Source organism: Pezoporus flaviventris, unplaced genomic scaffold (assembly GCF_033815535.1).
Source record: "Pezoporus flaviventris isolate CSIRO_AGI_PZ_B2104156 unplaced genomic scaffold, CSIRO_AGI_Pfla_v1 ptg000501l, whole genome shotgun sequence".
Lineage (NCBI taxonomy): Eukaryota > Metazoa > Chordata > Aves > Psittaciformes > Psittacidae > Pezoporus > Pezoporus flaviventris.
In genome coordinates, this window is record NW_026893048.1 from 474 (window position 1) to 72,163 (window position 71,690).

The following is a 71,690-nucleotide window of genomic DNA, read 5'->3' on the forward strand; positions in this document are numbered from 1 at the left end:
GGGGCTGTGAATGTGTACCCTGGAGTAGAAGCAGGACAAGTTGGTTTTGGGGTGGTTTTGTCCTATTTTTGTCATCTTTTGTGTCTGTTTTGGGGCTCTGACCCTGTATCCCATAGGACAAGCAGGACAAGGTGGGTTTGGGGTGGTTGGGGGGGTTTTGGAGTGGTTTTGACCTGTTTTGGTCTGGTTTGGGGCTCTGACACTGTATCCCACAGCAGAAGTAGGACAAGGTGGTTTGGGCTGGTTTTAGTTTGGTTTTGTCCTGTTTTGGGGCTCTGACCTGTGTTCCACAGAAGAAGAAGGACAAGGTGATTTTTGGGTGCTTTTGGCCTGTTTTGGGGGTTTGTTTTGGGGGTTTTTGCTTCCTTTTGGAACCTTTTTTTTTCTATTTTTGGGTTGTTTTGGGGGCTCTGACCTTGTATCCCATAGGAGAAGAAGGACAAGGTGGTTTTGGGGCACTTTTGGCCTGTTTTGGGGTTTGTTTTGGGGTTTTTTTGCATGGATTTGGCCTCTTTCTGTCCTGCTTTGGAGCTGTTTTGGGACTCTGACCTTGTATCCCATAGGAGAAGCAGGACAAGGTGTTTTTTTAATGGTTTTGGTGTGTTTTTGTTCTGTTTTGGGGCTCTGACCCTGTATCGCATAGGAGAAGCAGGAAAAGGTGGTTTTTGGGTCTATTTTGGGGTGTTTTGGGATTTTTGAGTGATTTTGGCCTGTTTTGGAGATGTTTTAGGCCTCTGATTCTGAATCCACAGCAGAAGCATGTGAAGGTTGTTTTTGAGGTTGTTTGCGACTGGTTTTTGTGGTGGTTTTGGGCTTTTTTGGGGTCTGTTTTGGGCTCTGACTTTGTATCCCACTGGAGAACCAGGACAAAACGGTTTTCAGGTGGTTTTGGGGTGGTTTGGGGTGTTTTGGGAGTGGTTTTGTGATGTTTTTGTCCTGTTTTGGGGCTGCGACTCTGTATCCCGTAGGACAAGCAGGACAAGGTGGTTTTGGGATGTTTTTGGGGTGTTTTGGGTTGTTTTTTCTGTTTTGGGTCTGTTTTGGAACTCTGACCCTGTATCCCAGAGGAGAAGCAGGACAAGTTGGTTTTGGGGTAGTTTTGTCCTGTTTTGGGGGTGTTTAGTGCCTCTGACCCTGTATCCCATAGGGAGAAGCAGGACAAGGTGGTTTTCGGGGTGTTTTGGGGTTTTTTTGTGCCTGTTTGGGTATGTTTTGAGGCTCTGAACCTGTATCCCATAGGAGAAGCAGGAGAAGGAGGTTTTGAGATGTTTTGGGCTGTTTTGGGGTTTTGGCATGTTTTTGGCATGTTTTTGGCTCTGACCCTGTGTCCCATAGGAGAAGCAGGACAAGGTGGTTTTGGGGTGGTTTGGCCTGGTTTTGGCCTGTTTTGGGGCTCTGACCCTGTGTTCCATAGCAGAAGGAGAACAAGGTGGTTTTGTCCTGGTTTTTGGGGTGTTGTGGGCTGTTTTTTCGCCTGTTTTGGGTCTGTTTTGAGGCTCTGACCCTGTATGCAATAGGAGAAGCAGGACAGGGTGGTTTTGGGCTGTTTAGGGGGTGTTTTGGGTTGTTTTTTTCCTGTTTTGGGGCTCTGACCATGTGTCCCACAGGAGAAGCAAGACAAGGTCGTTTGGGGTGGTTTTGGCGTCTTTTGGGTCGTCTTTGTCCTGTTTTGAGTCAGTTTTGGGGCTCTGACTTGTATCCCACAGCAGAAGCAGGACAAGGTGTTTTTGGCGTGTTTTTTGGCATGTTTTGGTTGTTTTTGTCCTTTATTGAGTCAGTTTTGGGGCTCTGACTTTGTACCCCACAGAAGAAGGCGGGACAAGGTGGTTTTGGCGTGCTTTTGGCCTGTTTTGGGGTTTGCTTTGGGTGTTTTGGCCTGTTTTTTTCCAGTTTTTTGGCCTGTTTTGAGTCTGTTTGATGCTCTGACCCTGTATCCCACAGGAGAAGCAGGACAGTGTGGTTTGGGGTGGTTTTGTCCTATTTTTGTCATCTTTTGTGTCTTTTTTGGTGCTCTGACCCTGTATCCCATAGGAGAAGCAGGACAAGGTGGTTTTGGGGTGGTTTTGGGGCTTTTTGTTCTGTTTTAGGTCTTTTTTGGGGCCCTGACACTGTATCCCATAGCAGAAGGAGGACAAGGTGGTTTTGTCCTGGTTTTTGGGGTGTTTGGGGCTTTTTTTTGGCCTGTTTTGGGTCTGTTTTGAGGCTCTGACCCTGTGCTGACCCTGTGTCCCATAGGAGAAGCAGGACAAGTTGGCTTTGAGGTGGTTTGGCCTGGTTTTGTCCTGTTTTGGTGCTCTGACCCTGTGTTCTATAGGAGAAGCAGGACAAGGTGGTTTTGAGGTGTTTTGGGGCTGTTTTGGGGTATTTTTTTCTCTTTTTGGTGGATGTTATGGGGCTCTGACCCTGTATCCCACAGGAGAAGCAGGACAAGGTGGTTTTGGGGTGTTTTGGGTTGTTTTCATCCTGTTTTTGGTCTGTTTTGAGGCTCTTGACCCTGTATCCTATAGAGAAGCAGGACAAGGAGGTTTTGGGGGTGGTTTAGGTCCTGTTTTGCTGGTTTTTGACTGGTTCTGGAGCTTTTTGGGGGCTCTGACCCTTTATCCCATAGTAGAAGCAGGACAAAGTCGTTTTGGGGTGTTTGGGTTGTTTTTGGCCTTTTTTTCTGTCTGTTTCTGGGCTCTGACTCTGTATCCCACAGGACAAACAGGACAAGGTGGTTTTGGGGTGGTTTTAGGGTGGTTAGGGGTGGTTTTGAATCGTTTTGGGTTCTTTTTTGTCCTGTTTTAGGGCTGTGTTGTGGTTCTGACCCTGTGTCCCATAGGAGAAGCAGAATAAGGTGGCCTTGGGGTGGTTTTGGAGTGTTTTGAGGCTGTTTTGGATCTGTTTTGGGGCTCTGATCCTGCATCCCATAGGAGAAAGAGGACAAGGTGGTTTTGGGGTGGGTTTTGGGGTGTTTTGGTAGTTTTTGGCCTGGTTTTGGTCTGTTTTGGGCTCTGACCCTGTATCCGGCAGGAGAAGGTGTTTTTGGGGTGGTTTTAGGGTGGTTTAGGGGTGGTTTGGATGGTTTTGTGTTTTGTCCTGTTTTAGGTCTGTTTTCGGGTTCTGACCCTGTGTCCCAGTGGAGAACAGGAAAATGTGACCTTGGGGGTCGTTTTGGGTGTGTTTTGGGTGTGTTTCAGGGCTCTGACTTTGTATCCTACAGGAGAAGCAGGACAAGGTGGTTTTGGCTGGGTTTTGGCCTGTTTTGGGGTTTACTTTGTGTCTTTTGGGCTGTTTTTGCTTGTTTTGGGGCTGTTTTGGAGCTGTCTGGGGGCTCTGACCCTGTATCCCATAGCAGAAGCAGGACAAGCAAACCACCATAGGGTGTTTTGGGGGTGTTTTTGGTTGGTTTTGGCGTTTTTTAGGGCTGTTTTGCAGCTCTGACCCTGTATCCCATAGGAGAAGCAGGACAAGGTGGTTTTTGGTTGTTTTGGTTGTTGTTGGCCTGTTTTGGAGGTGTTTGGGGGCTCTGACTTTTTATCCCATAGGAGAAGCAGGACAGGGTGGTTTTGGAGTGGTTTTGGGGTGTTTTGGGTTGTTGTTGTCCTGTTTTGGAGGTGTTTCAGGGCTCTGACCCTGTATCCCATAGGAGAAGCAGGACAAGGTGGTTTTGAGGATGTTTTGTCCTGATTTTGGGATGTTTTGGGGCTCTGACCCTGTATCCCAAAGGAGAAGGAGGACAACTTGGCTTTAGGGTGGTTTTGGGGGTGTTTTGGGTTGTTTTTGCCCTGTTTTGGGGTTGTTTCTGGGTTCTGACCCTGTGTCCCATAGGAGTAGCAGGAGAAGGTGGCCTTGGGGTGGTTTTGGGGGTCTTTTGAGGCATTTTTGGGCCTGTTTTTAAGGCTCTGACCCTCTACTCCAAAGGAGAAGCAGGACAAGGTGGTTTTGGAGTGGTTTTGTCCTGTTTTTGGGGTGTTTTGGGGTCTGACCCTGTATCCCATAGGAGAAGGAGGACAGGGTGGTTTTGGGGTATTTTGGGGCTGTTTTAGTGGTTTTGGAATGCTTTTTTCTCTTTTGGGGTGCTTTTTGGGGGCTCTGACCCTGTATTCCATAGCAGCAGGACAAGGTGGTTTTGGGCTGGGTTTTGGGGTGTTTAGGGTTGTTTTTGTCCTGTTTTTGGTCTGTTTTGAGGCTCTGACTCTGTATCCCATTGGAGAAGGAGGACAAAGAGGTTTTAGACTGTTTTGGGCCTCTTTTGGTGGGTTTTGAGTGTTTTTGGCGTGTTTTGGGTCTGTTTGGGGGCTCTGACCCTGTATCCCATAGGAGAAGCAAGACAAGGTGATTTTGGTGTGGTTTTGGCCTGTTTTGGAGTTTGCTATGTGTGTTTTGGGCTGGTTTTTGCCTGGTTTTTGTCATGTTTGACATGGCATTCCTTCCCTCCAGGGTATCAACCGAACCACACAGCTCGGTGTCATCGGCAAACTTGCTGAGGGCGCACTCAATCCCACTGTCCATGTCAGCGACGAAGATGTTGAACAAGACCGGTCCCAACACCGATCCCTGAGGGACACCACTCGTTGCTGGTCTCCAGCCGAACATTGAGCCATTGACCACAACTCTTTGTGTGCGGCCATCCAGCCAGTTCTTTATCCACCCAGTGGTCCACCCATCAAATTGATGTCTCTCCAATTTAGAGACAAGGATGTCGTGTGGGACAGTGTCGAACGCTTTGCACAAGTCCAGGTAGATGCCATCAACTGCTCTACCCCTGTCCATCAGTTCTGTAGCCTATCATAGAAGGCCACCACATTGGTCAGGCAGGATTTCCCCTCAGTGAAGCCATGCTGGCTGTCACCAAGCACCTTGTTGACTTTCATGTGCCTTAGCATGCCTTCCAGGAGAATCTGCTCCAAGATGTTGCCAGGCTCAGGGGTGAGACTGACTGCTCTGTAATTCCCTGGGTCAGCCATTTTCCCCTTCTTGAAAATGGGGGTTATATTTCCCTTTTTCCAGTCATCGGGAACTTCACCTGACTGCCATGATTTCTCAAATACGATGGCCAGCGGCTTCGCAACTTCATTCTCCAGCTCCTTCAGGACCCGTGGATGGATCTCATCAGGACCCACGGACTTGTGCACGTTCAGATTTTTAGGATGGTCTCAAGCCAGCTCCTCTCCTACAGTGGGCGCAAGGTCTTCATTCTCACAGTCCCTGCGTCTGCCTTCCAAGACTCGGGTGGTTTGGTCAGAGCCTTTGCCAGTGAAGACTGAGGCAAAGAAGTCATTCAGAACCTCAGCCTTCTCCAAATCCTGTGTAGCCAGTTCTCCTGAGAGCTTCCTGAGTCTGTTTTTTATTTGCTACGTACCTGAAGAATTCCTTCCAGTTTTCCTTAACTTCCCTAGCCTATTTTAATTCTAACTGGGCCTCAGCTTTTCTAACCTGGTCCCTAGCTTCCTGGACAAATTGTTCCTCAGCTCCATCTAAACCTCCTCTGGTGCAGCTTGAGGCCGTCTCCTCTTGTCCCATCCCTTTTTCCTTGGGAGCAGAGCCCAGCCCCTCTTGGCTCCATCCTCCTCTCAGGCAGTTGTAGGGAGCAATCAGGTCCCCCCTGAGCCTTCTCTTCTCCAGACTGAACCCCTCAGGTCCCTCAGCCCTTCCCCATCACCCCTGTGCTCCAGGCCCTGCACCAGCTCCGCTGCCCTTCTCTGGCCCCCCTCCAGCACCTCAATGTCTCTCTTGTAGTGAAGGACCCAGAATTGAACCCAGGATTCGAGGTGCGGCCTCAGCAGTGCTCAGTGCAGGGGCACAACCACTGCCCCGGCCCTGCTGCCGCACTGGTGCTGATCCAGGCCAGGATGCTGGGAGCTTCCTGGCTGCCTGGGCACAAGCTGCTCATGTTCAGCTCCATCAATCAGCACCCCCAGCTCCTTTCCCATGAGCAGTTTTCAGCCCCTCTTCCCCAAACCCGGAGCGTTGCAGGGGGTTGTTGTGGCCCAAGCGCAGGACCCTGCACTTTGCCTTCTTGACCCTCAACACATTGGCCACAGCCCATGGATCCAGCCTGCCCAGATCCCTCTGCAGAGCTTCCTACCCTCCATCCCCCACCACACCTCCTTGGTCTTTTGGTGGGACATCCCAAATTAGGCAACCCCCACTCTGGGGCTGGCCCCCCCAACTCCCTGATACCAGAGACGAGGGAGCTGGGATGCCCCATGGGGTGTGGTTTGGGAGCAACAAGAAGCAGTTTGGGGCTGGGTGGCATTGGAGGGGGGGAGCGGCTTTTCTGGGGTACCCTCAGTTGGGGGTGGGTGTTTGGTGGAGCCCCTCCAGGATTTTGGGTCCCTGGGTTCATCTGGGGGGGCCCAGGGTGATGGAAGGGTGTGGGTGACTTTTGTGCTGCCCCAGGCCCCCACTTGGGGGTCCTGCCTGCTTTTGTGCTGCTTCAGGGAGATTTGGGGTTACCCTAGGATTTAGGGGGCACCACGATTGCTTCCAGGGCCCTTTGGGGTGCAGCATGGTTTTGGTTTGCCCCTTCATTGGGGTGCCCCTTTTGGGGGATCCACTCCCTCTGGCCCACTTCATTCACTACTGAACCAAAAGCAATGTTGGGGTCCCCCCAGTGTGTTCACATCTTGATGGGCCCCCAGGGCAGGTGTTGGGGGAACACCACTTGTTGGGACACCCCTTTTTTAGCAAGTCTGTGCCACTGTGCTGAGCCGGGGCGGCTTTGGAGCTGTGGGCTTTGGGTTTGGGGGGATGCAGGGAGGATTTTGGGATTCAGGCTGGTCCCCAAAACTCTTCAGGATGGCTCAGTTTTCTGAGGGACTCCCCGTCTACCAAGAATGGGGGTTCCATCAATCCCAGGGCAGCCGATTCTCATTGAATGCCCTAGGGAGCCCCGCTGACACAAGCAGAAGGAATTTGGGTGTTCTGAGGGATTTGAGGGTTCAAGGAACATTTTGAGGTTCGGGGGGGGTCCCCAAAACACGCTGTAGGAGGCATAACATATTGGGAGATCTCCCATGTTCCTGGGTCCCAGGGCACCCTGAGTCGCTTTTGGGTGAGCAACATTCCCTCAGGGTGGAGATGCATTGAGGGGAAGAGTTTGGGGGCTCAGAGGGGATTTCGGCATTGGGGGACATCCCCAAAGCTCCCCGAGGTGATGCAGGGATTTGGGGAACAGCCAGTGTCCCAAAACTAGGGGTTACATTTGACCCAAAGTACCCTGACTCTTCAGTGCTCCTGTTGGCCCATGGCAGTAAATGGGGGGGATCTGGGCTTCAGAAGGGAACTGGAGGTTTAGGGGGATTAGGAGGTTCATGGGAATGTGCTCAAGCTCTGTAGGGGACAGAGTAATTTGGGGGACCAATGGAGGCTTCAAACAGGGGCTACATCCAAGAGATCACCCACAGATCACTGGGGAGGTGGAAACATGAGATATGGGGGACCCTGCCAGATTTTGTGGGTGCACCTGGGGGAGTCCCCCTAAATCATACATGTGAGGATGCTGGCGATGAGCTCATCCCTCTGCCCGGGGCGGGGAATGCAACTAAGGGGTGTTCCTGGGAGCTGGGGTGACCCTTTCACTCCCCCAGGCTCTGACAAGGAGGTGGAAGTTCTCCTGCCCTGACACCTTCTCAGCACCTCTGACACCAGCAGCTCCTGCACACAGAAGGCTCCTGCTTTTCCCCCAGCACCTCTGCAGGCAGAGGGGAGCTCCAAGCACATGAACAAACCCAGTGCCTCCTCCTCACCCATCCATCCCCTGCTCCTACAGCTGGGATGGCACCAGCTCATCTCCTGACAGCTTCTCCTCCCTTCACAGCACGCACCCACAATGTGTTTGAGGCCAACACTAAAACAGGATTGCAAAGTCAAAGAACACGGACCTGGATGCGCAGGGCAGCCCCGGGAGATGCAGCCTCCCGAGGGAGGGGAGGGCTCTCCTCTGCACCGGTTACTGCAGGGCTCTCCCTCCTTAAAGAGCCCACGCTCACCGTGGGGGCCCCGTCACAATGGGCAAATCCACAGCGACCGCCACGGCTTTGGGATGGCGGCAGCATCGTGCCCATGGCCACTGGGCACCCAGGGGTGCTCCGGGAGTCGCCGCGGGGGGAGCAGCCTCTGCTCTCTGCTGCCAGAGCCGCAGACTCGGTCTCAGTGGGAGAAAAACCTCCAGGCCCTGCAGCCAGCCACATTGTGCTCCCCTGCATGCTCGCAGCATTCTTCATCCCGCAACCCCACAATACAGGGATGGCTCCATCCCATCAAGTGCTTCCTTTTGTTTCAATCCGCATGAAAAACAAACCAGATTCCTGTGTTCCCTACACTGTGCACTATTAACTGTGAGCACAAATCCCACCGACTCAACATGCGGTCCCACGGCCCGACCCGACAGCGCAGACCGGCTGGGCCAGCTCCCCGTGCCCCAGCTCCAGACAAGACCGCCCTGTGGAAAACAACCCTCAGCTGCAGGTTGAGAATCTGTCCATGGCAGGGAAACGGCAGCGACCACAACTACGGCCACAGGGAGCTGGGGAGCAGGAACCGCTCCGCACCTCCGCCAGGCTGCTGACAGAAGGCCACGGACCCGGGACAGGCACAGGACACACACGGAGGGAAGGACCCACGTGGAAAACCTGGCAATCAGCAGCTGAAGGAGCAAGGCAAGGGTTGGAAACCTGCAGGGATTATGAAGAGAGAAATAACTCACCCACCAGCCAGAGCTCTTGAAAAAAACAAGAACAAAGTCATGAAAATAAGTGAAAAACCAAACCTGGAGCAACAACAGAAAAGGTAAAATCTTCCATCACTAAAATCACTATTAAGAGCTGTACAGCAAACTTTGCTCCTGTACAACTGTTGTGGTTTAAAAGGGACAGAGCATAAAACTAAACAGGGGAAAGGAAAATGCTAACCAGCAGTGACGCCCAATGTAATTGCTCAGCATCCACTGAGCGATACCCAGCCTGACCCAATCCCATCCCTTCCGGGTGACTCCCTGTAGTTTCTATACTGGACATGACGTGCTGTGGGATGGAATACCCCTTTGGCTAGTCTGGGTCAGGTGTCCTGTCTGCTTCCTCCCAGCTTCTTGTGCCCCGCCTCACTGCAGAGCATGAGAGACTGAAAAGTCCTTGATCAGGGTAAGTGCTACTGAGCAACAACTGAACCATCAGTGTGTTACCAGTGTTAATTGCCACAATAAAGCCAGAACACAGCACTGCACCAGCTACAGGGTAGAGAATTAATTCTATCCCAGCCAAAACACCACCCAGGGGGCTGGGAGCTCAACCTGGAGACCAGCTCCAGCCCTGCTGCCTGCCCAGGGGATGGGAGCTCAGCCCTGAGGCCAGCACCAGTCCCGCTGCCTGCCCAGGCAGCCTTGAAACCCTTCACACCAAGTAACTGCTCCAGTTCCCAAGACAAGCCAGGGCTGCAGCAACCAGAGGAACTGTGGGTGCCTCTGGAACAGGGACTCCCAGGCAGAGGTTGGAAGCTCCCCACAAAGCCTGGAGCCATCGTGCAGGGCTGATGCAGGGGTTCTGTGGCCTTGCACACCTTAACATGGGGTGTTCCAGAATCAGCCACGCCTGTGGTCCCCATGTCCCCATTGTCACTGTGATGTCTGTGTCCCCCTGGTCTCCATGTGACCCACCATGTCCCTACGGTCCCCATGTCCCCAGCGTGTCCCTGTGGTCACTGCATTGTAACCTTAAATCTTACACTAACAACAGTGTGTGCGCCTTTAGCATAGGAGAATAGGCGAAATTGTTCTACCTTACTAACATGTAGAGAGAAAGGAAGGTTTGGCTGATGGGGGAAGGAACATCATGGGACTGGTAACACCTAAGGAGACAGTAAATAAGACCACGGATGCCAGCCTTCAAGACAGCAGAGCGGTGCCCAGCGTGGGGCGAGACCGGAACAGAGCAGAAGCAAGGACATAGCAACTGCTAACTGGGCACTAGGACCTTGTGAGCTTGGGCAAGCACTGAGGTCATTCAGTAAACACAGTGAGGAAGACTATCGGTGCCCACCAAAGACCCCACTCAGCAAGAAAGCGCATGCGTAATTAGGACGCAAATATTAGAACCAGTTGCTGGAAAAGCTGTGAATATGCATGAGTATGTTAAATATAGAGCTGCTGTCGGCAAGTACCAGGTGTGCTCACCCTTGTGAAAGGATTCATGTGTGCGCCCAGCGCTGCAATAAAGAATGCTGCTTTCTGAAGGTCCAAATTGAGCCTTAGAGAGTTTCTCTGACCGACTTTTAGGGTAACAATTTGGCGCCTGAACAGGGACACTCAGCCGTGTTTCCCATGGATCCGGGGAGTCCCTGGGACCTTCACGCTGGCATCGGGGGAGTTTGCCTGAAGGACCAACGCGGGACCTCGGGGAGACCCCGATTTAATGTCTTTAAAAAGGCATTCTTTTTGGCCCCTTTCCACGTAAGGCAGAGAGGGACGCCCTGCGCGGTGGGTAAAAGGCAGTTTAGTTTTGGTTGTCTGGACTTTGGTATTTGGTGGAGGTCAGGATCATGGGTACCACTGCCTCCAAAGGGGGGTTTGAAGAAATCCCCACTGGGTTGCATTTCACAACACTGGAAACAAATCGGTGAACCCCTGCGTAGTTCAGTCACTCGGGAGACCGGAACAAAGCGGTGGACCCCCGAGGGGTTCGGTTACTCAGGAGACTCTGGTAAAATCCTGTCACATGTTATTCTTGAGACGAGAAGGAAAGTGGGATGAAGTAGATTATGCAGAAATGTTTTCTACTTTGAGATATCATCTGGAACAGCAGAAGGATTGCAGTTTTCATTTTGCACTCCAGGACCTGTCAGTATTGTCTTTGGAGAAAGACACTAAAATTTGCTTAAATGCTATTGGTCTTTGTGCACCACAGGGCAGTTATGCACTAAACATCTGAGGAATGTGGAGGAGGATTTGGATTTGATGGTAGGCCCCTGGAGAAGGGGTATTGTGAATAATGGGGCTGAAGGTGCTGACAGTGAGGATCAAGCACAAGCACCTGAGATATAGGGGGGGTCGGGCTGAAGGATTTTGCCTTACAGCAAGGCAAACTAGGGGAAAATGAGGGGAAAATGAGGGGAAACTGTGATTGCCCCTTTAAGACAAGCTGTGCGCAATGATGGTCTGCTCATGATGAAGATTCCCTTTACCATTATAGATTTGAAGAGTTGGAAACAAGTGGCTGTTAATTACACATCATGCTTTCAGAGTGTTGACAGAAATACGATTATTCGTACAGCTCGGACCGCAGTAGAGCAACAAATAACAGCAGGCACAGCGATAGGTACAGTGAATCTTCACATTCCTACCCCCAATCCTAACTGGGACAGGCAAGCTTTGAAACAATATCGGAGGTAGATTTTAGTCAGTACTAGGAATGCGGTCCCCAAGGCAGTGAGCTGGTCTAAGCTATATGAAATAGAGCAAGATGTAAATGAATCAACTGCTGGATTCATGGGAAGATTAAAAGAGGTGATGTCTAAATATACTAATATTGATCCTGAATCAGAGGAAGGAAGGAAAGAGTTAGGCCAGTTAACAAAAAGTCAATCCATGGAAAACATAAGGAAAAAGGTACAAAAGCTTAAGGGGGAGGACCAATGTGATTTGGTAAAAATAATGGATGTGGCTTTGGAGACTTATCACAATCGGACTAATATTGCTCTGGTGCAAGTTCTCTGCAATGGTTCAAATGGTTCAATGGTACTGGGGAGGGCTTTCAGTCCCTGATTATTAATATATATATTATTGATAGAATTAATATAATACAATATTGCGTTTTGTGGGTTATAGTGTGTCAGGTTTCAACTAGGAATCTGTTAATATATATGCGGGAGCATAAGATAAGCTCCAGAGTAAAACTGGAATCTTTAGGGGAAAGAAGAGAGAGAAAAATTGCTGCCTGTAGCTATCCCCCAAGAAAGGGAGGGGAGGAAACAAGGATTACATGGAAAGGTTTGTGAACAGACTCCACAGGTTGCACTCAAAGGGAAAATGCCCTCAGAATCAAAATAAACACCGGAGATTTAGTGGAACATCAGGACAAGCAGAGAGAATTATTACTTTAGAGGAAGACTGAGGAGGAGCGGGGGAAGATTTGAATCCCAGCCCAGCAGAGCCCCTGGCTACAGTTAGGTTGGGGAATGAGAAGGTAAAAGTTCTTGTAGAAACAGAAACTACTTATTCTGTTATAAATACTTGTAAAGGGCAATTAAGCAAAGAAACAGCTTCAGGCACTGGTGCCACAGGTGGACAGGAACCCGGCCTTCCTTTACGTTTGAGAAACTGGCAAACAGATGTTGACCCATAAATTCCTTTGCATGCCTGAGTGCCCTGTGCTGCTATTGGATAACAGCACACTGAGTAAATTACATGCAGCAATTAGGGTTAAAGAAAGAAAATTAAGGTACATGTTCCTGATGAAAAGGCTGTGGAGGCCCGAGTTTTTATGTTACAGAAACCAGGTACTGAGCCGGATATCCCAGAGGAAGCGGGTATATCTGCAAATATGGGCTGCCAGAGCACCAGGACAATCACGAGATGCAGCAGCAGTAACTATTCTTCTAAAACCAAACATCACACTGCTAAGACAGAAACAGTATCCTATAAAACTGGAAGCAAGAAATTGAATACATTGGGACAAAAATGGTCTGTATTTGTACTTCACATGCTAATAACCACTCTGGAACAGAAAAGTAGTCAGTGGCTTTCCCCAGGCAGGCTGCGCTTCTATGACAAGAGGACGTAGAGTTGAAAGTATCAAACCTTTAGAACCAGCAGTGGTTTTGACAACAGATCCAGAAGCAGGAGAGCTGACTCACAACTGTTTACAGACCATAACATAATAGAGCTAAACCAAACATAAGAGACACTAAAGCCCTGCATTCCTCCTCCCCCAACACATCAGCACAGAAAGCTGAGCTGGTGGTGCTACTGAGACTTCTGAAATTGTCAGAAAGTCAAAATTTGCTTTTAAGGCACATCAGTTTGATAACACTCCAGTGAATATCGGTAATCACATTGCTGACAAAGCAGCCAAAGAAGCTGTGGGTGGAGACCTTTCATTAATATTGCCTCATCAGTATCAGAGCTTGGATAATGAAGTTCCAAGTTATCAAACAGAGGATGGAAAATTACCTAGTCTTAGGAGCCAAGAAACACGATGAAGGATGGTGGGTTACACCAAACAGGCAAGTAATAGCTGCCCAACCTCTTATGAGAAGAAAACCACCAGGCAACACAAGGGGGAACAAAATAATGACTGAGGCTTTAAAGCTCCAAGTTCTGAGTATGCAAATGACTGGAATTATAAAAGTGTTATAAAGAAGTGTGAACCTCGTTTACGATGCTAAGAGGCCCCCCACCTGGAACAACAAAGGCAATTGTCCACAAGACTACTGGCAAGTGGACTTTACAGAACTGCCACAGCGTTACAGGCTCAGATATATATATGTGTGTGTGTGTGTGTGTGTGTGTGTCTTAGTTTTTCTGAATGACTTTAACGGTAACATATGTGTTATCATTACAAATTATACACACTAATATAAATGCTTTTAAGCCCGGTGGGCCCTGACACCTTCTCATCTCCTCTGATACCAGCAGCTCCTGCACACAGATGGCTCCTGCGTTGCACCCACAATGTGTTTCAAGCCAACACTAAAACAGGATTGCAAAGTCAAAGAACACGGACCTGGATGCGCAGGGCAGCCACGGGAGATGCAGCCTCCTGAGAGAGGGGTCTCTTCTGCAAGGCTCTCGCTCCTTAAAGAGCCCACGCTCACCATGGAGGCCCCATCACAACGGGCAAATCCACAGCGACCGCCACGGCTTGGTGATGGCGGCAGCATCGTGCCCATGGCCACTGGGCACCCAGGGGTTGGGACTGGGTGAGCTTTAAGGTCCCTTCCACCCCAAACCAGGCTGTGACTGCGTGACTGCAAAACACGATCCCCATTTGGCTGCAGAAGAGCTCTCAGCACCGAGTTAGGCCCAGGATCAGGGGCAGACATTTGTGCAGAACATCCTGTCTCCGCTGCTGGCCTCGGCAGAGGCCCCTGCAGCCCCCTGAGGGCAGGTCAGGCCTGGAGAACAGCCAGGATCGAGGGCAGCACCGCCACCTCCTCTGAAGGAAGCCCAAGGGCTGAGGCTCTGCAGTCTTTTTCCTTTCCTCTCCTCTCCTCTCCTTTCCCTTCCCTTCCTTTCCTTTCCCTGCAGCACCCTTGGCTTTCAGCCCCACAGCAGAGCCCTTCTGCAGCCGCTTCTCAGCTCTCGTTGCTCGCTGGCAGCTTCCCGAGGCAGTTGTGCCTCTGCCGGAGCCAGAGCAACGGCCCAGCCCGTGCTGCGCTGTGTGGGGCGCTCCGATGGCACCATCGAGTGAGTGCAGGGCTCGGCAGCGCTGGCAGGAGCAGAGCTGTGGGGCCTGACCCTGCTCCCGGGGCAGACGCGGGTGAGCTCCAGCCCTCGACAGGATCCTCCGCCTGCACCGCCGCCATGACAGCGGGCGGCGCGGGGGGATGACGTCAGAGCCGGCGCCACGGAGGGGACGGCGGGAAGGGGCCGGGCGCGCCGAGACTGGGGGGGGCGGGGGGGGGATGTGAAAAGGAAAACGTGGAATGGGAGCGGGATGGGAACGGGATGGGAACGGGATGACAGAGGGATGGGAGCGGGGTGGGAGCGGGATGGGAGAAGGATGGGAGAGGGATGGTGATGCGCAGATAAACTCCACAACTCGTTAAAAGTTGTAAAGTAGGTATGCTTTTATTCAGCGCTGAGACGCACGGGGACAATTCCTCAAAGTCATGCGTACCTCAGTGTTGTTTCCCTCTACATTTATCCTCTAAAGTTATACATATTCATAAGGTTGCACAACACGCCTATACATATTCATGTCCTATCCCCGCTTCGTATTATAATGAGCCAGAAGGTTCTCTGCGCCTGCGCATCGCCCCCTCTGGTCATGGGCAGGGGTCTCAAGATGAAGTAACTGAGTCTTCCTCCTGTGGGTAGGGGTCTTCAAGATGAAGTAAATGAGTCTTCCTCTCCTTGCACTTTTCACCTTTCAGTCTTCACATATGGCCTCAGGGTTTGGCCCGGTATCCCAGCCATAAACCATCTGCTTCTCCCCTTGTTAGTAGATTCAGGCATCTGCTTTTCCTTATCAATAGCTGCTTACCAATAGGACCAAGTGTCTTCTTTTCCTTATCAATAGCTGCTTATCAAAAGGACCAAGTGTCTGCTTTTCCTTATCAATAGCTGCTTATCAAAAGGACCAAGTGTCTGCTTTTCCTTATCAATAGCTGCTTATCAATAGGACCAGGTGTCTGCTTTTCCTTATCAATAGCTGCTTATCAATAGGACCAAGTGCCTTCTTTTCCTTATCAATAGCTGCTTACCAATAGGACCAGGTGTCTACTTTTGCTTATCAATAGGACCAGGTGCCTTTGTTCTGCTCAGCAGGCATTTACAACAGACAATACTTTTGTTTAAGCAAGCAAATTCCTCTAACCCCCTTGTACAACCCCCCTGTACAACCCCCTTGTACAATATCCCTGTACTACCCCCCTGTACATTGGTCAACCCTCTGTATCAATGGGAACGGGATGTGAGCGGGATGGGAGCGGGATGAGAACGGGATGGGAGCGGGATGGGAACGAGATGGAGCGGGATGGCAGCGGGATGGGAACGGCATGGGAACGGGATGGGAGCGGGATGGAGCGGGATGGGAGCGGGATGGGAACGGGATGGAGTCAGGATGGGAACGGGATGGGAGCCGAGATGGGAGCGGGATGGGAACGGCATGGGAACGGGATGGGAGCGGGATGGTGCGGGATGGGAGCGGGATGGGAACGGGACGGAGTCGGGATGGGAACGGGATGGGAGCCGAGATGGGAGCGGGATGGGAACAGGATGGAGCTGGGATGGGAGCAGGATGCGAGCGGGATGGGAGCGGGATGGGAGCGGCATGGGAACGGGATGGGAACGGGATGGGAGCGGGGAAGTGAGGGGCAGTTGTGGGTGTTGGGGATCATTTGGGGAGCACATGGGGCAGTTGTGGGTCTGGGGCTGACTGGGGTGTCCGCTGGGAAACAGTTGTAGGTCAGGGAGTTCTGTTGTGGGGACATTGTGGGGCTGGGGAGTCACTTGGGGGTCACTTGGGAGGCAGGTGTGGGTCTGGGGAGTCACTTGGGGGTCACTTGGGAGGCAGGTTTGGGACTGGGGAATCACTGGGGGGGTCATTTGGGAGGCAGTTGTGGGTCCAGGAGGCCACTAGGGGGGCAATTTTAGGGCTGAGGGGATCATTTGGGGGCAGTTACGGCTCTGGGGGTCACTGGGTAAACACTTGGGGGGCAGAGGTAGGTCTGCGAGCTCTCTTGGGGGACAGGTATGTGTCAGGGGGGTCACTTGGGGGCAGTTGTGTGTCTGCGGGGTCACTTGGAAGCAGTTGTGGGTCTGGGGGGTCACTTGGGGGGCAGTTGTGGGTCTAGGATGTTACTTGAGGGTCACCTGGGGGGCAGTTGTGGGTATGGGGAGTACCCACAGAGCATGAGGCTTGGTTTGGAGAAGCCTCACTGCTCGTCAATGAGGTTGCAGTAGTGGCAGTGTCTGTCTCAGGCATTGGAGTAGCCCCGTTGCTGTGCCTGGCACTGCAGCAGCTGCTGTGCTTGTTGCAGTGGCTGGAATAGCTGCAGTGTTTATGCCTATCGTTGCCATGTAGTAGCCACTGTCCCACTCAGGGGTTGCAGTAGCCGCAGGGCTTCTGGCTGGCAATGAGAAGCTGCAGTGCTTGTGGCTTGCACTGGAGAAGCCTCACTGCTTGTTGATGTGGTTGGAATACCTGCAGTGCCCATCACTGGAGTTGTAGCAGCCACAGCACCTGTCCTTGGCATTGGAGTAACCCATGGGCCTGTCGCCATGGTTGCAGTAGGCACAGTTCTTAGGGCTTGGTTTGGAGAAGCCTCACTGCTTGTCGATGAGGTTGCAGTAGCGGCAGTGTCTGTCTCAGGCATTGGAGTAGCCCCGTTGCTGTGGCTGGCACTGCAGCAGCTGCTGTTCTTGTTGCAGTGGCTGGAATAGCTGCAGTGTTTATGCCTATTGTTGCCATGTAGTAGCCACAGTCCCAGTCGCAGGGATTGCAGTAGCTGCAGGGCTTGTGGCTGGCAACGAGAAGACGCAGGTCTTGTGCCTGACAGTGAGAAGCCACAGTGCTTGTGGCTCGCACTGGAGAAGCCTCACTGCTTGTTGATGTGGTTGGAATACCTGCAGTGCCTGTCTTTGGAGTTGTAGCAGCCGCAGCACCTGTCCTTGGCATTGGAGTAACCCATGGGCCTGCTGCCATGGTTGCAGTAGGCACAGTTCTTAGGGCTTGGGTTGGAGAAGCCTCACTGCTTGTCGATGGCGTTGGAGGAGCAGCAGTGTTTGTCAGTGGCGTTGGAGAAGGCACAGTGCTTCTGGGTAGGGTTGATCTAGGCACTGCCTATGTTGCAGGCCTTAGAGTAGCCCCATTGCATCTTCCTAGAGTTGGAATAGCTGCAGACCTGAAAACTGGTGGTGGAGCAACTGCAGTGCTTGTGCCTGGGGTTGGATTACTCACAGGGCTTGTTGATGGGGCTGGAGTAGCCACAGTGCCTGTCCTTTGCATTCGAGTGGCTGATGTGTCTGTCACGGTACTTTGAGTACCCGCAGAGCATGAGGCTTGGTTTGGAGAAGCCTCACTGCCCGTCAATGAGGTTGCAGTAGCGGCAGTGTCTGTCTCAAGCATTGGAGTAGCCCCATTGTTCTGGCTGGCACTGCAGCAGCTGCTGTGCTTGTTGCAGTGGCTGGAATAGCTGCAGTGTTTATGCCTATTGTTGCCATGTAGTAGCCACTGTCCCAGTCACTGAGGTTGCAGTAGCCGCAGGGCTTGTGGATGGCAATGAGAAGCCGCAGTGCTTGTGGCTCGCAATGGAGAAGCCTCGCTGCTTGTTGATGTGGTTGGAATACCTGCAGTGCCCATCACTGGAGTTGCAGCAGCCACAGCATCTGTCCCTGGCATTGGAGTAGCCCATGTGCCTGCTGCCATGGTTGCAGTAGGCACAGTTCTTAGGGCTTGGGTTGGAGAAGCCTCACTGCTTGTTGATGGGTCACTGGTGTTGGAGAGGCTGCAGTGGTTGTGGCTGGCACTGGAGTAGCTGTAGTGCTTCTGGTAGGATTTGCAGTAGCCACAGTGTTTGTGCCTGGGGTTGATCTAGCCACTGCAAACGTTGCAGGCCTTAAGAGTAGCGGCAGTGCTCCCTCCTAGAGTTGGAATAGCTGCATACCTGGAAACTGGTGGTGGAGCAACTGCAGTGCTTGTGCCTGGGGTTGGATTGTTTAAAGTGCTTGTTGACGAGGCGGGAGTAGCCACAGTGCCTGTCCTTTGCATTCGAGCGGCTGATGTGTCTGTCACGGTACTTTGAGTACCCGCAGTGCATGTGGCTTGTTTTGGAGAAGCCTCACTGCTCGTCAATGAGGTTGCAGTAGCGGCAGTGTCTGCCTCAGGCATTGGAGTAGCCCCGTTGCTGTGGCTGGCACTGCAGCAGCTGCTGTGCTGGTTGCAGTGGCTGGAATAGCTGCAGTGTTTATGCCTATTGTTGCCATGTAGTAGCCACTGTCCCAGTCACTGGGGTTGCAGTAGCCGCAGGGCTTGTGGCTGGCAATGAGAAGCCGCAGTGCTTGTGGCTCGCACTGGAGAAGCCTCGCTGCTTGTTGATGTGGTTAGAATACCTGCAGTGCCCATCACTGGAGTTGCAGCAGCCACAGCATCTGTCTTTGGCACTGGAGTAGCCCATGTGCCTGCTGCCATGGTTGCAGTAGGCACAGTTCTTAGGGCTTGGGTTGGAGAAGCCTCACTGCTTGTTGATGGGGCTACAGGAGCAGCAGTGTGTGTCACTGGCGTTGGAGAGGCTGCAGTGGTTGTGGCGTGCACTGGAGTAGCTGCAGTGTTTGTGGCTGGGGTTGTCGTAGCCACTGTATACATAGTAGGCCTTAGAGTAGCGCCATTGCTCCTTCCCAGAGATAGAGTAGCTGCAGAGCTTAAAACTGGCGGTGGAGTAACTGCAGTCCTTGTGCCTGGGGCTGGATTAACTGCAGGGCATGTTGAATTGGGTCGCACCAGCCACAGTGCCTGTCCTCGGCGTTTGAATGGCCGATGTGTCTGTCGCTGTATTTGTAGTACCTGCAGTTATTGTGGCTTGGGTTTGAGAAGCCTCACTGCTTGTCACTGAGTTTGGAGTAGTCACACTGCTTTTTTTGCCCTGGTTGGAATAGCAGCAGTGCATGTTGCTGGAGTTGTAGCTGTAGTGACAGTCCTTGCCATTGGAGTAGCCACGGTGCCTGTTGCCATTGTTGGTGTCACCGCAGTGGTTGTGGCTGGTGTTGGAGTAGCTGCAGTGCTCGTGGCTGGTGTTGGAGTAGCCGCTTTGTCTGTTGCTTTGCTGTCAGATCTTGTCTCTCCTCACTGCAGAGCGTGAGAGACTGAATCAGCCTTGCTCAGGGTAAGTGCTAATCAGAAACCACTATACAATCGGTGTGTTACCAGCGTTATCCTCAGACTAAAGCCCAACCTCACCACTGCCCCAGCTACAAGGAGGAGATATAACTCTTATGAGGTGTCCCTCTGACACCTATTGCTCTCCAAAGAACCCAGAAACCAATCCCCACAAGCCCCCCAATAACTGCAAAAGTCCCCCCAAAACACCCAACCTCACCAAACTCCCAAAACCCCCAAACACCCAAAACCACCCGCTCTCCACAAAACCCAACCTGCCAAAACCCCCAAACCCCACGCTCCCCCCAAGAGGCACCCCCAGCTTACTTGCCCAGCTGCTGGCTCAGGCTGTGAGGGTGGAGGGCGGCTGTCTCCTGGGGCAGTGGATATTTGCAGCCAAGGGTGGTTGAACACGTCGTCCAGGGATGGCCTGTCGCGAGCTCTCATGGACAAGCACCACCTGATGAGGTGCTGGCATTCTGGGGAGAATCCGGGAACTGCCGCTCAGTTGCAGGAGGCTCCTGCCTACCTTGTGCCACCGTCCGCAGCGCCCAGGCCTGGGTGCGCTCAGAGCTGCACCCAGACCTCCTGCTCCATGACTCGGTTTGGAGGAGAGCAGGATGGCAGGACACGGGCCACCTCCTCCAGCTGACCAAGGGCGATCAGCTGCCACCCCCTAAACCCCGACCTTCCCCTGCTGCAGTGAAGCCAGGTACCTACCGACAGAGATCCGGCGCTGGAAGAAGAGCTGCCCGCTGACGATGTCCTCGCAGCACCGGAAGGGGAGGACCCCGCACACCATCTCATACAGCAGCACGCCCAGGGACCAGATCGCCGCCGGACGGCCGTGGTAGCAGCGCCAGCGGAACCACTCCAGCGGGTAGTACAAAGGTGTTCCTACAACAGGATACGGGCGCACCTCATTAGGCAGATGCCGCCTGCTCCTGGATTCTCGCCCGCGGATCCCCAGGGGTGCAGGGGCTACACCGGTGGCCCCACGGACGTGGGGACGCACACTCGGTGTGACCCGCCACCTCGTCATCAGCACGTGACTCTTGTTCACAAACTGCCTGGTACGGGAAGCACCCTGGGCTGTGGGCTCACCGCTAAATTTGGTGTAGACCGTGTCCCTGAGGAGGGTGCTGCAACCAAAGTCAATAAGCTTGACCTCTCTGGTGGCCAAGTTGATGATGATGTTCTGGGGCTTGATATCCCTGTGCAGGACACCGCGGCTGTGGCAGTGCCGCACAGCCACCAGCACCTGGAGGAAAATGCCCCGCGCCAGATCCTCGGGCAGGAACCTCCATTTTTTGATGAAGTCGGAGAGGTCCTGTGATGGCTCCGGACGCTCCAGAACCAGCACAAAGGAGTGGGGCAGCTCAAACCAATGGAGGAGCTGGATGATGGCACTGCAGCCGGAGTGAACCTTCCTCAACATGGCTATCTCCATGGGAACGCGAGTGCCGCTGGGCTGCAGGGGGACCACGGCACTGTCAGCAGGGCCGATGCTGGCCCGGGGCTCCTGTGCCTCCCTGCCTGGGATGCTCTGATGCCCTCCTGCCCGGCCCCACTGTTCCCAGGTGCCCCCCGCAATCCCCAGGGATGCTCTGGTGCACCCCTACCCGGCCCGTGTCCCCTGGTGACTCCACACCCACTCCCCTCTCACTGTCCCACTTTCCCCCCCCACCGGCTCACCCCCACCCGCTCTGCCCCGCACTGTCCCGGTGGCCCCGCGCACTCACCCGCTCGCCCCACGAGGAGATGCGCTCCCGAGCCACTCGTTTGATCGCCACCTGCGAGCCAAGGGCAGCGCTGGGCTGAGCTGAGCCGAGCCCCGCCGCCTCCCCGGCCCGCCGCCGGGCCCGCCCTTACCGGGCTGTTGTCACACAGGCGGAGCCCCGAGTACACGGACGCGAAGCCGCCTCTCCCCAGCAGCGGTCCCAAGCGGTAAAGCCGCTCGAAGCTCTCCTTGTCGTGCCCCGTGCGACAGACGCGGCCGCTGTCGCTGCGCGCGGGGTCCCCGCCGGCCCCCACCGGGCGCTCCGGGCCGAGCGGAGCCGCATCATTCCCGGCCTTTCCCGGCCGAGGCTCCGCGGCGCGCCGCTCCCCGCCGGTCCCGGAGCGCAGATAGGCCGACGGGTCAATGCGGGTCAGGAGGAGCACGGGCACCTTGCCCGACCGCGCTGCCGGTGACGGCACCCCCGCAGCAGCACCGCGCTCCGGGGTCTCGGGGGTCGCGGCTGCCGGGAGGCTGCGGGGCGGGGAGGGAGCGGGCGCTCCGCCGCCGGTCCGCGCTCCGCCGCCGGTCCGCGCTCCGCCGCCGGTCCGCGCTCCGCCGCCGGTCCGCGCTCCGCCGCCGGTCCGCGCTCCGCCGCCGGTCCGCGCTCCGCCGCCGGTCCGCGCTCCGCCGGGCACCTGTGGATGGTGGCGGCCCCCGGCCGGCCCCAGGCGGGGCGGGGCCTGGGGGCGGGCCGGGGAGCGCCAGGGGCCGGCGCTGCCTCGCCAGACCCAGACCCAGCGGCGGCGGCTCGCCCAGCGCCGCCACTGCCAGTACCGGGAGAGGGGAGCGGTGCCGCGAGCCCCTGCGGGGGGACGCTGGGGGGACGGGGGAGGCACCATCGCGGGGAGCGGCGGAGGGCGGGCTCCGGACCGCCGAGAGCTGCCGCCGCCGCCTCACCTGGTGCTGCTGCCGCTGCTCCTGCCCAAGCCGCTGCCGCTCAGAAGCCGCTGCCGAAGTCGCTGCCGCTCAAAAGCCGCTCAGAAGCCGCTCAAAAGCCGCTGCTGCCCCCGCCGCCGCAGCCTCGCTGTCAACGGCTCTGTCCACGCGCGCCCCGGGCGCCCGCTGCCACCGGGCGGAGCGGCCGGCGGGGGGGGTCTCGCGGCCGCGGGAGCCCGGGGAACGGCGGAGCGGGCCCTGCCCAGCCCCGCGGCCGGGCTCGTGCGCCCCCCGCCCGGCAGCAGCATCCCCGCGGCCGAGCCTTTGGAAACTGAACCTGAGCCTTGGGACCCTGCGAACGAGGCTTTAGAACTGAAACCGGAGCCTTTGGGAAGTCACAAGGAGGCTGCAATTTCCTGCTTATTTTATCCCCTTTTTCCTTTCCACAGAGGTGGATTGAGGTGAGATTGTGATGAACACATAAATGTATTGGCTTTCTCAAATCATAGGTGTGCTCATGTGCAGGATATAACTGTACGAGTTTACAGTAACAGAAACAAAACACGCTAAAGATACAAGACCAGACAGCAAGTTAAAAAGGTTCAGATCTCTTGATCTAAATGGAGTCACATAGCAAAAGAATTTGTAAAGGTTAAAGAAGGTGGGGGGTGAAGCTTGGTATAAGGAAAGCTAGTGCCTGGAAAACATAAAGTACTTTTTAGCTGAACTTAGGCTGTAGAAAGAGAACAGTGTTTGTGTTGTAAGTCTGTGGGATGTCGTGGCCCCACTTAAACATGAGTTAATTGTTTCAGGCTAGTCTTCTAAAGGAGCTTTAAAGAGCGATGTTTGTGTTGTAAGTCTGTGGTGAGATAACAGGCTTTAGTGGCCCCACTAAAAATGAATGAGTTATTTCACACCATCCTTGTCAGTTAGTTTCAGACAGAGCCTTCCAAGGCTCTGCTAGCTTGGGATACTCCTTGTCTGCCCATCCTGCAACAAATTTTGCAGGAAGGTCACGCTGTTTTAAATCCTTGCTAGTTATCAGAATAATTACAGATATAGCTGGTTGTGTGGTTGCTGGGGGGTCCAACTGTGCCAGAGGTGAAAAATACACCGTGAGGAAGACTGCTTACTTCATCTTGAAGAGCCCTGCTCACAAGAGGAAGACTGTTTACTTCATCCTCAAGCCCCCTGCTCACAATCACCACAGAGCAGTGCGCAGACGCCAAGAGGAGGAGACTTGTGATGATAAATTCTCGAAGCTAGTTATAATATCCCCCGCCTATATGCGGGAATTATGAATATGCATGTAACTAATATAATACTGAAAGTATATAAACCTGTACCAAATGCTAATCCCTTGCGCCTCTGGCTGCGGTCAGGCGCCCAGCGCTGTCGCTTTTGCTTTCTTGACTTTGTCCCTCACTAAACCCTCGTTACCTCGTTTAGAGGAGTGAGTTCGTATTTCACAAGCTCTCAGGAAGCTCTTCCCTGTGAGGGTGCTGAGGCGCTGGCGCAGGGTGCCCAGAGGAGCTGTGGCTGCCCCATCCCTGGCAGCGTTGGAGGCCGGGTTGGACACAGGGGCTCGGAGCAAGCTGCTCCTTCCATGTGGAAGGTGTCCCTGCCCGTGGCAGGGCTTGGAGCTGGAGGAGCTTTAAGGTCCCTTCACCCCAGCCCATCCGGTGCCTCTGGGATCCCATGGGGGGCGGCTCCTCCATGAGGAAAGGCCCCGCCCCTCACGGGGGTCCCGCTGCCCCCCCCCTTTCACGCTCCCGGCCTTGCGCATGTGCCCGAGGCCGGACTACAGGTCCCAGCGTGCCCCGCGCGGGGGAGCCGTGCGCTGATTGGCTGCGGCGGAGGCGGGCCCAGGGCGTGAGGCGGAGCTGCAGCCGGCAATGGCGGCGGCCGAGCGGGAGGAGGTGAGGGTGAGCGGGCGCGGCGCGGGTCTGGGGGGCGCTGCAGAGCCCGGGGAGCGGGGCTGGGGCTCTGCGGCCCCCCGAGGCTCTGGGCAGTGGGGCCGGGCGCTGCGGGGGAATGCGGGGGGCGGGTGCGAGCGCTGGGCAGTGGGGCTGCGAGATGGCTGGGAGTGTGGGGTGCTGCGAAGCCGGGGCATGGGGGGCTGGGAGCTGTGGGGGTCCCGCACCTTTCCGGCCCTGGGGATGGAGCGGGGCTGTTGTGGGGGGCCCTGGGGGCTGTTTCCCCCCGGGGGGGGAGGTGCTGCTGGGGCAGCCGATCCCCGGCACCCGGGGGGGAGTGTGCAGAGGTGTCGGTGACTCTGAGCCGGGTTTTGGCTCCTGGAGCGGGATGGGGAGCAGGAAGGGAAGGATGAAAAACCCGAGGGTGGAGATAAGAACAGTTTAATAACCGAAGCACAATGTACTAGTGCTGGTGATAGTGATAATAATTACAAGGGACATAACAAGAAGAGAGGGAAAAAAAAAAGGAAAAGGAAAAAAAAACCCAATAAACACAAGTGATGCCCAATACAATTGCTCAGCACCTGCTGAGTGATACCCAGCCCGACCCGAGCAGTGATCCTTCGCTTCCAGATAGCTCCCCCCGGTTTATGTACAACTAAAACGTCAGTGTGTTGTCAGCACTGCTCTCGGAATAAAGCCAAAAGGCAGCAGAGCACCAGGTACTAGAAAGCAAACGAGCACTGTCCCAGCCACAACCAGGACAGTATCCACCCCTTAGTCCATACCATTTATGTCATGCCAGGCCTCACACTTCCCACTATCATGACTTGGGGCTCCATCTGCCATAGCAGTGTCTCCAGGCAGGAAAGATGGATGGTGCGTGGTGTTGGGTTGTTGGATGCTGAAGCCAGTTCCGATTCCATCACTGCGACATTTGTCCGGTTTGATCAAAGTCCATTCTTCATTAATGGTGATCAAGGGAGTCAGGTTCAGATCCTCAGACCCACAGCGGTGGGGACAGGGGCCGCAAGGTGTCCCGCGCAGTGATGGGTGTTCAGCCGCCATGGAAGCGATCACGGAATTCAGTATTACACAGCATCATAAAGTTCAATTCACTGGCTCTTTTCACCCCAAATCAGATCTCCTTCAGGTACACGCCGGACTTCCCCACCCTCCCGCAATACCCACCAAATGCCCCCAGCTCTTTGAGCAAAAGCAATCCCAGAAGCGGGTTTTCTTTTGCCTGAATCGGCAATAACCCAGACTGGTTGCCCCAGCACATCCTTTATGTGCACCCCAGGAACTTCATCTCCCTCTATGGTATGTAAAATCTGTAATTGGGCTGGGTCAGCTCTGTTGGCAGATCCTCTGGTGTTGAGCAAGCAGGTGGCCTTTGCTAAGTGTATCCCAGTGTTTGAAAGTCCCACCACCCATTGCTCTCAGTGTGGTTTTCAGCAGCCCATTGTACCATTTCCATTTCAAGTCTCAGTGTGTTGAGAAGGGCCAGAACCTTTATTTGCCCTGCTGCTGATTTCCCCTGGTCATCGAGCTGAAGGCTTTAGATGTGGGAGCAGTTGATCTAGGGCTTGTTCATGTCATTTTATGCCATCTAAAAACTAAACGGAGTTTCTCTCATTAAAGCTCTACAAATGCCCTTTAAATCCTAGCGCTTTTAATGTATGAGATAGCTGTGGATGGCCCGGTACACAGGCTACGCGTACAGCACCCTGCAGTACAAAATATGTATGACCTTCCTGGTCCCTGCGTGCGGCTGAAAATGAGTGTGGTGTCACAGGAGGTTATTTGAGGATGAACTGAAAATGTTCCAGGCCTTGTTTCTGGGCAAGTCTCTGGTTCCCAGGTTGTCCTGGTGCTCTGTGGGCAGGCTCCTGGCCAAGTGTTGTCTGTGCAGGTGTCCGGGAGGCTCCGTGCTTCGTCACGGAGTCGCGTCCTGCACTGAGGTGACTCTTAGTTACTGCCGTAGCTCAAGCACAGGCCCTCGCCAACGGCTGCAGTCGCTGTGAGTGCTGGTTTTTGTAAACACGTTTTTTTGCAGGGGATTGTCTCTTCTGTGAAACGTTTGCATGGGATTTCTGTAGTTAAAAAAATACACAACTGCTTTGTTTTCCCCCTCTGCTTGCCTGTGGTGAGTAGGAAGGAGAAGGAGAATGTCTGGCAGAGACGGGTAAAGAAGAGAAAGGGGAAGAAACGAGCCCAGAGAAGCAGTGTGGAAGATGCCAGTGAAGAGCAGGGAGAAGAGAAGCAGCAGCCTCCAGCAGGTCAGGCGGGAAAGTGCCCCTCCGAGAGCAGCGTCCCAGAAAAAGGAAGGCGGCGAGAAGTTGGAGTCTCAGGTGAGCCTCCTGCTGAGGGAATGGGTCTTGGGTTTTGGTGTCTGACAAGTTGAAGGGTGAGAAGCAGTCCCTAGGTTCAGGCAGGCCTCGGTCAGACACAGCAGTGAAGCAGCTATTTATTTAACGTTTGTGCACAAACGGGTGTCCTGGCAAGCAGGCACACACAGCAAAGGCAGAACTTTGATTTGTATTTCCTTTCCCATCCTCAAGTTCCCTTGCACTGGCTTAGCTTCATAGGTTGTACAAAGATAGCGTTCCTTTGCAGCACAGAGCGTGTCTGTTGCCCAAAGATGCCGTTGTCTTTAAGCACAGAGTGTGCCTGTTTAAGTCACGGTATTTCAAACCCTATGTTTCGTTCCCTGAGTAACTTAGCCCCAGCCCCAATATTGCAAAGTCTTAGTATTACAAAACCTTAATATTGCAAAGCCTCATCCCCAATATGCAAACCCAACAGTGTTTCTCTCTCATGCGTGATTTTTCCCCGTAGGGAGCCTGCCATTTTCTTTTCACAGAATCATAGAATGGTTTGGGTTGGAAAGGACCTTAAGATCGTCCACTTCCAATTCCCCTGCCGCAGGCTGGGACACCACACGCTAGACCGTGTCGTCCAAGACTCCGTCCAGCCTGGCCTTAAACACTGCCAGGGATGGAGCATCCACAGCCTCTCTGGGCAACCTGTTCCAGGGCCTCCCCACCCTCACAGTAAATGCAGTTGTTTTCATCATTCAGAGAATCTTTTTGGTAAAGGATCAGCGCAGCTTACAGATGGCATCGCTAATGGCACAGCTTCTAAGTACCCAAGTTTGGATCATTAATTCTTTTATCCACCTTGGAGCAAGAGTAGTCCTAAAGCATTGCTGCCTGGTTCTTAGTTGTTCTCAACATGCACCAAGTAACAGAAAAGACCCGAAGGAGAAGCTCTTGGGGTTTTATTTCTGGTGTTTAGGCAGTGCCAGTAGAGAGGAGACTGAGAGGTCTGGGAGCAGGCAGCTGTAAGCACACCTTCCTGGGATACCTGCCGAGCGGCTTGCTTTGCTTATCTCTGTTTCCCAGTGGTTTTAAATCCTGAATTGTGAGAGTTAAGTGAATCCATTGATCTCAACAGAGCACTTCTGCATGGAAATAGCGGCTCAGGAGGGAAAGATGCCTCTTAGTCATGGTGCTTAAGAACTAGACGTACATTTGTTTGATTTTAAAATTCATACCCTTCAAAATGCACTCGCAAATGCATTGTGTCCCTTTCCAAATGCTGCAGTAAGCATTACTGAAGGCAATTCCATAGAACAGGGCAGTTTGGCAGGTGGCCTTTTTTCTTGCTTTCTCATTGCACTGACTTTCCTTACCCTTCTCTACCCCCAGTGTGTCTTCTTTTCTTACAGCTTGGGTCTCACAGTGCCCAGGCAGGTTTGTGACCTACCTTGATATTCAGGCTTCCTACAGATACAAACCCGATCAGTGGAATTACTTGAAGCAGTTCTGCAGACCTGGTTTTAAGAGTCCTCACAAGGTCTGTGTGTATCAAGAGGAGATGGAATCCATTTTGTTTCTTCAAGCAATGTGTAATAAGCATGATTTTACTGAGCTACAGCAAAGCTTTGAATTATTCTGATTTCACCGTATAAGGAGTTGTCCCATGCATACGCTTTGACAGTGATTTGGTCAGGGATGAAGGTCTTGTATGCACATCACATCCCTAACTCTTTCAGTGATTACTGTTTCCTTAAAGAGTATCTGCAGCTACCCGTGTGGTTGCAGTACTGTGAGAAGTATCCTTTAGTACTTAAGTACCCCGCAGCAGTCGAGCAGAGTGTCTCAAAGCAGTTCTTAAGGCTCCTGTTATGTAGAGCTCCTCAGTAATTTAGCTAGGCAAAGAAGTCTGTCTTTCATGGAACTGATTTTGGACTCAAATGTACTGTGTTATTTCTCCCATCTCTAAACCACCTTGCACTAAAGCTGTGTTAGTTGTGTTAAATTCTTACTCTTCTTTAAGAGAAAAGTAAGGGGGAGGCAAGGAGCGATTGCCCAGTCATTGCTGCTTTACCTGCCGATCCAAAGTGAAGAGGTCTTTTCCTTTTTGTCACTAGAAAAGTAAAGAATAGTCTTTTCCCAAATCCCATTGAGAGGCTGGATTCTCACATCATGAATGTGTCTTGCAGCTCCAGCAGTCAAGTTTGGGGAGGAGGCTACAGAGTCCAGTTTGGGGCATTTCCTCAGAGTGGGTGGGAAACAAAACCCACGTAGTTAATTCTGCTATGTATTCAGCATTCCCGGTTTTCCTGTTTTCAGTCTGTTGCTCAAGCTCTACGTGATGAAGATTGTCTTTTGATGATCATTCCAAGCAGGCCTTGTGAGTGGTTCTATTTCTTGCACACATCTTCGCAGACTGTAAGCGTTCACATGAAATCACAACTCCAGTCTGAAAAGTGTTCTGTGGCAAGACCACGAGGAGCTGGCTCTTACCTGGCAGTGGCCTCCATTCAGTTTTAAACAGTTTGAAAGTATGAAGCTTTATCATAATTTTTTCTAGGGAGCCATCCATGGACACTTGGAGTGTGATTGGGTCAAGCTGAGCTCTTTCTTGCTCTTGAATTATTACTGATAAAAAGTGGTTTACGGTGCAAACTCTTCCTTCCAGAACATGTGAGCACCCAACCGAACCCAAGCCAACCTGTTGGCACGAAGGAAATGCCACGACTGTAGGAAAGCTCATCTGGGCAGCTGTTGAAGTTCAGGTGGTACTTGAGCCCAGTTAACTGGGCAGCTTGCTTTTCGGTGCTGCACATAGTGCTGCCTATGGAGAGCAGCAGAGGAATTAAGGGGACAAAAAGCTGATTTTGTCACTGTGGTCAGCAGGTGCTTTTGAGTAGACAGGCAGAGGTCTCCGAGCTCAAGAGTATCTGTCACTGACCTAGAAGGTCGTGCAAATAAGGAAGTGCTGTTATTTTTTTCCATGCTTTAAAATAGAGATTGTGTAAAGCAGGCCCAGGCTGTCAAAAAGAGAAAATAATGAATGAAGCGCTAAAGAATTAAAAATCTGTATGAAAAATGATGTACTGACCCAAAAGACAGAAAATCATTTGCAAAGAAGTTCTTGCCTTCTTTTTGCCTACAGCCAGAGGGGAACATCACAGAAGGATATTTGTTAATTAACACAGGTTAGTTAATTGTTTCCTGAGAATAAGTGGGGGAGTAGATATTGCAGACTGAATATTAAGCCCAGGCATCAGTGCTTATTGGAACCTGATAAGGAAAGTGCAGAACCAGTAGATAAAGGTGATGTACAGCCGTGTAGGAGGACTGACCTACTCTTCCCTTTGGAATGAAAACAAGGATTTGGTGCAGCGAAGAGCAGGGCAACATAAATGAGTGTATGAACGTCTGTCCTTGTCTCTTTCTTTTATAAACTCCTCTCTCTGTCTTACCCATAGTTTCTGTCTTTTTTTCCATTGCTTCCTTTTTCCATTGCTTTCCATTTCTGCTTTCTTTTGGTATTTTGAATAGTTCTGAAGAGATGCTTCCTGGACTTCTCCATGAAGAGTGGTGTGCTAGCTGTGGCAAATCAGACTACCTTCTGATTGGGAAAACAAGAAACGTAACTGACCTCAGGGGAGCTGCAAAGTAGGTTTTACCCTTCTTAAGTGCTTGTGTGTTGGATTCTGAGGCTGTGAAATAATTTAGGAATTGAAAAACAAAGATCAGAATCTGTTGTATCAAATGGCTGAGGGTACCCAGACGAGACTTCCTGGTAGATGGTTTCTGTGCCTGAGCACTTGCAAAGTTCCAGTAGGGAAAACCAGCACTGTGGTATGCAGAAATGAGCAAGGAGCCAAAAGCTTTAGTGTTCCTCAGAATGACTGTCAGTTTTGAAAACATTCCACTTGGTTTTCCTAGCCAAAATTAATAGCAAGGAAAGTTAAAGGAGGTTCAAATTGAAGTCTTCACGCAGCAGGACTCGGGCCAGCCAGTGATGGCCTCAGCTCTTCCTTCCTACAGCAGCCTTCCTAGTACTGTGGATTGTCCTAGTACTTTTGCATCTCACCTCATCAGCACGCTCCTGTTTTTAGCACATGTCTGAAGGTCAAAAGGCAACGTCCTGGGCTCTGATGCCAGACAGCACCTCCCTTGCAGATGGACAGCAAGCATCTCCAATCCTGGGTAGCAACCAGCTACTCTCCATCCTCAGGCAGTCTGGAGCACAGGGGTACCTTTTCTTACCTCTGGATCTGAGGCTGCCGCATTCTAGCACCTTCCCAGCAGTGCTAGCACCCGCACCTTAGGAAGTTTCCTTCTTCTGGCATCTACAACTACATTGTTTGTTCTTTGACAAGATGATTCTTCATTTCTTCTTAGGAAACGCTAATATGGGCAAGCACTTTTCAGGATAGGAAAACAACTCCAAGAAGTCCTCCTTTTGCTTCACTGAGCTGTTTTCTGCTTCTCTGCTATTATCAGTCTTGTCTTTTGTCAGCAGCATCAGTAATATCCTGGATGCAAGATCAATTGGAGTAAAAATTTTGAAGACTATGCTATTTCTTGGTACTGGATTTTAATGTAAGATTCTAATGGGTAATTTTATGTTTTTCCAAACTCACTATGGAATGTGTAGGGAATTGAAGAATTGATCACGTACGTGTTTGGTACCAAACCTACTTTTAAGCTTTGCCATAATGTTGTTATGGTTCTGTATGTGAGGTAAGGATAGCACAGCATACATGCATGCAGTATGGTCTGGAGTAGCTTTTGAATATCCTACCAGGCAGAAACTCAAGAGGTGCTGCTGTCTTCTGTTGCAGGACCCATCTGCATGGTAATTCCAAACCTAAAAATTCTTGATTACGAGACTTTCAAACCAATTGCAGTTGCTAAATGTCGTGAATATCTATATAAAACACATCCCAATTTCCAAATTGATACTAGCAACATGTAGTTAAATTCATTGTAATACACAAATCCAGTGCAGCAGGCAAAGCAACTTAAAGAACAAAAACTACTGAACAGAGTTAGCTTTATCTTGCAATTCTTACTCAATAATGAGCAATTAGTAAAAATGCAGCACCAAAACAAAAGAAGTAGCTATTTTGCTGCAGCAGATCTGTGAGTATATATGCCTAAATGACCGTTCTCTCTAGATCTGTTATTGAAATCAGGCTTATGGTGAAGATTCTGTCAAAGGAGATGCTGCTCAACAGATGGGCTGGAGAGAGACTTGAGCATTTTCTGAACAGACTTTCTCCATACTGAAGCCAGTTTCCCCATTTCAAATAGGATACTTTTATAAGGGATTGTTGTTACTTTTAAAGTAGTTGGGTAGAATTTTCCTCACACTTTTCACCAAATGACAGCATGCATCCAGTGATTTCTGGGCAAACATATTAAAGTGCCAGAGTTTGGGTGATGAGAGTGAAGGCCTGATGGTGAAAGGAGGTGGGATTAAAAATCTAATATGGAATTGCTCTGTTCTTTTTATCCTACTCCCAAAGAACTGCTGCTTTCAAGGCTCAGTTTAAGGGAAGCACTCTATTAATGACAGTTGTTACCATGTATTCATTCAGTTTTGGTGTTACTAGAGCAAATCTGAAGCTAACTGTAGATAAAGGTATCTTACTGCCTTGAAGAAGAGAGTCAGGAACTCCAAAATGACAGTGCTTTTTTTGAGGAATACATTCTGAATTTCAAACAAGCCATTCAGAAAGGGAACACGCATCATGCTGGGAAACCTCTAAGGGGCTAGGACTTAAGACCAGTTTACAAAGGCTTAACTAAATAAACTGATGTTCTTTTTCTTGTCCCTCTGCCCGTCTGGCTTAGTTTGCCCGAAACATCCGGTTTTGATTGTTTGTGGTCAGGCTGACCCGTTTGTTATCTTTAGTCACTGGCTAAATAAACTGGGAACATTCAGAAGAGAAGTTCCTGACCACAGGGAAGAAAAGGGTTTCATTTCTTTTGAGTCTGTTCTAACACAAAATTCTGATGTAACACCTCAAAGTTCTCGAGAAATGAAATGTTCTGTGAAGCGTCTGAGCTGGATCTTTGTTGGATGGAACCGTTGTTCACACTGCTTTATTTGCGTTGCTTTAGAAGAAACCCGCTGAGTAAAGGCCTTTTGCAGTCATTCTTTCCTTTCTGACTTTTTTTCTGGGAGTGAAATGAAAGCAAATGTTTCCTTAGCACAGACTTGATAAAGACACTGGAGACGTCCATCCTAGGGGTCCCACTGATGGCTCTGAACAGGTTCTTTTTATGCATCACTATGCCCTGATCATTTTCTTCTCCGATGGGTAGAAAGGATCAGTGGTTTTCCTCCTAAAATGAATTCTTTTTTTTTCTAGGAAAGCTCCTCAAATGTTACTTTCCTAATATTGTTTCTGTGCAAGCAGGGATTTTAAATGGAGGACATAAACCAGTAACCTCCCCACGCCCAGGTATTTCTCCCATTTAAGTTTGTGTGCTGTAGACTAGGCCATGGCCTGGAAAAGGGAGTGAGTTGGTCAGTCAGTGTAAATGACCAAACCAGACGTGTGCTGGTCCCATTCAGACGCCCTGAGAACTCGGTGTACGCAGACAATTCTGGCTGTGTCCAGATCTTCATATATAATCTGTCTGTTTCTAACAGCAGAGAGCCATGAGGAAATATTTCATAAGGAAGATTTTGAAATACATTTTTGCAAACCGTTTTCCTACACGAGACGAAGGGACCCTCATTTGGAGTAAGAGGTGAGCAAGAAAGATGCTCACACTTGTTCTCCCTGGGTTTCTGTTTCTTGTCTTTCTAGTGGGCTGTTCGTTGCAATGATTGTGAGTCTGCTCTTCCTTGTGTTATTGAGGTTCACAGCTGGGATTCTCTTCTGGATTTTCATCTTTGGCGTGACTGGAATTATAGGTTATGGTAGGTGTAATCCTCCAGCCTCTGAGGCTGTTTTTCCTTATTGCTTGATTTTGGGCAAGGAAAGCAAGTGATTACATCAGTTAAATGCTGTAGTTGTTAGAACTAGTGCCTAGGTTTAGACTCAATTAAATGAGAAGGGCCTAAATGGCAGCAAAATTTAGTAAGAATCCAGCTGTGCTGATACTTAGCCCCAGATGTAGTAACCTGAACTATTTACCCCCAGTGTACTTAGTCCACTTTGACTTGTACTGATCTTTCTTATCTGTAGATGTGATGTTATAGCTGGCTAGTCTCGCAGTAACGCGTGTTTAGTTTTGCTTCCCTGACATGCTGAGGACAAAACGCTTCACTTGTCAAAGATTTAAATAACCCCAACCTTGTCTTTGCACTCTTCGAAAACGCTCATTTGATATTGATTGATTTTTAACAGGCATCTGGCATTGTCGCTGGGAGTACGACCATCTTAAAGGAGTACCTGGATCTGAGCTCACTGTTTCTGGTACTGGATTCCAGACAGACTTCAGAGTGCACCTGCAGCTGAGGCAAACACGGTTAGCATTTAGTAAGTGTCCTTTAAACTTGGTATCCGTTAAGGGATGTTCAGAAGATTCAGTCGCTGTCTTGCTACAGTTTCTGCCTTGTTAAATCTCCTCCTCTACATATGTTGCTCATAGAAGTAATCAGAATTCACTTTCTTTGTATAGTACAAAAATCTACCTTTTCTGCAAAGCGACTAGCGACTGTGTAAGGGGCCAGAATGCAGTCGCACTAGTGATGAGAGTGAAAAAGGCTTGTGTTCCTAGCATTCTACTTCCCTTGTGTTCAGTCTTCGCAGTGAGGAAGCAGAAGGCAAGAACTAAGTCCCGATGAAGATAAGGAGGGGCATTTTTGTCTCTCAGTCTGTTTATGCCCCCTCCTGGAGGGCCCCAGAAATGAGACGAATAACTGTGTGCATCTTTTGTAGACCTGTTTACATTCAGGTCACTGCATTTTCTTGGAGGCTGTCCTGAGGCTGTGTAATGAGCCATCACAAATGTCATCGCTTCTGGTTTTCAGAAGTGCTTCACTGCTTTCTCTTACAAGGGCAGTGTATTTAAAACACTCCTACTGGAACAAAAGACAAGGAGGGACACAAGAGAGAACAAATACCTGTCAAATACTATTAGAGCTGCTGTTACTACTCTATTAGCAGGCCTGAAGGCACTAACTGATGATAAATGGCACATAGCCTAAAGCACTGCTTCTCCCTGTTGGTAGCTAAATGAATAGAGCAGTAGTTTACTCCTTTAGTCTGCTTTCTCTGCTTTGTGTCTTCAAGTAACTGTGTTGGATCATTGATCTCAGGAGCATCTTTGCATATTGTTGAGGCAGAGCTTTTTAGCATGCTGGCCCTAGAGAATATTAGGATTTTGTTCCATCTTTCCGTGTAACTCCCCTGCCTGATTCTTAGCAGCCACTGTACAGTTTATCTAGAGGTCAGTGTCACTTTCAGATGAGTGAATTGAGGTACTACTAATGGGGACAAGCTACATTAACTTAAGAGATCTGAACTGGACTGAGACCAACTGCAAAGCAACCTGCCTATGTATTCCTTCATGGAGAACCATATCAAAAATAGGTGCTGAAATGTGTGTCACAAAACCTTTGTTCTGAAGAAAGTCTGTGGCTCTGAGCACCCCAGGGGTCACTTGTCACGTGCAGTTCTGATGGCTAGGGGTACTGCTCTCAGTACTGGGGATCGCAACTGAACATCATCTCTGACTATCTGGGTCTGGATTCTGAGGCTGTGTCAAAGCTGTGGGACCTGAAGCCAATTCCCCTGTCCCTGTGCAAACCTCCAGACTCCACGGCTGAGGGATACCTTCCCTTTGTCTTCCTCTCCCTCCACAGAACTCTTGGTTTCAGCTGGAGGAGACAGGGCCTGCTGTGTGTAACCATCCACCACCGCTGGGCTGGTTTAATTGTTGTCTAACCCTCTGAGGCACCCAGAATTAAGGGATGTGTCTCAGGGTGAGAGGAGGTGTGCTTCAGGCATTTAAGACTCTGCCTTCTCGAGGTGGAGTCCAGAGAATTCTTTTGCTTCCTATTGCAGCAGTAGGATTTGAAGTGACACAAATAGAAATCAGAGAGAAGCCAACTCTTTAAACAAGATCTGGGTTATGAATCAAACACTGCTCACAACTAAGAGAGGAAATGTTTCAGGACATGGTGCTCTCAGCTCTCTAACCTTAGAGCAAGCTTGTGTGATTCCAGCATCACAGCTGGAAGGTGAAAATCATTTGACCGAAACTGGACAAAAAAAAAACCAAAGCCCCTTTGTTTTCAGAAGTGCTTCACAAAGACTCTTTGGTTTTTTTGACAGGAATGAGGGGAAAGGAGCTCACGCCAAGCTAACTCTCAGACGAGCCTGTTGATTTAAGTACACGTAAATGTTAGAGGAGTATGTATCAGAAAACTGCACTCTTCAGGAAAAGTTGACTCTTCATCTCCAGTTTGTATTTCCTATGAGGCTGTGACAGCTGTGTATCCTTCTGTCTGTGTACTTCTCTGGAGGAGCAGTCTTCTGGTCTACAAGACCGGATAAGTCTCTGCTTTCACCTTAGCCAAACCAGCGTTAAAAGGGCTATTTGGTCACTTGGCACTTGCTGCACCAGTGCACTCTTCCTCACTGGGCATTTGCGTGTGATGTACCAACTGGATAGTGAATTCAGTGTCATTAGAATGAACTGGACTAAAACCCATGCCGAGGTAGAGGATCATACAAGGTCTTTTATACTACATAAGGTTGGCTTCAAGGGGTAAAAAAGGAACCTCAGCAATGAGTGACTATGCCCTTTCTTGGCTGTATGCTCTGTGAACCTGATGTTAATGGTCGCTTAGTTAGCTTGGGTGGGCTCCACGTGTGTTTTGTACAGAATAATGTAGGGAAGGAGTGAGAGAACACAGAGCGCCCGGAGTCCTCTGAATTGCCTGACAGCAGCCATTGTCTGTCCCTGGAAAGGCAAGGCTTTGGTAAAGTGTCAGAAAGGGGACAGTCAGGTTTTGCAAACAAATTGTTCTTTGTCATGCAAAGAGGGCCATGGCATACAGCTCTGGGATGAAGTCTGCTGAGTTCTGTAAGTAATGCAAGTATTCAGTCTTGTCTGTGGCCCTTCATGCACATCTCTGCATAGCAAAAGCGTTTTTCTGTGAGCGGCACAAGTGTTTTAGAGCTTGTGGTTACCCCCTGCAGACTCCTGAGTTGCTCAAAGCCCACAGCTCTGGGATTCCTCCTTGAAAAACCTCATTCAGTTTTCTGGCTACATCAGGAGAACCTGTGTATAAAGTAATGGCTAATCAAACACCATGCAAGTATGCAAAGCTGACTTGTGACCCAGAGGGAGGTGTTACAAACACTTCCCTGCTGTGAGAGCTATCCTAATTGTATTTCTTAATTGCTGTTAAATGCAATGTGAGAAAACGTGGGTATCTTAAGTAATGATTCCTCATGTTAAATCTGAAAATAGTGCTTCGTGTTCAGCTAAGACTCCTTTGTTCAAAGCAATTTAGAGCTATGAAGCATTTTCTTTGTGCAGTGTCCTGTGAGCAGGTGAGTATCAACCAGCCTCATTTTCTGGGTGAGAAAAGAAGACGCAGAAATAGAGGTTTATTTGGAAAAGTGTTCCTGAATCCATGAGGATTTCTGGTTTTGTGGTTCTCAAAAGGCAGTGGAAGAATTTGAAAGCTGTGCCTCAGACTTGCCCAAAGAGCAGCCAGGTTTCAAAGCAGAGGCTTGGCTGCTTTTGCACAGTGATGACCTTTATGGAGCTCCAGAAATATTTGTCTTTTCACTTGAGTGTGGGGTTGAATTGAAGTGTTTCTTGAAAACTAGAATTATGTATCAAATGTTATATCAAGGTTATTTTCAGGTGTTTAAATGTCAATGTACTGCTGTGGTTAGGTACATCCCAGACAATTCCCCAACATCCTGATACCCGAACACTAAAAAGAAAGGGATTAGGAAATGACTGATTTTATTTAACGCCCAAACAGCAAACGCATGAATTGAACGACAGAAGTGAGGAAGAGTAATTTCATGTAAAGACTGCTCCTGTTTTAGTACCGTGAGATGGGTAAGGGAAGCTGTGGCAGCTTGCACAGAATGGCTCAGCTCAGTTGATTTCAGCTCGGCTGTGGTGATTTGCACAAGCCTCTGGTTTTGACTTACCCTCTGGTTTTCAATTGTTCTTATTTCCTCACTATTACTTTTTATGTGAGCAGCTTTTCTTTGTTTGTGTATCTTAAAAGTATATTTCTGACATTCAGATTCCATATCTCTAGGTTTCAGTCGTGTGGTAAGCAGCCCTGTTTGCCAACCGTATAGTTTAAAGTTAAAACACCTGCATAGCACATGAGTCCTTATATATGCAAACAAGTTACATAGTACTGGAGTGCAGTGTTGAATGATCTAATGAGACATCAAGCAGAATGATGTGATTTGTATGAAGCTGCTAAATTTCAGAGCCTGTGAACACTGGATTCAGTGCTTATCATTGTGGTGTTGATTTTTCTTCCCGGACAGGCTTTTAGCACAACCAAGGTGACTGAACTGTGTGCAGGTGCTCAGCGTACTTTTGCTTTTTATGGAGGAGAAAGCCCGTACCTGAGTACCTCTTCATCTTCCAGGTAGCCGATGCCTTTGTCTTTCTCTGGCTGGTGAGCTTTGCAGTTGCACTGGGTCCGTGGACCCTTGCTGGTGCCTTTGCCTCTTGTTCCTGGGCCTCTGGCAAACCAGCTGATGTTCCACTATGGCCATTCTTCATTGGAACAAGCAATGCGGTGAGACTGTGGGGCTGGACGTGAGCCCTGTCACATATCCAGCAAGTGCAGGTTTTACATGTAGGGAAGCCATTCTGCAGATGCTGCAGCCCCCCCGACCCGACTGCCGCCCCCGCAGCACGCGCACACACACGTGTGCACCTATGGTCTGAGGTGTCATGAGCCCAGAGGGCTGAAAAGCATTTCTCTTAGACTGTATGATTTATAATGGTAAGAGAGATATATAAGCATTTCTATTATTATTACGGATAATTTTAATTATGTATATTTTTATATAATTATATATATTCTATAATTATATAACCTTCCTTACGTGTTCATGTGAAACTTTGAGCCTTGAGACTTTTGTTTGCATGTCATGATTTTTATGAGGGCACATTTCATTAAGGAGCCAACCCAAACCAGCCTGGGATTCTGAGATTCTGTGATTTTGTTCCATACCTTTAGCACTGGATGTAATTCTTAAATAATGGGCAAAATGAACCACAGATTCCTTCCAGTGCCAGTTATGTTAGTAGGGGTAAGACTGGGAAAGTAAATTGTGTTTTCTTCACCAGTGTCGGGAAACATGACCAAATTCAGGTTCCTCTTCATGCTGCATCAACAACCACCGCATCTTCAGGACCTGCGCATGCATCTTGTTCCAGTGCTAACTAGTGCAGTTAGTTAGTAACTACTGCTTGTGTCATAGCTACAGAAGATCCATCATGCCTCAAACCTTAAATGGTGGCAGGTGTGGGCATATATGTAAGAGCACCAAGTTTTTACAGCAATGCCTCTATCTTCTCTCTGGCTTTTTAATTTTACTGAGAACTAACTTAGTACCTTTCTGGCCTAGTTTTAGTTGTCAGTAAAGTCACTCTTTCCAGTTGTCTTCCTATTTTCTCAGTAGCCTTTGATCTGTAAGGATCCGTCCCAGCAGCTGTGGCTGTCAGCTTCAGTGTTTCTAGTGACTTTGCTGCTGCAGACTCTAACCAGGAAAATACTGAAAACCTCTTGATAGCCTTCATGACATGATGTGATGTGGCTTGTTCTTCAGATGGCACCATGTCTTGAATGCAGACATCTGCTGCCAGTGACTACACCCACTTGCATTGGATGGGAGTCACCAATAGCTCCACAGGTGCAGCCCCAAAGCAACATCTGCATAAAGGTAATGGAGAAGAAATCTAACAAAAGAGCAATTTACCTCCTGGCATGCATGTTTCTAACAGGTGACTTCTGTAAAAAGTTTGATCCAGCTTGGGTTTCTCTGATTGCATTGTGAGAGCTTTAAGGGTTAATAGGATTCAAACCACCTTGAATAGAAATAAGCATTAAAGGTAAACCATGTAAGCTGAGGAAGGCATCTTGAAGAGCACAGGAGGCAGTTGTGTGAAAGACAGGACACGTGCACTTGTGTTCAGTAGGGAGGTATTCTGTGATTCTATCATTTATGGCCTTAGTAGTACTGAGCATTTCATTAAATACGTCCTCATTACTCTGCTTCCCTCAGTTCATTGTAAGTCCTTGGCACAGATGGGCTGGTGGGCTTAACTAGACAAAATCTACCCTCCAGAATGCTCCTTACCCAAGGAGCAGGCTCATGATTCTCATCTCTGGTGGAATCTGGCTTGTGAGATACAGTGACTGTGCTCGGGCACCCTCATGGGGATATGAATCATTTTCCTTGCAGACAGTGGACTTGCTGCTTTGTGTGAGTGCAGTGGCTAAGCAAACTGGCACTAGTCTGTACAAACATCTGGAGGTATTGATGCTGGATCTGCTGAGGGAACTGTACCATAGCTTAAAATGAACTGTCACCAAGATCCAGGCCTAACTAAAACCTGAAGCCCACAGCACAGACTTGAAGGATGTCTTCTATCTGCAGGGCTGAATAAGCACAGCACTTCGTAAGATCAAGTCCTCTTCTTATTAGTGCTGTTCACAGTTTGCAGATACCATGTGAAATGCATTCTTTCTCTACTTAAAAGGGCAAAGTAATTTGTCAGGCGTGTGGCACGTGAAATCTTCACCATAAACACTGTGTGACTTGTGCAAGCAAGCTGCCTGAAATACAGGCACTGAGGCTTCTTGCATCAATCACAGCAGGGTTAATCAAATCAAAGCACAACATTCTTTTTCTCTGGAAAACTGAAGTCATAGCCCTGTGTCCCTGTTATAAAAGCAGAGATGGCCTCCCTCATGGGGTATTCAGGGCCCATACTCCCACAGAACCTCCATCACAAATGTCCAGCTCAACAGAAGCGTACCTTTGAGTTCCTCCTGTGGAAGTCAGGACTGTGTGTGCCACTGAGAAAGCTGAGAAGGCTCTTAGAAAATGGGTTGTCTTGGCTCCAAGAGAGTTTTGTTTTGTTCAGATTGTTTTCAATTGCAGTAGAAAACTTGAGTGTCTGTATCAGGAAGACAATTTTGGTTGTTTTTCATTATTTTGTGAAAATAAAATATTCTTTTACATTATTTTTCTTATCTCCATTTTCGTCTCCATCTCTATGTGCATACCGCGCCTGTGCTTGGATTTGGCTGTGACTGTAACGGATGGGAACCTCGCTGAGAGTTGATTCCCTCTCCTGACTGAGAGACAACCCAGTGTGGGTTTTTCACAGTGTATTTGGCAGAGTCCATGTGTGTATGTTCATGGTGACTGTTTGTCGGAAAGAGGCAGGAAACCATGAGGGTGCAGCTGTTCCGTGAGCTTCCTGCTTGGGCACGCTGGGCCACCTGGCCAATGCTGTCAGTGTGACCAACACTGAGATGATGAGGAACTGCACGGGCCCACGAGTAAAGAGTGGCAGAGCTGGCATAAAGCCCCTTGTGTTTCTAAGGGTACAAAAGCAGGAGCCTCTTGTAGCTGACTCCGAGGCCTCACCTATGTGTGGATGGAGCTCGTAGGAACTTTCCTGATTACCTGAGTCTCCCGGCAATGGCTGCAATGGGGCTTCCCAGCTGAAGTGTGGGCCTGGAGGATGGTTTGATGATGGCTGGTGATGTCTTTCTTCTAAGTCTCTGGTCTCTCTCTGCAGTATTGATTCGATGCACTGCTAATTGTCATCTGTACTTTACTTATATACATGTACACAATTTGTTTTACTGTACTTACTTACTGTATAGAAATATCTACCCAGTTCGCTTTACTGTGCTTGTTTGCTTTAGTGTGCTGGTTTAATCCACTGTGCATGTTGTACAGCGAGTGTGTGATCGTTTTGTTGAGTACCCTGCCTGTCAGCAGAACACTTGTGTACCCAGCAACCTCCCTGCCTCTCTTACAGACACCAGGTCCTGCTGCTTTCCCCAAGGTGGAACTGGACGTCTACGGAAAAGGACCTACCATGTACAGGATGGAACCAAAAGCAGCCTTGGAGGAGACAAAGCAGCGAAGCTGGGGCCAGCAGCCTGCCGCCCAGGCAAGGTAAGGCAGCCTGCCCACCTCTCCTCCTCTGCTTCGCAACTACCAGCCTTTGAGCATCCCCACCTTCTGTTGGGGCTTCTGAGAACACACGACCACCTTAGTGGAGTGACCAGCGACAGGACAGCAGGCCTGCTCCCCTGCCTTGGCCCAAAGCTGAGCTTCCTTATATCCTTCAATCAACACCATCATTCACTCAATTACATTCTTCAATCATCCCCATACTTCAATCAACACCATCCTTCAATCAGCCCCATCCTTCAATCAACCCCATTCTTCAATCAACCCCATTCTTCAGTCAAACAAACCCTTCAGTCAAACCCATTCGTCAGTGAACCCCATTCTTCAATAAACCCCATCCTTCAATCAACCCCATCCTTCAATCAACCCCATCCTTCAATCAACTACAAACTTCAATCAAACTCAAACTTCAATCAACCCAACTTTCAATCAATCTAATTCTTAAATCGATCCAATTCTTCAATCAAACCTACGCTTCAATCAACCCCATCTTTCAATCAATCCTATCCTTCCATTAATCTCATTCTTCAATCTACCCCAACTTCTAATCAATCTAATTCTTAAATCGATCCAGTTCTTCAATCAAACTCACCCTTCAGTCAACCCCACCCTTCAATCAACCCCATCCTTCAATAATCCCCATTCTACAAGCAACCCTATTCTTCAATCTACCCCAATCTTCAATCAACCCCATCTTTCAGTCAACCCCGTTTTTCAATCAACCCCATCCTTCAACCAACCCCATCCTTCAGCCAACCCCATCCTTCAGCCAACCCCTCCCTTCAATCAACCCCACTGCCGCAGAAAATGTATGGACTCAGTCAGAGATCAATATGATCAGACAAAAGCCGTTTATTACAAAGCCTTAACCCCTTAAATACTGTTTCTTACATGCACTTACAGTGATTTGGCATATTATGATTGGATACATGTCTTGATTTGGCATATTATGATTGGATACATGTCTCAAAGACCCTTTGTAACTAACATAGAATTGGTTAAGCACAGGTGTGAGAACTTGACCTCGAAAACTTGCCAACAGTCCACAGTTCTCATTACCTCAGTGAATTCCAGCTTCTTCTTATCTTGCTTGTTCAGGCTTCCTCGGGCCTCTCACGGCCTTGCTGCATCTTTCAGGATTATTCAGAATTTATGTACCAATTATCCATTCTCCTGAGAGAACACTGCCTCCACATCTGCCCCTTTTTGTTTTATATATGGTTTGGATGACCCTACTTGAGCAGGGGATTTGCCCTAGATCATATCTCCAATATATGACAACTACAGGCTGCTGGGCCTGCCCCTTTTTTCTGCTGTATGACTCTCTGGTAACAGGGGAGGCCATCCTTCACATCAAGGTCTGGCATGGCATGTGTCCCCACTGCCAACAGCGGAGCCCAGACAGCCCAAAAACAGGACAAAAACACCCCAAAATCACCCCAGAACGACCCCAAAACCACCCTATCCTGCTTCTCCTAGGGGATACAGGGTCAGAGCCCCAAAACAGAACAAAAACAGCCCCAAAATCCACCCCCAAAACCACCTTGTCCTGCCTCTCCTATGCAGTACAGAGTCAGAGCCCCAAAATAGCCCCAAAACAGAACAATAAGACCCCAAACCACACCAAAACCACCTTGTCCTGCTTCTCCTATGGGATACGGGGTCAGAGCCCCAAAACAGGACAAAAACAATGCAAAACACCCCAAAAAACACCCCAAAAACCACCTTGTCCTGCTTCTCCTGTGGGATACTTGGTAGGAGCCCCAAAAGAGAGCCAGAACAGGACAAAAACACCCCAAAACACCCAAAAACACTCCAAAACACCCCCAAACCACCCTGCCCTGCTTCTCCTAAGGGACACAGGGTCAGAGCCCCAAACCAGCCTCAAAACAGGACAAAAACAGGGCAAAAACACCCCAAAACACTCACAAAGCACAACCAAACCACCCCAAAACCACCTTGTCCTGCTTCTCCTGTGGGATACAGGGTCAGAGCCCCAAACCAGACACAAAACAGCCCCAAAACACCCCCAAAAAGAGGCAAAAACCACCTTGGCCTACTTCTTCTACGGGATACAGGGTAGGAGCCCCAAAACAGGCAAAAAACAACGAAAAACCAACCCAAAACAGCCATGAAAAAAACAAAACCACCCAAAAACCAACTTCTCCAGCTTCTCCTATGGCATTTGGGGTCAGAGCCCCAAAACAAGACAAAAACTGGCTCAAACCAGGCCACAACCACCAAAACAACCCCCAAAACAGGCCAAAACCACCCCAAAAATCACCTTGTCCTCCTTCTATGGGACACAGGTCAGAGACCAAAACCAGCCCCAAAACAGCCCAAAAATAGGACAAAACCACCCCCAAACAACACACAAAGCACAACCAAACGACCCCAAAACCACCCTGTCCTGCTTCTCCTAGGGGATACAGGGTCAGAGACAAAAAACATGAAAAAACAGCCCAAAAACCAGCCCAAAAACTGGCCCAAAACCATCTTGTCTGGCTTCTCTTTTGGGATACAGGGTCAGAGAACCAAAACAGAACAAAAACAGGCCAAAAACACCCCCAAACCACCTTGTCCTGCTTCTCCTGTGGGATGCAAGGTCAGAGCCCCAAACCAACCCCTAAACAGGACAAAACCACCCCAAAACACACCCAAAACACCCCAAAAACATGCCAAAACAATTTTGTCCTGCTTCTCCTATGAGATACAGGGTCAGAGCCCCGAAAAAGACCCAAAACAAGAAAAAAACAGGCCAAAACCAAGCCAAAACAACCAAAAGAACACCCAAAACAGGCCAAAACCACCCCGAAAACCACCTTGTCCTGCTTCTCCTATGGACACAGGTCAGAGATCAAAACCAGCCCCAAAACAGTGACAAAACAGGACAAAAACACCCCGAAACCACACCAGAACGACCCGGTATTGCTTCTCCTAGGGATACAGCATCACAGCTCCAAAATAGCCCCAAAACAGGACAAAAACAGGACAAAACCACCCCCAAGAAAACCAGGAACACCCGAAAACCACCTTGTCTTGCTTCTCCTATGGGATACAGCATCAGAGCCCCAAACCAGACCCAAAACAGGACATAAGCACGCCAAAACATCCAAAACCATGACCAAATCACGCAAAACCACCCCAAAACCACCTTGTCCTGCTTATATTGTGGGATACAGGGTCAGAGTCCTAAACAGGACAAAAACCAAAACACCCAAAACCAGCCACAAAAAATGCCCCAAACACCCCAAAACACCCTTTTCCTGCTTCTCCTATAAGATACAGGGTCATAACCCCAAAACAGCCCGGAAACACCCCAAAAACAGGTAAAAATTACCCCAAAACAACCTTGTTCTACTTCTTCTGTTTGATACAGGGTCAGAGCCCCAGAACAGCCCCAAAACACTCCAAAAACACTCCAAAGCCACCTTGTCCTGCTTCTCCTATGGGATACAGGGTCAGAGCCCCAAAACAGACCCAAAACAGGACAAAACCAACCCAAAACATCCAAAACAGCCACAAAACACGCCAAAACCACCCCAAAAAACCCTTGTCCTGCTTCTCCTATGGGATACAGGGTCGGAGCCCCAAAACAGGACAAAACCAACCCAAAACACCCGAAAACCACCTTATCCTGTTACTCCTATGGGATACAGGGTCAGAGCCCCAAAACAGGGCAAAACCAAGCCAAAAGCAGGTCAAAACACCCAAAACAACCCCCAAAACAGGCCAAAACCACCCCAAAATCACCTTGTCCTGCTTCTCCTATGGGACACAGGTCAGAGCCCCAAAACTGGACAAAACCACCCCAAAACCACCTTGTCCTGTTTCTCCTGTGGGACACAAGTTCAGAACCCCAAAACAGGCTCAAAAGAGGATAAAAACAACCAAAAACTATTCAAAACCACCCCCAAAACAACCCCAAACCACTCTAAACCACCCCAAAAAACCCACCTTGTCCTGCTTCTCCTGTGGGATACAGGCTCAGAGCCCCAAAACAGACACAAAACAGGCCAAAAAGAGGAAAAAAACACACCAAAACACCCCAAAACACCCCTAAACCAGCCCAAGCCAACCCCAAAACCACCTTGTCCTGCTTCTCCTATGGGATACAGAGTCAGAGCCTCAAAACAGACCCAAAACAGGAGAAAAACAGCAAAATCAGCCACAAACCACCCCCAAACCAACTTGGGAGGCTTCTCCTCTGGGATACAGGGTCAGACCCCAAAACAGCCCCAAACCAGGCCAAAACCACCCCAAAACATCCAAAACAGCCCCAAAACAACCCAAAACCACCCCAAAAAAACCTTGTCCTGCTTCTCCTATGGGATACAGGGTCAGAGCCCCAAAACAGACACAAAACAGGCCAAAAAGAGGAAAAAAACACACCAAAACACCCCAAAACACCCCTAAACCAGCCCAAGCCAACCCCAAAACCACCTTGTCCTGCTTCTCCTATGGGATACAGGGTCAGAGCCTCAAAACAGACCCAAAACAGGACAAAAACAGCAAAATCAGCCACAAAACACCCCCACAAAACCCCCAAACCAACTTGGGAGGCTTCTCCTCTGGGATACAGGGTCAGACCCCAAAACAGCCCCAAACCAGGCCAAAACCAACCCAAAACATCCAAAACAGCCCCAAAACAACCCAACACCACCCCAAAACACCCTTGTCCTGCTTCTCCTATGGGATACAGGGTCAGAGCCCCAAAACAGGGCAAAACCAAGCCCAAAGCAGGCCAAAACACCCAAAACAACCCCCAAAACAGGCCAAAACCACCCCAAAATCACCTTGTCCTGCTTCTCCTATGGGACACAGGTCAGAGTCCCAAAACAGGAAAAAACCAACCCAAAACCACCTTGAACTGCTTCTCCTGTGGGATACAGGCTCAGAGCCCCAAAACAGACCCAAAACACCCCAAAAACCACCCCAAGGCAACCTTGTCCTGCTTCTCCTCTGGGACACGGAGTCAGAGCCCCAAAGCAGCCCTAAAACAGGACAAAAACAACCCAAAACACCCGAAAACCACCTTGTCCTGCTTCTCCTATGGGATACAGGGTAAGAGGCTCAAAATAGCCCCAAAACAGACCAAAACCAGGCAAAAAACAGACCAAAACACCAAAAGCAAACCCCAAACCATGCCAAACCACCCCGAAACCACCTGGTGCTCCTTCTCCTAAGGTACACAGGGTCAGAGCCCCAAAACAGACCCAAAATAGCCCCAAAACAGGCCAAAAAGAGGCAAAAACAAGGCCAAAACACCCAAAGCAAACCCCCAAACAACCCCGAACCACCTTGTCCTCCTTCTCCTATGGGATACAGGGTCAGAGCCCCAAAACAGACCCAAAACAGGCCAAAACCAACCCAAAACACCCATAAACCCAGCCCAAAACCACCTTGTCCTGCTTCTCCTATGGGATACAGGGTCAGAGCTTCCAAACAGCCCCAAAACAGCATAAAAACGGTCATAAACCCCAAAAAGAGCCCCAAAACACCCCAAAACCACCTTGTCCTGCTTCTCCTATGGGATACAGGGTCAGAGCCTCAAAACAGACGCAAAACAGGAGAAAAACAGCAAAATCAGCCACAAACCACCCCCAAACCAACTTGGGAGGCTTCTCCTCTGGGATACAGGGTCAGACCCCAAAACAGCCCCAAAACAGGCCAAAACCAACCCAAAACATCCAAAACAGCCCCAAAACAACCCAAAACCACCCCCAAAAACCCTTGTCCTGCTTCTCCTATGGGATACAGGGTCAGAGCCCCAAAACAGGGCAAAACCAAGCCAAAAGCAGGCCAAAACACCCAAAACAACCCACAAAACAGGCCAAAACAACCCCAAAACCACCTTGTCCTGTTTCTCCTGTGGGACACAAGTTCAGAACCCCAACACAGGCTCAAAAGAGGATAAAAACAACCAAAAACTATTCTAAACCACCCCCAAAACAACCCCAAACCACTCTAAACCCACAAAAAAACCACCTTGTCCTGCTTCTCCTGTGGGATACAGGCTCAGAGCCCCAAAACAGAACAGAACAGGCCAAAAAGAGGAAAAAAACACACCAAAACACCCCTAAACCCGCCCAAGCCAACCCCAAAACCACCTTGTCTTGCTTCTCCTATGGGATACAGGGTCAGAGCCTCAAAACAGACCCAAAAAAGGACAAAAACAGCAAAATCAGCCACAAAACACCCCCAAACCACCCCCAAACCAACTTGGGAGGCTTCTCCTCTGGGATACAGGGTCAGACCCCAAAACAGCCCCAAACCAGGCCAAAACCAACCCAAAACATCCAAAACAGACCCAAAACAGGCCAAAACCAACCCAAAACACCCATAAACCCAGCCCAAAACCACCTTGTCCTGCTTCTCCTATGGGATACAGGGTCAGAGCTTCCAAACAGCCCCAAAACAGCATAAAAACGGTCATAAACCCCCAAAAGAGCCCCAAAACACCCCAAAACCACCTTGTCCTGCTTCTTCTAGGAGATAAAGGGTCAGAGCCCCAAAACAGGACAAAAACAGGCCAAAACCACCCCAAAACCACCTTGTCCTGCTTCTCCTATGGGATACAGGGTCAGAGCCTCAAAACAGACCCAAAACAGGACAAAACCAGCAAAATCAGCCACAAAACACCCCCAAACCAACTTGGGAGGCTTCTCCTCTGGGATACAGGGTCAGACCCCAGAACAGCCCCAAACCAGGCCAAAACCAACCCAAAACATCCAAAACAGCCCCAAAACAACCCAAAACCACCCCAAAACACCCTTGTCCTACTTCTCCTATGGGATACAGGGTCAGAGCCCCAAAACAGGGCAAAACCAAGCCAAAAGCAGGCCAAAACACCCAAAACAACCCCCAAAACAGGCCAAAACCACCCCAAAATCACCTTGTCCTGCTTCTCCTATGGGACACAGGTCAGAGTCCCAAAACAGGAAAAAACCAACCCAAAACCACCTGGAACTGCTTTTCCTGTGGGATACAGGCTCAGAGCCCCAAAACAGACCCAAAACACCCCAAAAACCACCCCAAGGCAACCTTGTCCTGCTTCTCCTCTGGGACACGGAGTCAGAGCCCCAAAGCAGCCCTAAAACAGGACAAAAACAACCCAAAACACCCGAAAACCACCTTGTCCTGCTTCTCCTATGGGATACAGGGTAAGAGGCCCAAAATAGCCCCAAAACAGACCAAAACCAGGCAAAAAACAGACCAAAACACCAAAAGCAAACCCCAAACCATGCCAAACCACCCTGAAACCACCTGGTGCTCCTTCTCTTAAGGTACACAGGGTCAGAGCCCCAAAACAGACCCAAAATAGCCCCAAAACAGGCCAAAAAGAGGCAAAACCAAGGCCAAAACACCCAAAGCAAACCCCCAAACAACCCCGAACCACCTTGTCCTCCTTCTCCTATGGGATACAGGGTCAGAGCCCCAAAACAGACCCAAAACAGGCCAAAACCAACCCAAAACACCCATAAACCCAGCCCAAAACCACCTTGTCCTGCTTCTCCTATGGGATACAGGGTCAGAGCTTCCAAACAGCCCCAAAACAGCATAAAAACGGTCATAAACCCCCAAAAGAGCCCCAAAACACCCCAAAACCACCTTGTCCTGCTTCTTCTAGGAGATACAGGGTCAGAGCCCCAAAACAGGACAAAAACAGGCCAAAACCACCCCAAAACCACCTTGTCCTGCTTCTCCTATGGGATACAGGTCAGAACACCCAAAACTGGACAAAACCACCCCAAAACCACCTTGTCCTGTTTCTCCTGTGGGACACAAGTTCAGAACCCCAAAACAGGCTCAAAAGAGGATAAAAACAACCAAAAACTATTCTAAACCACCCCCAAAACAACCCCAAACCACTCTAAACCCACAAAAAAACCACCTTGTCCTGCTTCTCCTGTGGGATACAGGCTCAGAGCCCCAAAACAGACACAAAACAGGCCAAAAAGAGGAAAAAAACACACCAAAACACCCCAAAACACCCCTAAACCAGCCCAAGCCAACCCCAAAACCACCTTGTCCTGCTTCTCCTATGGGATACAGGGTCAGAGCCTCAAAACAGACCCAAAACAGGACAAAAACAGCAAAATCAGCCACAAAACACCCCCAAACCAACTTGGGAGGCTTCTCCTCTGGGATACAGGGTCAGACCCCAGAACAGCCCCAAACCAGGCCAAAACCAACCCAAAACATCCAAAACAGCCCCAAAACAACCCAAAACCACCCCAAAACACCCTTGTCCTGCTTCTCCTATGGGATACAGGGTCAGAGCCCCAAAACAGGGCAAAACCAAGCCCAAAGCAGGCCAAAACACCCAAAACAACCCCCAAAACAGGCCAAAACCACCCCAAAATCACCTTGTCCTGCTTCTCCTATGGGACACAGGTCAGAGTCCCAAAACAGGAAAAAACCAACCCAAAACCACCTGGAACTGCTTCTCCTGTGGGATACAGGCTCAGAGCCCCAAAACAGACCCAAAACACCCCAAAAACCACCCCAAGGCAACCTTGTCCTGCTTCTCCTCTGGGACACGGAGTCAGAGCCACAAAGCAGCCCTAAAACAGGACAAAAACAACCCAAAACACCCGAAAACCACCTTGTCCTGCTTCTCCTATGGGATACAGGGTAAGAGGCCCAAAATAGCCCCAAAACAGACCAAAACCAGGCAAAAAACAGACCAAAACACCAAAAGCAAACCCCAAACCATGCCAAACCACCCTGAAACCACCTGGTGCTCCTTCTCTTAAGGTACACAGGGTCAGAGCCCCAAAACAGACCCAAAATAGCCCCAAAACAGGCCAAAAAGAGGCAAAACCAAGGCCAAAACACCCAAAGCAAACCCCCAAACAACCCCGAACCACCTTGTCCTCCTTCTCCTATGGGATACAGGGTCAGAGCCCCAAAACAGACCCAAAACAGGCCAAAACCAACCCAAAACACCCATAAACCCAGCCCAAAACCACCTTGTCCTGCTTCTCCTATGGGATACAGGGTCAGAGCTTCCAAACAGCCCCAAAACAGCATAAAAACGGTCATAAACCCCCAAAAGAGCCCCAAAACACCCCAAAACCACCTTGTCCTGCTTCTCCTATGGGATACAGGGTCAGAGCCCCAAAACAGGACAAAAACAGGACAAAAACAGCAAAATCAGCCACAAAACACCCCCACAAAACCCCCAAACCAACTTGGGAGGCTTCTCCTCTGGGATACAGGGTCAGACCCCAAAACAGCCCCAAACCAGGCCAAAACCAACCCAAAACATCCAAAACAGCCCCAAAACAACCCAACACCACCCCAAAACACCCTTGTCCTGCTTCTCCTATGGGATACAGGGTCAGAGCCCCAAAACAGGGCAAAACCAAGCCCAAAGCAGGCCAAAACACCCAAAACAACCCCCAAAACAGGCCAAAACCACCCCAAAATCACCTTGTCCTGCTTCTCCTATGGGACACAGGTCAGAGTCCCAAAACAGGAAAAAACCAACCCAAAACCACCTTGAACTGCTTCTCCTGTGGGATACAGGCTCAGAGCCCCAAAACAGACCCAAAACACCCCAAAAACCACCCCAAGGCAACCTTGTCCTGCTTCTCCTCTGGGACACGGAGTCAGAGCCCCAAAGCAGCCCTAAAACAGGACAAAAACAACCCAAAACACCCGAAAACCACCTTGTCCTGCTTCTCCTATGGGATACATGGTAAGAGGCTCAAAATAGCCCCAAAACAGACCAAAACCAGGCAAAAAACAGACCAAAACACCAAAAGCAAACCCCAAACCATGCCAAACCACCCCGAAACCACCTGGTGCTCCTTCTCCTAAGGTACACAGGGTCAGAGCCCCAAAACAGACCCAAAATAGCCCCAAAACAGGCCAAAAAGAGCAAAAACAAGGCCAAAACACCCAAAGCAAACCCCCAAACAACCCCGAACCACCTTGTCCTCCTTCTCCTATGGGATACAGGGTCAGAGCCCCAAAACAGACCCAAAACAGGCCAAAACCAACCCAAAACACCCATAAACCCAGCCCAAAACCACCTTGTCCTGCTTCTCCTATGGGATACAGGGTCAGAGCTTCCAAACAGCCCCAAAACAGCATAAAAACGGTCATAAACCCCAAAAAGAGCCCCAAAACACCCCAAAACCACCTTGTCCTGCTTCTCCTATGGGATACAGGGTCAGAGCCTCAAAACAGACGCAAAACAGGAGAAAAACAGCAAAATCAGCCACAAACCACCCCCAAACCAACTTGGGGAGGCTTCTCCTCTGGGATACAGGGTCAGACCCCAAAACAGCCCCAAAACAGGCCAAAACCAACCCAAAACATCCAAAACAGCCCCAAAACAACCCAAAACCACCCCCAAAAACCCTTGTCCTGCTTCTCCTATGGGATACAGGGTCAGAGCCCCAAAACAGGGCAAAACCAAGCCAAAAGCAGGCCAAAACACCCAAAACAACCCACAAAACAGGCCAAAACAACCCCAAAACCACCTTGTCCTGTTTCTCCTGTGGGACACAAGTTCAGAACCCCAACACAGGCTCAAAAGAGGATAAAAACAACCAAAAACTATTCTAAACCACCCCCAAAACAACCCCAAACCACTCTAAACCCACAAAAAAACCACCTTGTCCTGCTTCTCCTGTGGGATACAGGCTCAGAGCCCCAAAAACAGACACAGAACAGGCCAAAAAGAGGAAAAAAACACACCAAAACACCCCTAAACCCGCCCAAGCCAACCCCAAAACCACCTTGTCTTGCTTCTCCTATGGGATATCAGGGTCAGAGCCTCAAAACAGACCCAAAAAAGGACAAAAACAGCAAATCAGCCACAAAACACCCCCAAACCACCCCCAAACCAACTTGGGAGGCTTCTCCTCTGGGATACAGGGTCAGACCCCAAAACAGCCCCAAACCAGGCCAAAACCAACCCAAAACATCCAAAACAGACCCCAAAACAACCCAAAACCACCCCAAAACACCCTTGTCCTGCTTCTCCTATGGGATACAGGGTCAGAGCCCCAAAACAGACCCAAAACAGGCCAAAACCAACCCAAAAACACCCATAAACCCAGCCCAAAACCACCTTGTCCTGCTTCTCCTATGGGATACAGGGTCAGAGCTTCCAAACAGCCCCAAAACAGCATAAAAACGGTCATAAACCCCCAAAAGAGCCCCAAAACACCCCAAAACCACCTTGTCCTGCTTCTTCTAGGAGATAAAGGGTCAGAGCCCCAAAACAGGACAAAAACAGGCCAAAACCACCCCAAAACCACCTTGTCCTGCTTCTCCTATGGGATACAGGGTCAGAGCCTCAAAACAGACCCAAAACAGGACAAAACCAGCAAAATCAGCCACAAAACACCCCCAAAACAACTTGGGAGGCTTCTCCTCTGGGATACAGGGTCAGACCCCAGAACAGCCCCAAACCAGGCCAAAACCAACCCAAACATCCAAAACAGCCCCAAAACAACCCAAAACCACCCCAAAACACCCTTGTCCTGCTTCTCCTATGGGATACAGGGTCAGAGCCCCAAAACAGGGCAAAACCAAGCCCAAAGCAGGCCAAAACACCCAAAACAACCCCCAAAACAGGCCAAAACCACCCCAAAATCACCTTGTCCTGCTTCTCCTATGGGACACAGGTCAGAGTCCCAAAACAGGAAAAAACCAACCCAAAACCACCTGGAACTGCTTCTCCTGTGGGATACAGGCTCAGAGCCCCAAAACAGACCCAAAACACCCCAAAAACCACCCCAAGGCAACCTTGTCCTGCTTCTCCTCTGGGACACGGAGTCAGAGCCACAAAGCAGCCCTAAAACAGGACAAAAACAACCCAAAACACCCGAAAACCACCTTGTCCTGCTTCTCCTATGGGATACAGGGTAAGAGGCCCAAAATAGCCCCAAAACAGACCAAAACCAGGCAAAAAACAGACCAAAACACCAAAAGCAAACCCCAAACCATGCCAAACCACCCTGAAACCACCTGGTGCTCCTTCTCTTAAGGTACACAGGGTCAGAGCCCCAAAACAGACCCAAAATAGCCCCAAAACAGGCCAAAAAGAGGCAAAACCAAGGCCAAAACACCCAAAGCAAACCCCCAAACAACCCCGAACCACCTTGTCCTCCTTCTCCTATGGGATACAGGGTCAGAGCCCCAAAACAGACCCAAAACAGGCCAAAACCAACCCAAAACACCCATAAACCCAGCCCAAAACCACCTTGTCCTGCTTCTCCTATGGGATACAGGGTCAGAGCTTCCAAACAGCCCCAAAACAGCATAAAAACGGTCATAAACCCCAAAAAGAGCCCCAAAACACCCCAAAACCACCTTGTCCTGCTTCTCCTATGGGATACAGGGTCAGAGCCTCAAAACAGACCCAAAACAGGACAAAAACAGCAAAATCAGCCACAAAACACCCCCAAAACAACTTGGGAGGCTTCTCCTCTGGGATACAGGGTCAGACCCCAAAACAGCCCCAAACCAGGCCAAAACCAACCCAAAACATCCAAAACAGCCCCAAAACAACCCAAAACCACCCCCAAAAACCCTTGTCCTGCTTCTCCTATGGCATACAGGGTCAGAGCCCCAAAACAGGACAAAACTAAGCCAAAATCAGGCCAAAACACCCAAAACAACCCCCAAAACAGGCCAAAACCACCCCAAAATCACCTTGTCCTGCTTCTCCTATGGGACACAGGTCAGAGTCCCAAAACAGGAAAAAAACAACCCAAAACACCCGAAAACCACCTTGTCCTGCTTCTCCTGTGGGATACAGGCTCAGAGCCCCAAAACAGACACAAAACGGGCTAAAAAGACGAAAAGAACACACCAAAACACCCAAAACCACCCCTAAACCAGCCCAAGCTTCCCCCAAAACCACCTTGTCCTGCTTCTCCTATGGGATACAGGGTCAGAGCCTCAAAACAGACCCAAAACAGGACAAAAAGAGAAAATCAGCCACAAAACACCACCAAACGACCCTAAAACCACCAAAAACACACCTTGTCCTGCTTCTCCTGTGGGATACAGGGTCAGACCCCAAAACAGCCCCAAACCAGGCCAAAACCAATCCAAAACATCCAAAACAGCCCCAAAACAACCCAAAACCACCCCCAAAAAAAACTTGTCCTGCTTCTCTTATGGGACACATGGTCAGAGCCCCAAAACAAAACGAAAACACCCCCAGAATAGGCCAAAACCAGGCAAAAAACAACCCAAAACTTCCAAAGCAAACCCCCACACAACCCCAAACCACTTTTTCCTGGTTCTCCTATGGGATACAGGGTCAGAGCCCCAAAACAGACTGAAAACAGGCCAAAAGAAGGAAAAAAACACACCAAAACACCCAAAACCACTCCCAAAACAACCCAAAACCACCCCAAAAAAAGCTTGTCCTGCTCCTATACGATACAGGGTCAGAGCCCCAAAACAGCCCCCAAACAGGACAAAAGGAAGCCAAAAGCAGGCCAAAACTCCCAAAACAACCACCAAAACAGGCCAAAACCACCCCAAAATCACCTTGTCCTGTTTCTCCTGGGGGATACAGGGACAGAGCCCCAAAACAGCCCAAAACTACCTTGTCCACATTCTTCTATGGGATACACTTTTCCCTCAGTTTATAACTGGAGTTCAGCACTACTGTTTGGAGTCCTGTGCTCTTTCCTTTCCCACCCATAGTTTCTTCAGTAACTTTCAAGTGCACGACACAGAAGAGATCTGTGTGTCTGCTGCACGTGAAGGTGAAAAGTTCCTTTTGGTGTTAGAGCTGTAAAGTCAGATTTATCTCCAAAGCAACTCAATCATGTACCAAGGAAAGAGTCAGGGTATTTTCAGCTCTGTCTTGAACACTGCCAGCCATGGGGCAGCCACAGCTTCTCTGGGCACCCTGTGCCACTGTCCCACCACCCTCACAGGGAACAACTTCTAAGATCTCATCTCAATCTCCCCTCTCTGTCACGTTAAAATCCTTCCCCCTTGGCCCATCCCCACAGGCCCTTGCTCTCCCCACAAGAAATGAGGGCAGATCCCAGGATCATCCCTCGGCAGCCGCAGCGCTCCGCTGCCGGCTCAGCCAGCCCAACTCACACACCGAGTCCAAAGCAGCCACTCTGGGGAAGTCTCTTGAGGTGTTCTGGCAACTCCTACAGCACCCCAAGATCGCCATCGCCACCCACCTCCTTCCACGCTCCTCTGTACACAGGCGGCACCGGCTCCGAGACACCAAGACGGGAACCACCAGAGGAGCTGCTCTTGCCTCCTCCACCGGTAGCTTGTGTTCCGTGGGGCAGCTGTCGTCTCCAGTGCCTCTGCTGGAGGGTTCTGTGGGGTTCTGTGACCTCACACACCTGAACACGGGGAGTTCCAGAATCAGCCACCCCTGTGGTCTCCATGTCCCCAAGGTCATTGTGATGCATGAGCTCTGACTGGGTCCATGGGGTGCTCTGGAGGTGCTGCAGGCATTCTCTGGGATTCTCTAGGGGTATCCCCAGGATGCCCTGGGAGTGCACAGAGACACAGGGCCGTGGAGCAAGCTGCTCTAGTGGAAGGTGTCCCTGCCCGTGCCTTTGGGGGTTGGAGCTGGGTGAGCTTTAAGGTCCCTTCCAGCCCACTCTGGGATTCCATGATTCTCTGCTGTGCCAACATCGGTCCCTCTCCACTCCTCGTAGGTGGCCGTGACGCCCTGTTCCATGGCCCACGTTGAGCTGTGACCCCTCGCATGCTCCACCTCCGGACCAAAGGCACTGAGGAAGAGCAGCCCGTGAGGGACCTCCCCGAGCCGGCTGGGCAGAGGCTGCTCCCCCCGCAGCGACTCCCGGAGCACCCCTGGGTGCCCAGTGGCCATGGGCACGATGCTGCCGCCATCCCAAAGTCGTGGCGGTCGCTGTGGATTTGCCCATTGTGACGGGGCCCCCACGGTGAGCGTGGGCTCTTTAAGGAGCGAGAGCCTTGCAGAAGAGACCCCTCTCTCAGGAGGCTGCATCTCCCGGGGCTGCCCTGCGCATCCAGGTCCGTGTTCTTTGACTTTGCAATCCTGTTTTAGTGTTGGCCTCAAACACATTGTGGGTGCGTGCGTGGGTTTTGGGGGGTTCCCTGTAGAAATGGCTTCATGTAACCAAAAACGGGGGCGGGGAAGGTGGGGGGGGGTCATTAAGTGCCTGTTGATGAACTGTCTGTGGGGGAGGGGGGGGATGGACCTCACCTCCCCCCCAGCACCCCAAAAGGGGGGCGTGGATGTGGGGGAGGGTCCCCAATGGACACAACCTCCCATCCCCCACCCGGGGGTGTCAGGGGGTGGCACCTCCCCCCCTCTTTATACCCGGGATGGGAGAGGGGAGGATAAAGGGGGGATGTGGGGGGGGTGTCTATCCGAAGCCTTATTGACACCGATGTAAAAGGGGGGGGGGGAGGGGAAGCGGGAGGGGTCACCTTAAGAATGTATAAAAAGGAAACTTAACCAATAAATAAAGATTTCACAGGAAATCGAGGCCCCCTCTCCCCCCCGTGTTTCGGCCTTTCCCCATCCCCGTTCCGCGATGCTCTCCGCACTTCCGGGTTGGTTCCCGCCGTTGCGCAGGCAACCCCTCCCCCCCCCCCCCCCTCGTTCCCGGCCTCGTTCTGGTGAGCGTTGCCCAGGCAACAGCCAATCAGCTCTGAGCTCCCCAACTTGCGTCCCCGTTTATCCCCCTCCCGGCTGACCCCATGGGGCTGAATATGGGGCCTTTCCTCGCCCCTCCCCCCCCCCCATTTGTCCCCTCTTCCCCTCCCCCCCCACATCCCCATTTTCTCCCCTCCCCCCCATTCCCCCTCCCCCTTTTTCCCACCCCCATTCCCCACATTCCTGCCATTTCTCCCCCTCTCTCTCCATCCCTCCCCATTTCTCATCCCACCATCGTTACCCCCCCCTTATTTACATGCAATTAGTGTAGGACCTGCTTTATCCACACGCACTTCATGTAGGGCTGACCTTATTTACACGTTACTTCCTTATTTACATGTTATTAATGTAGGGCCTACTTAATTTGTGTCCTTTTAGTCCAGCATGCTCAGCGCTTCCAGCAGCCCCCGCCCTTCTCCCTAGGGCCTGAAAGGGGCGTGGCCAAAGGGGTGAGGCCACGCCCCCCCCTCCACCTCTTTGCTCACCTGGGCCTGCAGGGGGCGCAGCTGCGCCTGGAGCTTCCCATTGGATGCGGCCAGAGCCCGGAGCTGGATCCAGCGACGGGACTGGAAGGGATGGAGGGGGGGACACAAGGAAATGAGGGACCCCAAAGCCATGGGAGGGACCCAAATACCCCCCAAGACCCCCAAACACCTTAAATATCGCCCCATATTTCCCCACAAGCCTCTCCCTTAACACAAAACCCATTCATAACCCCCAGATCCCCCTCCCAGCACCGCTGAACCCCCAAATTCCCCCTAAAGCCCCAAACTCCCCCATGTCATCCCCTATAGAACCAAAATCCCCCTCCAGGACCCCCACATATCCCTCATCCCTCCCAGAAAGCGGCGCTGGGACCCTTTACGGACCCCAACCCCTCCCCATAACCATCAAATTCCACTTCCCAGACCCCCCCAAGCCCATCAGGACCCCCCCAAATCCCCACATTCCCCCGTTGGCACCCACCAGCCGCTGCTTCCCCTCCTGCAGCTGCCTCCTCAGTGGCCCCAGGGCAGTTTCTGGGGAGTCCATGGGGCTGCCCCGTAGCTCTGGGCCCTGCTGGATCTGGGCACCCCGAGCCCAAGAGCCCCGTGGCCTCCAGCATCAACCTGGTGGCAAGGGGGGCCCCAAAGCCAAACGCTGAGGGGAGTTTGGGGGGCCCAAAGGGGTCCAGATCACATTTTGGGGACCCCAAAAGGGCTGCAGGGACCATGGAGGGGTTGGGGGCACCCCAAAAGGTCTCAGCACTGGGTTTAGGGAGAGTGGGGGGGTGCTTTAAGGACCCCTATGAGCCCAGCACCCACTTCAGAAGAAAACCCAGGGGGGTTTAAAGTATAGAGGGGGTCCCTAAAAGGTTCTGGGGTTCAAGAGTGGGGAGCAAAAGATCATGGGGGAGGGCCCAGGGGCAGTTTTGGGGTGCAGGGGGGGAAACCAGGCTGCAGGATGTATTCGGGGGGGTCCTTGAGAGGGTTTTGGGTGCATGGGGGAATCCATAGGGTGGTTTCGGTGCAGAGGGGGGTTGTTTTGGGGTGCACAGTGAATGCTTTTGGGGTGCAGTGGGGGTAGATTTGGGGTGCAGAGGTGTGGTTTGGGGTGCAGGGGGGCGGTTTTGGGGTGCCATGGGGCTTCTGGGATGCATAGGGGTGATTTTAGGGTGCAGGGGTTGTGTTTTGGTCTGCAGGGGGCATGGTTTTGGGGTGCGGGGGGGCGTTTTGGGACGCAGGGAGCTGTTTTGAGGTGCAGGGGAGATGGTTTTGGAGTGCAGAGGGGGTGTTTTCGGATGCAGGGGGGATGGTTTTAGGGTGCAGAGGTGTGTTTTGGTCCCTGTGGGACCCCCCAAAACCCCACAGAGCCCCCCCAAAACCCTCTAACGCTCCCCACCCCGCCCCCCAAACCTGAATCTCCTTGAGGTGCTGGTACCTGAGCCCCGAGTTAAGGAGGAAACCTGGGGGGCGGGGTTAAAGGAAGGGTTGGGGTGCCCCCCTCACCGCGGGTGCCGCACGTGGCCCATGATGTACTCCCGGATGGGGGCACAGGGCCCCGTGCACAGCCTGGAGGTGGGGGGGAGACAAAGAGAGGGGGTCAGGAGCACCCCAACCCCCCCAGGACCCCAAAAGCCCCCACTGGGGGGTCCCGCGGGCTCCAACCTGCGCAGGTCGGGATCGGAGGGGAGCTCCAGCTCCGCCATGATGGGCGAAATTGGCGGGAACCGGACGGGACCAAACTGGGGCGGGTGCAGGGGGGGAAGGGGGCGGGGCCTCGGCCCGATCCTGGCCCCTGCGCCCCCTCCCGCAGCCCCCTCCCCAACCCCCCGATCACGTGGTCATTACCCAGCACCGCCTCCTGCCCCACCCCCGCGGGCTCTTCGCCAGCGAGGTCACCTCGGGTCACGTGGGGCGGGGCCTCGGCACCCCCCGCACTATAGGGGTGCCCCATAACTTTGAGGGGGGCACAGAGGGGGTGCCCCATAACTTGGGCGGCTCCATAGGGGGACCCGGACCCCGCCCCATAGCTTGGGGGGCACGAAGTGGGTGCCTCATAACATGGGGGGGGCACAAAGGGGGAGCCCTAGAGCCCGCCCCGTACCTTAGGGGGCTCCATTGGGGGGACCCAGACCCCGCTTCATAACTTGGGGGGGACAAAGGGGGCACCCCATAACTTGGGGGGCTCCATAGGGGACTTCCAGAGCCTGCCCCATACCTTGGGGGCCACAAAGGGGGCGCCCCATAACTTGGGGGTCCCAGTGCCCGCCCCCCAACACCCCATAGCGCGGGTCCTGGCCGCCCGCTTGGGGGCGCTGTTGCACCGGGCCCCGGTGCTGCTACGGGAGCGGCGCCGCTCGGTGCTGGGGGCGCTGCTCCGTGGGGGGGGCACCGGGGCTTCCCCCCCCGGCTCTCGCCGCTGCTCCGGGGGCACCGGGACCCGAAGCCGCGAGCTCGGGACCCGAACCCGGGAGCTCGGGGCTCGAACCGGCGGCCCCTGGAGCCTCAATGGGAGCCGCAACCGGATGCGCGGCGGGACCGGGGCATCCCCAGCCCCATCTTTGGATCCAGTGCGGAGCAGTGGGAAGTGAGTTGGGAATGGGGGTAACGGGTGGCAATGGGGGGGTAATGGGGTAATGGGGGGCAATGGGGTAACAGGGGCAATGGGGGGCATTGGGGGTAATGGGCGATGGGGATAATGGGGGGCAATGGGGTAAAGAAGGGAATGGGGGGCAATAGGGTCAATGGAGACAATGGGGGGCAATGGGGTTAAAGGGGGTAATGGGGGCCAATAGGGTCAATGGAGGCAATGAAGGGCAATGGTGTCTCTCCCCCCCACCCAGAGCCCCCCCTCCTGGAGCCTGGTTCTGCTCTTCCAGCCCCATGGAATTTCGTGTCCGTGCTCCCCCCTACAACCGGATCCGGACCTGGATCCGTGTCCATGTGTGGAGCATCCAGATCCAGATCCCATAGGATCTGCTCCCAAGCACCAGGAGCTGCGATGCCAATGGGATCCAGTTCTCCCAGATGATCCAAGGCTCTGGAATGAGGCAGAGCTGCCGCACAAGCTGGTGCTTCAAGATAATTCCATGCTCCCAGAGAGCCTGGTGCAGCTCCAGCACGATCCGGTGTTCCAGGGTGATCCAGGGATCTGGGATGATCCAATGCTCTGGAATGATCCAGGGATCCAGAATGATCCAGGGATCCAGGATGATTCAAGGATCCGGAATGATCCAGGGATCCAGGATGTTGCAGGGATCTGGAATGATCCAGAGCTCTGTGAATGATCCATGGCTCCAGAATGATCCGGGAATCCAGGATGATCCAGTTTGGCTCCATCATGATCCAATGCTCCAGAATGATCCAATATCCCGGCATGATCTGGTTCGGCTCCATCAGGATCCGTTTGTGTTCCAACAGGATCCAGTGTTCTGGCATGATCCACAGCTCCGGAATGACCCAATCCCACTCGGTTCCATTCAGACCCAATTCAGTCCCATTCCGATCCCGTCTGGCTCCATCGCGATCTGGTTCAGTCCCATCCCAGTCCCATTCGGCTCCATTCAGACCCAGTTCAGCTCCATCCCAATTCAGTTCCACTCCATTTAGACCCAGTTCAGTTCCATCCCAATCCTATTCAGCTCCATCCCGATCCCATTCGGTCCCATCCCCATCCAGTTCCGCTCCTTTTGGACCCAGTTCAGCCACATCCCAATCCCATTCGGCTCCATTCAGATTCAATTTGGTCCCATCCTGATCCCATTCATCCCTATTCTGATCCCATTTGGCTCCATTTGGACCCAGTTCGGTCCCATTCCAATCCCATTCGTCTCCATCCCAATATGATTCATCCCCATCCCAACCCAATTCAGCTCCATCCCAACCCCATTCGGCCCCATCCGGTCCCGGTCCTGCTCCATCCAGACCCAATCCAGCTCCATCTGGGCTCAACACAGCTCCATCTGGACCCATCCTGGCCCCATCCAGATCCGATCCGGCTCCATCTAGACACAATCTGGCTCCATCCGGATCCAATCCAGTTCCATCTGGACCCATCCCAGCTCCGCTGCTGCTGCCCCCCCCCGGCTCCCTGGCACTGCTGCGGGCACTGGAACTGAGAACCCACCCCACCACCATTAAAGGCTCCTTTGCTGTCAACATCATTTTGGGGTGAAAACAGCACTTTTAGGGTCATTTACTGGGTTATAATGGGGTATAATAAGGTATAATGGGTTGTAATGGGGTTTTTAATGGGGTATAATGTGTTATATGGGGTTACAATGGGGTATAATGGGTTATAATGGGGTATAATGGGGTTACAATGGGGTATACTGGGTTACAATGGGGTATAATAGCGGTATAATAGGGTATAATAGATTGTAATGGGTTGTAATAAGGTTATAATTGGGTATAATGTGTTATAATGGGGTATAAAGGGGTTACAGTGGGGTATAATAGGGATATAATGTGGTTATGATAGAGTATAATGGGGTATAATGGAGTTATAATGTGGTTATAATGGGGCATAATGGGGTATACTGGGGTTATCTCTTTCACAGACAACCCCTGTGGTGGGGGAAGAGCCTGCATGCCCCAGTGAGGTTGGGAGCTACGCTGGTGGTGGCTCATGCCTCCCGTAGGGTCTCCCATTCCAGACCGGTCTCAACTGAAGGGGCAGACAAAGTGTGTCCATGGGCAGGATGGGCTCACCAGCCTTGGGCAACCATCCTAGGAGAAGGACAGCTCTAACTTCAAACCGGGCAGACGGAGCTCGTTGGGCCCTGTAAGGCCATCCATCTCAGAAAAGGACACTCTAACCAAGCCTGCGACCGGAGGACTTTGCTGTCAACGTCCAAGCTCGCTAGGCCCTGGCAGACAAACATCAGGCGTAAAGGACGGGGCCAGTTCTGCGCATGCTGTGCCTCACCTAAAAAACCCACTGCTCTATGACGCATTAATGGGGCTCTATGAAGCAATAATTGGGGGTTTATGACGCAATAATGGAGCTCTATGAGGCAATAATGGGGTCTATGTGGTTATAATGGGGCACTATGATGCAATAATGGGGCTCTTTGAGGCTATAATGGGGTCTATGAGGCAATAATGGGGCTCTACCAGGTAATAATGGGGCTCTATAACTCACTAATGGGGCTCTACAAAGAAATAATGGGGCTCTATGATGCAATAATGGGAGTCTATGACGCAATAATGAGGGTCTATGAGGTAATGGTGTCTATGAGGCAATAATGGGGCTCTATAATGCAATAAGGGTCTCTACAAGGTAGTAATGGGGCTCTATGACACAATAATGGGGCCATGTGAGGCAATAATGGGGCTCTATGAGACAATAATGGGGCACTCTGAGGCAATAATGAGGCTCTATGAGGCAATAATAGGGCTCTGAAAAAATAATGGGGCTCTATGATGCAATAATGGGGCTCTATGAGGTAATAATTGGGCTCTATGATGCAATAACGGGGCTCTATGAGGCAATAATGGGGCTCTGTGATGCAATAATGGGGCTCTATGAGGTTATAAGGGGGTTCTATGAGGCAATAATGGCGCTCTATGAGGCAATAATACGGGTTCTATGACGCAATAATGGGGCTCTATGATGCAATAATGGGGCACTATGACGCAAGAATGGTGCTCTATGAGGCAATAATGGGGCACTATGAGAATAATGGGGCTCTATGAAACAATAATGGGGCTCTTTTAGGTTATAATGGGGTCTATGAGGCTATAATGGGGCTCTACAAGGTAATAATTGGGCTCTATAATGCAATAATGGGGCTCTATGACGGAATAAAGGGGGTCTATGACGCAATAATGGGGCTGTATGAGGTAATAAGTGGGCTCTATGATGCAATAATGGGGCTTTATGAGGAAATAATGGGGCTCTGTGATGCAATAATGGGGCTCTATGAGGTAATAATTGGGCTCTATGATGCAATAATGGCACTCTATGAGGCAATAATGGGGCTCTATGAAGCAATAATGGGGCTCTGTGGGGCAATAATGGGGCTCTATGAAACAATAATGGGGCTCTATGATGCAATAATGGGGGTCCATGATGCAATAATGGGGTTCTATGAGGCAAAAATGGGGCTCTATGTGGTTATAAAGGGGCTCCATGAGGCAATAATGGGGCTCTATGAGGCCATAATGGGGCTCTATGAGGCTATAATGAAGCTCTCTGAGGTTATAATGGGGCTGTATGACGCAATAATGGGGCTCTATGAAGCAATAATTGGGGTTCTATGACACAATAATGGAGCTCTATGACGGAATAATGGGTCTCTATGAGGCAATTATGGGGCTCTATGTCGCAACAATGGGACTCTATGAGGCAATAATGGGGCACTATGAGGCAATAATGGGGATCTATGAGGCAATAATGGGGCTCTATGAGGGAATAATAGTGCTCTATGATGTATAAATGGGGCTCTAGAAAACAATAATGGGGCTCTATGATGCAATAATGGGGCTCTATGAGGCAATAATGGGGCTCCATGAGGAAATAATGGGGCTCTATGAGGCTATAATGGTGTCTATGAGGCTATAATGTGGCTCTACGAGGTAATAATGGGGCTCTATGACGCAATAATGGGGCTCTATGAGGTAATAATGATGTCTAGGAGGCAATAATGGAGCTCTATAACGCAATAAGGGTCTCTGCAAGGAAATAATGGAGCTCTATGAGGCAATAATCGGGCTCTATAATGCAATAATGGGGCTCTATGAGGGAATAATTGCGCTCTGTGAGTTAATAATGGGGCTCTATGAGGTTATTATGGGGCTCAATGACGCAATAATGGGTCCCTATGAGGTAATAACTGGGTTCTATGACACAATAATGCAGTTCTATGATGCAATAATGGGGCTCTATGATGCAATAATGGGCCTCTATGAGGTTATAATGGAACTCTATGATGCAATAATGGGGCTCTATGAGGCGATCATGGGGCTCTATGGGGCTATAATGGGGTTCTATGATGCAATAATGGAGCTCTATGACACAATAATAGGGCCCTATGAGGCAATAATGGGGCACTATGACGCAATAATGGGGCTCTATGAGGCAAGAATGGGGCTTTACAAGGTAATGGGGCTCTATGATGTAATAATGGGAGTCTGTGATGCAATAATGGGGCTCTATGAGGTAATAATGGGGCTCTAGGAGGCAATAATAGGAATCTAAGGCTATAATCGGGCTCTATGGGGCAATAATGGGGCTGTATGATGCAATAATGGGGCTCTATGAGGCAATAATGGGGCTCTATAACGCAATATTGGGGCTCTACGTGGTAATAATGGGGCTCTATGACGCAATAATGGGGGGTCTCTGACACAATAATGGGGCTCTATGAGGTAATAATGGTGTCTATGAGGCAATAATGGGGCTCTATGAGGCAATAATGTTGCCCTATGAGGCAATAATGGGGCTCTATGGGGCAATAATGGGGCTCTATGATTTCCCGCCAGTAGGATTAATCATGCAATCGGTTGACTCTGATAAAGAGAAACTGAAAATTCTCGAGTGCCAATTTTTGTCACATCAACCATAAAAAAACATTGTAATGAGACCTGAAACGTTTGCTAAGTTGCCTCTTTGCAAAACAGGGCTGCCATAGACTTCTTATTATTAGCGCAAGGTCATGGCTGTGAAGATTTTGAGGGTATGTGCTGCATGAATTTGTCAGACTTTTCGGAATCTATTCATAAAACTATTCAGGAACTGAAAAAAGGAGTAACAAAGTTACAGATAAATGATGGATTTTTTGGATTAGGAAATTGTCTTAACTCTCTAGGACTTGGGACATGGTTTGTTTCATTGATCAAAGGAGGTCTTATAATGCTATTCATTGTTATTTGTATCTTACTGATTGTTCCATGTTTATTGAGTTGCCTACAGTGAACGTCAGAAAACACGGTAAAGCAAGTGATGTTTTTAGAAAAACAAAAAGGGGGAGATGTAGGAGAAGAGGCGTTTGAACGCGATCAGAGGATGCTGAGCGACCTTGATTCTTTGGGGAATTAACTTTGAGCCAGACTCTCTAATTTTAGCTTTGGGGGGAACTAATATCAAGCAAGAAAGGTGGAGCAAAAGGGGATGAAAATGAGAAGTAGAAGAAGGAACTGAGAAGTGAGGAGAAGGTCGAAAGGATAGTGTCAAAAAAGCAGACTAATCAATTCTAATTTTAGATTATGCTCGCGGACAGCAGCAACTAACCAAGTGTATTGTAGCTTTAAGTGCGTGGATATGATCAAAAACATATATAAACCATGTAATCTAAAGTAAAGAGGTCTTCGACCAGCAATCGGACTCCGTGCCTTAAATCCCCTCACTAAAGGAGAAAGGTGATTTTAGAAACTGGACTACTACACCCTGTCGTGGTTTAAACCCAGTCAGGTAACTTGTTCACTCACTCCCAGTGAGTGGTGCCGAGCTGACAACAATCGAGGTCCGTGTCCCCCCCCCCACCGGGGTTCTCCCCCACTCCCGGAGGGACGGGGAGGAGGATCGAAAGAGTGCAACTCCCACGGGTTGAGACAAGAACAGTCCAGCAATCAATGTACACAAATCACCACCGCTACTATCAACTACAACAATGATAAGGGAAAATAACAAGGGAAGAGAATACGATACCACCGGCCAAGAAGACGAGTTCCACCCGGAAGCCCGTGTCCTTCCGGGTAACTCCCAGTCACCCCCCACCCCGGCCATGACGTGCTGTGGTATGGAATACCTCCCTGGCTAGACCGGGTCAGGCGCCCCATCCCTGCTTCCTCCCGCCCCCCCCTCCTCCCTGGCAGAGCATGAGCCTCACAAAGTCCTTGGTCAGGGTAAACATCACTTAGCAACAACTGAAAACGCTGACTTCACCAACGCTGTTCTCAGGTTGGAAGTCAAAACACAGCACTGCACCAGCTAGCACAAAGGAAAAAAAAAACAAACATGACTGCTACTGCTGAACCCAGGACACACCTGAATATAACTGACTTCTGAAGATGCTGCTACATTTCTTTTGTACAGAGTATAAATAAGGCAAGTTCTTTTTACTTACTGAGCTGTGATGTAGAAAGCGTTGATCTAGAACAGCTGCAAAAAATTAGTTATTCACATATACTTTAGAAAAGGCTTAATACAGAAGGACAGGGAAAGGGTTGCGTGTTTAATATTAGCAAAGCGGAGTGACACTTACTGCAAATTTAATTACCTAATATGCATATTTGAGTGTTGTCTGAAAATAATCACTGAGGACTTACTGTAGTGACTGAAAAATTACCAGCTCCAACTGCTGAGGATGCTAGAGGCTGACAGACGCAGTGGTTGCTGCTGTCAGAACAAAGGGAGAAGCTGGTGGGAATGCAAACACATTTTTTAAGGTAGTACTTACTATCACTAAGGTGTCTAGAGCAAATGGTGGGCAAACAGTCATAGAATAGTTAGGGCAAGAAAGGACTTCAAGATCATCTACTTACAACCTCCCTGCTGACATGGAGAAAACTCCAGGAACAAACTCACCACCACAGTTTTCAAGCTGACAAGCAGGTATTCCTTACTGCGGCACCGGGAGACACGGGGGATAGCTCCACTTAGCGTGTATCACCCCGACTGCCACACAAGCCGTCCTTTTATAGGCACTGGGCATACATACATATTCATGAGGCTACGAATGGATTACATCGTTTTCCAGAGAGTTCCCTGCATGCGTACAGAATTGTGGGGGTGGTCTCTGAGGGTCGTTTACTTCCTCCAGCGATCTTCATCACTTCTGGCAGCCTTTGAAGCACGCGCAGTAGATGCTCATACCAGTTTAATTGGTTCGTTAGCACCAGAGACATAACAATCCTCCTATCCTCCTACTGATCAGGTAGTTTAACTGCAGCCCATCCTGGACACCTGCGGTTCCCAGATACTCCTTATCCTGTGTCCTGTTCTTCTAGACTGTTTTTTCCTTAAAACTATGTCAGCTATAGCAATTTCTCTTCTGAGAATTCTCAGTATGTTCTCTATGTTCTCTAGCTTCTCTATGTAATCTTTTTCTCTATGTATCATGCACCTCAGTAATTTTCCATTGCTACTGTTACAAAGCCATCAAACTTAACATTACTTAAAGCTAATTATAAAGATTTCATTGTCCCGGCGACGGGGGGGCAGGGGGGGGGGGGGCTCAGCTCCTCCTTGTCCATGGTGCTGAAGAAGATGTGAGATCCTCAGTGTCCCTTATGGAACTGCGTCTCCCTATGGAATCCCAGCATTCCTTATGGAATGGCAGCATTCTCTATGGAATGACGGTGTTCCCTATGGAATGCCATTGTCCGGGGGGGGTCACAGCTCTTCCTTGTCCACAGTACCGGAGAAGAAGAGGGCGAAGCGGCAGAGATGGCGCGAGGCCGAGTGCAATTCCTGCTGCAGGTGCCAGTTGTTGGCGCAGGTTGGCCACTTCCACCTGGAGAACCACCTTGTCCTGCTTCTCCTGTAGGATACAAGCTCAGAGCCCCAAAACAGACCCAAAACAGCCCCCAAATCGCCCCCAAACTAGCCCATAACCACCTTATTTTGCTTCTCCTATGGGATACGGGGATAGAGCCCCAAACCATAAAAAAAACCAGGACAAAACCACCCCAAAACAGCCACAAAACACCCCAAAACCATCCCAAAACCACCTTGTCCTGCTTCTCCTATGTGCTACAGGGTCAGAGCCCCAAAACAGCCCCAAAACAGGATAAAACCACACCAAAATACCCTCACAACACCGCAAAAACCATCCAAGAACCACCTTGTTCTGCTTGTCTTATGAGATACAGGGTCAGATCCCCAAAACAGGACAAAAACAGCCCAAATCACCCAAAAACCACCTTGCCCTGCTTCTCCTAAGAGATAAAGGGTCGCAGCCCCAAAACAGGACAAAACCACCCCAAAACACACAAAACCACACACAAAACACCCCAAACCACAGCAAAACAACTCAAAAACCACCTTGTCCTGGTTCTCCTGTGGGATACAGGGTCAGAGCCCCAAAACAGACCCAAAAAAGCCCCGAACCAACCCAAAAAACATCCGAAAACAACCCCAAAAACACCTTGACCTGCTTCTGCTGTGGGATACAGGGACGGAGCAGAAAACCAGCTCCAAAACAGGCCAAAATCACTCAAAACCCCCCAAAACACGCCCAAAAGAGACCCAAAAAATACCTTGTCCTGCTTCTCCTATGGGATACAGGGTCAGAGCCCCAAAACAGACCGCAACACAGGCCAAAACCACCCCAAAACACCCCCAAAACCACCTTGTCCTGCTTCTCCTATGAAATACAGGGTCAGAGCTCCAAAACAGACCCAAAACAGCCTCAAAACACACCAAAAAACCAGCCCAAAACCACCTTGTCTTGCTTCTGCTATGGGACACAGGGTCAGAACACAAAAACAGCCCTAAAAAAGGACAAAAACAACCTAAAACACCCCAAAAACCAGCCCAAAACCACCATGACCTGCTTCTCCTGTAAAATACAGGGTCAGAGCCCAAAAACAGACCCAAAACAGGACCAAAAAACACCAAAACACCCCAAACTCAGCCCAAAACTACCTTGTCCTGCTTCTGCTATGGGATACAGGGTCAGAGCCCCAAAACAGACCCAAAACAGGACAAAAACAACTCAAAACACCCAAAACCATCCCAAAACCACCTTGTCCTGCTTCTCCTAAAGGATACAGGGTCAAAGCCCCAAAACAGCCCCAAAACATGACAAAAACAACCCAAAACACCCAGAAAACCCCAAAACCCAGCACAAAACCACCTTGTCCTGCTTCGCCTGTGGGATACAGGGTAAGAGCCTCCAAACAGCCCCAAAACAGGACAAAACCAGCCCCAAACGCCCAAAACACCCCAAACCACCCCAAAACCACCCTGTCCTTCTTCTCCTATAGGATACAGGGTCAGAGCCCCAAACACACCAAAACCACCCCATAACCACCTTGTCCTGCTTCTCCTATGGGATACAGGGCCAGAACACCAAAACAGACACAAAACATCCTCAAAACACCCCAAAAACCAGCCCAAAACCACCTTGTCCTGCTTCTGCTATGGGACACAGGGCCAAAACCCAAAAAGAGCCCTAAAAAAGGACCATAACAACCTAAAACACCCCAAAAACCAGCCCAAAATCACATGGTGCTGCTTCTTCCATGGGATACAGGGTCAGAGCCTCCAAACAGCCCCCCAAAACGCCAAAAACAGTCAAAAACCACCAAAACAGCACCAAAACACCCCAAAACCACCTTGTCCTCCTTCTCCTACAGGATACAGGGTCACAGCCCCCAAAAAGACCCAAAACAGGCCAAAAGCAACCCAAAACACCCCAAAAACCACCCCAAAACCATCTTGTCCGGCTTCTCCTGTGGGATACAGGGTCAGAGGCACAAAACAGACCCAAAACACCCCAAAAACTCCCCAAAACACCCCAAAACCCAGCCCAAAAGCACCTTGTCCTGCTTCTGCTATATGATACAGGGTCAGAGATCCAAAACAGCCCCAAAACAGTACAAAACCAACCCAAAACAGCCCAAAAACCCAAGCCAACACCACCTTGTCCTGCTTCTGCTATGGAATACAGGGTCAGAGCCCCAAAACAGACCCAAAACAGGACAAAAACAACCCAAAACACCCCAAAACACCCCAAAATCACCTTGTCCTGCTTCTCCTATGGGATACAGGGTCAGAGCCTCCAAACAGCCCCAAAACATGCCAAAAACAGTCAAAAACCACCAAAACAGACCCAAAACACCCCAAAACCACCTTGCCCTGCTTCTCCTATACGATATAGTGTCAGAGCCCCAAAAAGACACAAACAGGCCAAAAACAACCCACATCACTCCAAATCCCAGCCCAAAACCACCTTGTCCTGCTTCTGCTATGGGATACAGGGTCAGAGCTCCAAAACAGACCCAAAACAGGCCAAAAAAAAACCCAAAACACCCAAAAAACCAGCCCAAAACCACCTTGTCCTGCTTCTGCTACGGGATACAGGGACGCAACCCCTAAACAGACCCCCAAAAAACAGCCCCCAAACAGGACAAAACCACCCCAAAAGCACCTTGTCCTGCTTCTCCTATGAGGTACAGGGTCAGAGCCCCAAAACAGCCCCACAACAGGACAAAACCACGCAAAAACCAGGACAAAACACCCAAAGCAAACCGCAAAACAGGACAAAACTACCCCAAAACCACCTTGTCCTGCTTCTCCTACAGGATACAAGGTCAGAGCCTCAAAACAGCCCCCAAACAGGACAAAAACACTCCAAAACCCCGCAAAAAGCCCCAACACACCCCAAAACCACCTTGTCCTGCTTCTCCTATGGGATACAGGGTCAGAGGCCCTAAACACCCCAAAACCAAGACAAAACTACCCCAAAACCACCTTGTCCTGCTTCTGCTGTGGGATACAGGGTCAGAGCCCTAAACCAGCCCCAAAACAGGACAAAACCATGCAAAAACCAGGACAAAACACCCAAAGCAAACCGCAAAACAGGACAAAACTACCCCAAAACCACCTTGTCCTGCTTCTCCTACAGGATACAGGGTCAGAGCCTCAAAACAGCCCCCAAACAGGACAAAAACACTCCAAAACCCCCCAAAAAGCCCCAAAACACCTCAAAACCACCTTCTTCTTCTTCTCCTATGGGATACAGTGTCAGAGCCCCAAAACAGACCCAAAAAAACACCAAAACAGGACAAAACCACCCCAAAACCACCTTGTCCTGCTTCTCCTGTGGGATACACAGTCAGAGCCCTGAAACAGACCCAAAACAGGCCAAGTACAACCCAAATCACCCCAAAACCAGCTCCAAAACCCCCAAACCAACCCAAAACCACCTTGTCCTGCTTCTCCTATGGAACACAGGGTCAGAGCCCCAAAAAAGACACAAAACATGACAAAAATAGGACAAAACCACCCCAAAACCACCTTGTCC

The 71,690-nt window shown here is 50.5% G+C and overlaps 1 protein-coding gene across 1 annotated transcript; it reads right to left on the minus strand.

The window, feature by feature from the left end:
* Positions 1–19,837: 19,837 nt before the first annotated feature.
* LOC133263857 (serine/threonine-protein kinase pim-1-like) lies at positions 19,838–25,023 on the minus strand. The gene is given in 7 exon segments (XM_061443712.1): positions 19,838–19,904; positions 19,906–19,993; positions 20,235–20,411; positions 20,619–20,985; positions 21,257–21,307; positions 21,387–21,672; positions 25,016–25,023. Coding segments are annotated over 7 exon segments (1,044 nt in total).
* Positions 25,024–71,690: the final 46,667 nt, after the last annotated feature.